Source organism: Ctenopharyngodon idella, chromosome 3, assembly GCF_019924925.1.
Source record: "Ctenopharyngodon idella isolate HZGC_01 chromosome 3, HZGC01, whole genome shotgun sequence".
NCBI lineage: Eukaryota > Metazoa > Chordata > Actinopteri > Cypriniformes > Xenocyprididae > Ctenopharyngodon > Ctenopharyngodon idella.
In genome coordinates this window covers 4,655,200-4,727,288 of record NC_067222.1, presented here as the reverse complement: position 1 = coordinate 4,727,288, position 72,089 = coordinate 4,655,200, and the positions used below count along the sequence as shown (strand labels likewise).

Here is a 72,089-nt window from a genome sequence, read left to right as displayed (position 1 = left end):
CATCACATCTTCATGACTCCAAATGAGTGCTTAGTTGGATGGATTTAGTTCTGTTAGTCAAAGAATGAATATTTGTTTACCGCATGGGTGTAGCAGTTGGCCGCGTGTTCGTAGCATGTGGGCTGGTAACGGCAGTTTGCAGCCGCCCGAGTGTTCATAAACCTGAAACACAACAAACAGTGAATTCTTGTTTAACAATGGAGCGGAAAACACAATGATTACTTCTGATTTGGACCAGTGTTATTATCATGAACTATAACTACTTAAAGGATTAGTTCACTTTAAAATGAAAATTTCCCCAAGATTTAATCACCCTCAAGTCATCCTAGGTGTATTTGGCTTTCTTCTTTCTGATGTTATATTAATAAATATCCTGACATGTCCAACCTTTATAATGGCAGTGAACGGGACCAACGAGTATGAAGCTCAAGAAAGTGCTTCTATCCATCATAAATGTACTCCACAAAGGGGTTAATAAAGGCTGATTGTGTTCATCAGAAAGAAGAAAGTCATATACACCTAGGATGGCTTGAGGGTGAGTAAAGCTTGGGCTAATTTTAATTTTAAAGTAAACTAATCCTTTAAAAAAACATTTACGTTAATTGAAATAAAATAAATGTTAACTAAATATTTCAGTTAGTTGCCAAGGCAATATTTCTAATTTACATTTAGTTTAAGTCAAAGTACTAAAATTACTAAAAGTGAAAATAAAACTGAAATAAAAAAACAAAAAAAAAAAAACAAATACAAACTGACAAAAACACAACAAACAGACTAACTAAATTTTAAATTTAAAAAAATAATACTACTATATTACTATAATTATGATACTAAAACAGCACTATTATAACATTTTTCTAGGTAGACACAAATGGAAGGATGGGAATTATTTTGTAGTGACCAAGAGTGTTAAACAATTTGTCTAAAAAATAATTTCTATAGATAAATGAGGAACATAAATGCTTTCAAATGTTTCACACTACAACATTTCCACATAATAATTCAAAATCAAATTAAGCAATCATTTACACTTCTGTATCTGTCTAAAAAACAGACACCACCCTGTGACTCAATCAGAGCCATTTTTGCCATTTCTGCCCGATCTTTCTCCATCGTTGATGGGTTAAGCAAACTCATAATCTGCAGCGTGACTTATACAGATGTTTGGTTTTGTCAGGTGTGTTTGTTTGTTTGTATCGTAAACTCCTCAACGGATGCAGCAATGATGTCAAACATGGTGGCGTCTGATGCAGTGGTGCGTGCTCATTAAAAACACACACACACACATCCATATCCATACTGCATTCCCTCCATCCCTACACCCATGCAGCCGAATCCTGACACTGCTGATGTTTGAAGAAGAGATATCAGAACATGAACTGAGAAAAACCCACCATCAGAACTCAAGAATGAGTCTAGGAGTCAGTATAGAGGCAATAAATAGACATGCTCTGATATCTATGCAAAATCTGATCTCTGAACAGAGCATGGTCAGTAAACATCTTTACTGGCAGGACACTCAATGTACAGTATGTTCTGATCATTGCATTAAGAATTATAGTCTGATCTCTCTGATTAGAGTCAACAGAAACAGTTGATCTGATCTCTAAACAGAAAGTCAATAACTGGCTTGAGATGCACTGAAATAAAGCATGATCAGACCACAACATGAGCTGGATATGTGTGCATGATCTGATCTCTGCATTAAGAATAGAGAAAGTCTGATCTCTGGATATGGAGTGAATGGTGTAGAGACAATATAAGCACATACTATCTATCAATGCATGATCTGAATAAATTAATAAAAGCACCATGTATGTCAGTGCACGGTCTGATCTCAGTACAGCAGACAATCGATACAGATGCAGGATCTGATCTCTTCTGAACAAACAGACACAATTAATGAACAACAAACAAATAACCAACCATAACAGACAGATCACATTGCGTTGTAATAGTAACAGCACGTAATCAGACCCGTTAGTTAGCTGGCTAGCCTCTGTACTCACCTCTGGAAACTATTCACCCTCTTCATCTCGCGAATACACAAATAAAAACAGTAAACGAATCAGATGATGAAAATGAATCAGATGTCCGAGGCCTGCAGCAAAATCCCCATTCACAAAAAAAAATCAATCCCAGACCGAAACAAAACTCGGTCGTGCCACCATAACGGCTCAAATACACCCTAAATCATCCACAAGAGACCGTTTTGTCACATCATTCCATCTTGTGTCGAATCCCTCTCTCTTTCTCTGCCTTTACCCCTTTCTGTGACTATAGAAAGCCGGAGACCGAGTAGTACATTTTTTTTTTCGGCAGACGTGATTGACGGGGACGGTCAGCCAATGGGAGCGTGGTCAGAGTGAGGCGGTTGATGCGTTCGACCAATCATCGGCGGGAATGATATCGCTTTGTTTGACGCAACAATGGAGGGCGGGGCGTATGTTGGCGAGAGTTGCCATACCTGTTTGAATCATCATGTGCTGTATTCAAAAGTGACATTGAATAGAACAAATGGCGGTTTTCTTTTGTCATTCAATTGTAATTTAAAACGATAATAAAGTGTAACTGTAATTCAAACATAATGCGGTGAGTGGGATGCAAAACAGCTTTTATTTCCTTATTTCTGTGGCAAATGTCCTCTACCATGTTTTTTGGACATGCCCTTCTTTAAAATACCTCGAAGTACGATATAAATTCGGAAATACCATGCATATGAGTGATATCAAATTACCATTTAAGTAGGCAATTGGCCTACTTTAGACTACTATGTAAATACCATGGTAGCCATATGGAAATTGTTCATTTCCAAAGTATGTGGTATTAGCTTGTGCAACCTTACTTTTTAAAAGGTGTAAGCCCTTGATCTCTAGCATCTACATGATCAAAATGTCATTGCACTGTTTTTCTCTCAGTTTGATTGCATAGTGTGTTTGTTTGCACACAAATGAACGTTCTTTATTGGCATTGATGGTTCCATGAAGAACCTTTAACATCCATTTAAACTTTTCAATGCACAAAAGGTTCTTTAGATTATTAAAAAGGGAAAAAATGGTTCCTTAAAAGGGCACCTATTATGCCCCTCTTTACAAGATGTAATATGTGTCTCCAGAATGTGTCTGTGAAGTTTCAGCTCAAAATACCCCACAGATCATTTATTATAGCTTGTCAAATTTGCCCCTATTTGGGTGTATGTAAAAACATGGCATTTTGTGTGTGTCACTTTAAATGCAAATGAGCTGCTGCTCCCGGCCCCCTTTCCAGAAGAGGGCGGAGCTTTAACAACTCGCACTTCGGTTGCTCAACAACAACAAAGCTGGAGAATCTCACGCAGCCAAAATGACGATTGTCGGTAACGGTGTTCAGCCTTACATTGTTCAAACCAAACCAAAACAAAATGGCGGTGCTGTGGGTGGAAACTTGCAGATTAAGGGGCGGTAATATTATAATAAGTTCCCCTTCCTACGTCACAAGGGGAGCGAAAACTGAGCGGCTCGTTTTTTCACAGGCTTGCAGAGAAAGGCTTGCCAAAACAAAGTTAGTGGGTTGTCTTTTTCACATTTTCTGGGTTGCACCGGGGACCCGATTATAGCGCTTAAACATGGAAAAAAGTCAGATTTTCATGATATGTCCCCTTTAAGAACTGTTCACTGAAAGATTCTTTGGTGAACCAAAAATAGTTATTCTACTGCATCAACTGCAAAAAAAAAAAAAAAAAAAAAACTTTTGGAACCTTTATTTTTTAAAGTGAAGTTATGTACTTGTGCTCCTGTTTTGTAGCTGAATTTCCTCTCAGGGGTGAATCAAATTTGTTGTTTTGCCCAGGCAGCTCATCTCAACCATTCTGTTCATGAACACACACGCATAAAATGCATCCCTACCCGCGTGTTGTAACTAATGCCAAAGGCAAACTTGCACAATATTAATGTGAAACAGCGTGTTAGGGTGAAGAGCATTCTGTGTGACCAGAAGCAACATTACATAAACCAGCAGCAAAGGCATTAGATGCCACTGAACATTTACGTAAGGCTGTTAACTGAATAGAGAAGAAGTCAGTGTCATGTTTCGCTACGTGCTTTTCTTGTTTTCCAGGAAAAACTTCTAAATATATGCTTATCAAGGCTGTATTTATTTGATCAAAATACCTGATCATGTGACACTGAAGACTGAAACCATTCAGCTTTGCCGTCACAGGTATAAATTACATTTTAAAATACATTCTATTAGAAAACAGCTATTTTAAATTGTAATAATATTTCACAATATTGTTTTGACTGCATTTTGATACTAGATACAGATAGGATTTACCTGTCTAACTGCAGGTCTCATAGGCTCAGACTTTAAATGTTTGCCAGGACATCAGATTATACACAGAGCTTGTAATGAGACGAGAGCGAGATTAAAAGTGTTACAAAAAAAGTGGAACAGTGATGGTAGCCTTGAGGCAGACATAAGCTCCTTTCTATATGGTTGTTTTAGGTGTTTGTTTTTGCAATAAATGTAATTGTGTATTTATATGTGTTGCTATGATTTTAATTTGCCATAATCAAATGTAATTTACAAATGAATATAGTAATGCAATCAATATTGATTAAAGCAGCTTTGCAGCTAACTAAAGTGAAGTTTTCATGACTATCAAATTTAAGTTCAGAGAACTAAAGTGACGTTTTCATGACTATCAAATTTAAGTTCAGAGAACTAAAGTGACGTTTTCATGACTATCAAATTTAAGTTTAGATAACTAAAGTGAAGTTTTCATCACTAAGTTTAATCAGTTCAGATTTCTTCATAATTTGTCAGATAAACTTATACAAATACGTAAAACTAAAAAAAAAAACATGCAAATAGATAACTAAATATATTGAGTTTAGTCAACAAAAGATTTTTTAGTGTAGATGGTAATTCGCTATTTATTTGATATACACACTTTGAAGTCCTGAAAACCAACTGCAAGATTTTTATTTGCAGTGCAAGAAGTTTAAACTGCCCCAACCCTAACACTTCTAAATGTGAGAGCAGTTCTGTATTGCGGGTGGACAATGTGTGAGTCTCTTAGATAAATGCAAGATACATTTATGGCAGCCCTACTTCTCCATCTGAACTTCTGTAACGCACACAAAGAAACAGTGTCATGTGCATTCATGGAAATATCAATCATTTCAACCCTTTGCATGGTATTCAAAACCAACGCAGCCCAGCTCTCAGCAACCGGCTCTTAATGCTATAGAAACAGTCTAGTTCAGCTGGTAGGGGAAGTTGAGAAGGCTAAATAAACCGGGGGATTTACACTAAGACACTAACAGGAAGGCTGATCCTTCTCTTCCTCCTTATAATCTTTCATGACGTATTTCTCTACAATCAAATCTTCTGTTCTTATCTGTTAACAGTAATGTATGCCGTATACATTGTGATGTGGGGCTAAACAGACAAGTCTATTTGGATCTGCAAATGGAAATGTTTTAAAAACATTCTATAGAGCACATTTAAAATAAGTGCATCAAATGTATCAGCCATAGAACATCAATTTCAAATGTTCACTATGGAACTCGGAACTCTAAATCTGATTGGAATGCAGACACGAAAACACGTTTCTGAATTATGTTAGTTGATCCATATGAGGTTGATAAGTAGCTGCTTTATCAAGTTTTGGATGCGTTCATCTGCCAGAAACAGCATATCGATATTTCTGCGAATCCAAATTAAGGTCAGCTAGAGTTATTTTGCTTCACCCATTCAGCTTGTCTACAGACCATAATTCAAGGTAATTTGATTAGTGTTTGGCACCATATGTATTTGTTTCTCCTTTCACAACCACTCTAGACAAATGACCTGTAATGCCTAATGGATCTTTTGGTAGCTTTGCTTGTCCTGACGTTGGTCCAGAAGGATTTAAGATCATCTAGATCCTTAGAAAAAGTGCAATACTTCAGTTCACAATGTGATTTAGCCAAGTAGGACGTGTTGTTGGTCCTGGAATAAATTCAAAAGGCATATTTAAAACATATTGAGCGTACTTTATACTTCGATATATACAGAAAGTATTATCACTGTAGCCTATATGGCAAACCAAACATAAGTAAAGCTGAGGTGAATCTATAAAAGGTTTTTAAAAGTGTAAAAACACATAATGGAGATATAATTAATTTTGAAGTTTTATTAATGTTAATAATGAGATTCTGTGGTTTTTATAACCAATTAGCAGTGCTTTTGTCATTTTTTACAAGATGGACAAAATTTATCAACAAAAAAGTCATTCAGTCCATTATGTCATTAACCAAAATTTCGGTTTTACCAAATGACGCTTTTGGTTATACCGAATGACAATATTTTCAAACAATGCTAACAGGCTTATATCTTGCTAGCTAGCTGGCAAAAGGACAATTAAACATTTTATATTTAGTACAAAGTTTTAAAATATTACAACATTTTCCATGTTTTAGAGCGGTTGTACCGAATGACCTGATGTTTTGGGACATGCGTATGAGCAAGTGAAAACATGAATTTTTCAAATAGTTAAGAGAGAGTTTGTTACTTTGCTTTATGACCATGTGGTCCTTTGCAGGTGTCTGAATGATGTCACATCCTGTCTCATGATATTGACCGCATGACTTGATCCAAAATGGACCCTTTATATTGGTTACTCCGAATGACATCAATAAAATTCATTTTTCCGGACATTCTTTCTCATAACAAAGCAACGACTTCTACACATAATTTTAATACCATTTTGCACTATGTTGATATATGATGTTATAAAATCATGCTAGAATAAAAATATATATATTTATTACATTTTAAGATATTTTAATCACAAATGAAATGGCTGTATTGGCCTTTGGACGGTTAAACCGAATTACCTTTTGACACTTCAAAATCTTTAAAATACCTTTATATGTAGCAAAATATAATTAAAACCTTTTGGATTCAATAAAAGACATCTAGTTGTACTACCTTACATATTTGGATGTCTATATATATATATATATATATATATATATACACACACACACACACACACACATACTGTTTCAGTTCTTCTAAAAGAAATATCTAGTCTAGATAAATAGATCCAGGTCACCAAATGAACAATATACTTCTCCTTGTTTCCTAAAGGTCCGGAGGGACTCTAAATGAAATTACACCCAGATAGCTCTTGCGCAGAGCATGTTCCCTTAAGGAAAAGACCTCTCATTACTCTTTCATAGACTGTAAGAGTAGGAACCACAGGTGACATAACAAAAGGGGCCACCTGAGAGGAGAAAGCTGAAATAATATCCCAGAGAGCCGGACCCAGTACAAACACGCTGCCAGACTGCACGCCTCCGACCTGTAGTAGCCCTAAAAACACAACGCTGACCTCCTAGAACCCTCTCCTGACAGCGCTGACAGATCCTCTCAGGACCGTCCCGGCTCAAACGTGCTCCCCTGGCCCTATTTCTGTTATGGAAATCTATCCCAGATGTATCCTTGTGAAGACATCAGTTCTGTTTTTATTAAACAACACCACCAAGCAAGAAGCCAATGCTAATGCTAAAATGGCAAAGTTCGTTCTATTTCCCAGTTAGACTCTCAATTAAAGACCACATAAAATGATTTGACAGGAAGGAATTATAATAATGGAACTGAAACCAAAAGTACATGTGTCTACTTTTGAATAGGTGCTCTTCATAGATGTTTAGCGCTATCTTCTGTTATCTTTACGTTAAATATTTACTCGAGTCACTCAACCTTTGAAACAGATGGCGTGTATGTCCACGATGGTCCGACAATGATAAACTTCCACAGATATGATTGTGTCAAATTATCACATCTAATCACCACCGCAGTGAGCTAGCTGTCAATCATTTTTATGATGCTTTATTTGTAGAAATTATGTATTATTCGTAAGAAAGTAATGAGTAATACAAATGTACTGAACAAATTCAGTGCAGGAACTTGGATTGTGGAAACAGAGAAATCCTGCAGCTTTCTGGCTACTTTGTTTGTCTATATTGGTAGCCATAGTTTACACCAAAATATACTGTTCTCGCTCTGAGAAACCGAAGGGTAAAAATAGCCTAAGTAAGAAGTAGCATGACGTAGAGCTCAGCGGCTAATGGGGTCAAGACCTCTGTGACAAAACAGCTCTATACAAGCGATTCAAGCCCTCACAATACTGCAGACACACAAACAAAAAACAGTGATGCGTTTCATGTAAAGTTACAGTTTATCCTCTAAACAACCTCAGCTGTGGTATTGCTGATGGATAAGCTAATTCACAAGCCAATGAGATCAATGTGTGTAACCCGTCAACTCGGAATAGATGCAGTATGTTCTTGTAAACAATTGTTTATAATTAAACCAATCACTGCCGAAACTTCCCGGAAGCTCCTGACCTCCATTTGACTGATTTACGGATCAAACAGGATTCAGAAAAAGACTCTGTACTGCTCAGAAGTTGCTCTTTTACAGCTCTGGAGAATTACCGAGGTTGCCAGTTATGTCACATGTAAGTATCAGCTCTGTCTCAGATGTTTCAAAAACAGTCAATAGTTGTACACTGTAAAAAAGAAAAATCCGGTCGTCTTCACAAAAAACAAAAAAAAAGTCGCCAGAACGGTCCTGTAAATAAACAGTAAAAATGTAAGCATATTTACAGAACAACCTGTAAATTTTACAATTTAAAACTGTAATTTGCAAAAAAAGAAAAGAGAAAAAAAAAGAAAAAGAAAAATTTTATACTGGTAAATCCAACAGGCCTTTTCTGCTGAATTAGCAAGGCCACAATACTACTAAAATCTGCTTTGTACCTTTAACACAAAACAACCAGCAATAACACAGGGGGTAAAGAGAAAACCTCATGATGAATCAACGTTCGTCCTTAGTAGCTTTTCCACAATCTGAGATGAATACTTATATTATAGAAAAGGCACACATTGTCATGAACACAAATACAAAACACCATCATAACACGCGACACTAAAATAATGCTAAACATTAATTTAAGATGTAACACCCTACACTCTAAAAAATAACTGTAAAAAAAGGAAACAAATTTACACAGTAAAATACCTTTTTCCATTGAAACAGTAATATACCATAAAAACAATGCATTTTGGGTAATATTGTCATTTTCGAGAAAGTATCTATAGGCTACTGTCAAAAATGACAAATATTACCCAGAATGCATGGTTTTTACAGTATATTACTTCTGTATATTACAGTGCATTCTGGATAATATTATTTGTCGTTTTCGAGAAAGTAGCCTATAGGCCTCTTTTCAAATATTACCCAGAATGCAATGATTTTATTGTATATTACTGTTTCAATGGAAAACGGTATTTTACTGTGTACATTTTTTTTCCTTTTTTAATTATTTTTAGAGTGTACATAACTGATAAAAAAAAAAAACTAATAAGAAACAATTATGAAATGTCACACGGGGAGTTCTGGGAATGACAGTTTACGGCTTTTCACAGTAAATTATAAGATGATTTGTTCATTTTTACTCCCAAAAATTGTACATTTAATAGTATTTTACTGTAAAATTACATTAAATTAGTAAGATTAGATCTATTTTATCCTTGTTTATAGTAAGATAACTAATTAACAGTTTTTTTACTGTAGCATTTTTACAGTTAAAATTAGTTAATTGCTTAATGGTAAGTTCCTTTATAAAAACTGCATTTGATCTAACAGGACAGTTTTAGTAATTTTACAGTAAAATACTGTTAAATGTCCAGACTTTGTAAGTACAAAGAAACTGTCATCTTATAATTTACAGTAAAAATCCCTAATCTGATACTCCTATAATTACCTGTGAGACTTTATGTTTGATTTTGTTTAATTATGTTTCTTGTTAGTTTTGTTATCAGTTATGTACATTTGGGTTTTGTCACATCTTATCTTGTTTAATACATTTTTACTGCATTATTTTAGTCACATGTGTTACCATTATGGTGTTTTGTATTTGTGTGCATGACACTGTGCACACCTCCTATAATCTATATTTTAATATTGCATCTTGTGGAAAGAATAAAGGAGGTATTATTAACATTATATCAGTTAATTAAATACAGCCTACAGTTGTTGTTGTTTTTACTGAAATTTAAGTTCAGCCCCATAAAAACCTAAAATGTTGCTAGGCCTACCATATTTTTACCACAACTGCCGTTTTTTTTTTTTTTTTTTTTCTGTAAATTTCACAGATTTATTTTTTACAATGTATAATAATTTAGGGAACACTGCAGTATAGGGAACACATATTCACTATTAACTACAACTTTTGCCTCAATTAACTCCGAATTATTGCTTATTAATGGTTAGTAAGGTAGTTTTTGTAGCGTTTAGGTATTGGGTATGATTAAGGGATGTAGAATAAGGTCAGGCAGAATAAGGCATTAATATGTGCTTTATAAGTACTAATAAACAGCCAATATACTAGTAATATGCATGCTAATAAGCTAACTAGTTAAAAGTGAGAATTGAACCCTAAAATAAAGTGTTACTAACATTTTAAATTTAAAGTTCAAATCTTGGAAGAATCGCTTGAGTTCACACTAAGACTTATTTGCAGACTTTTTGTAAATCTGAGCACAGTTTGAGACATTATTGAGATCTGTTCTGAAAATAAAGGTTCTTTATTGGTTCCATGAAGAACCTTCAACATCCACAGAATCTTTCCATTCCACAAAAGGTTCTTTATAGTGGAAAAGGGTTTTTTATATTGCTAAAATGTTCTTCACACTAAGAAAAAAGGTTCTTTTAAGAACAGTTCACTGAGAATTTCCAAAAAATGGTTCTTCTATGGCATCGGTTTAGATTTAGATTGCTTAGAGATCTTTTTCCCAGAGAACCCCAACAAATCACCATTTGTTCTCCATTTCAGTTCTGTCCAGGGAAACAACTGAGCCATTAAAGTGCCATTTGTGTACTCACCGTTTCTTCTGATAATCCAATGACATGATTCAGTCTCGCACCGAAGTTATGAATTGTTTAAAAAGACGTACAAAATATCAAATGAGAGATACAGTACTTGCATAGTTATGTACAGCAGATAAAAAAAAGATAACGTTGAGCTGTTATCAGTCCTTTTCCTTCCAGCCTGTCAGACCAAAGTACTCTTTTTCTCGGGGGCCGGCGGTTCATAGCTTGTCACCATCTTGTTCTGGTCCCATCGGGTGTTGGCGGGCGAGCTCTGCATGACCACCAGCCGGATGGGTGTAGGGTTGACGTTGGGCACGGGGTCGGGCGCATACTCCTTGGTGGGGTCTTTGCCCTGGCAGTCATAGAGGATGCAGGAGATGAGGAAGACGAGGAGGAGGATGACATAGCTGGCAATCAGGATGATGAGGTTGAGGGTGACCGGGTCTATCTCAACATCATCTGCGATGAAGCTCATGGTGGCGGCTGTGGCAGGAACCTGAAGGACTGAGACGGACCGTGAGCGGTGTCTCAGAACATACAGACCTGAGAGGGATTAGTTCACACAAATCCCTCTCTCATTCTGCCTGTCTCTCTCTCTCGCGCACACACACACACACACACACACACACACACACACACTGTCTGTCTCTCAGTTTCAGTCTAATGTGCTTTATTGGCATGACTAATAATTGCACATCTGTATCGCCAGAGCATTTGCGGCTTAGTCTCTGTCTGTCAGTCGCTCAGTTTTAATGCATTTTGTTGGCATCACAAATACATTTGTACTGCCAAAGTATTTGCAGATGAGTCGCATAGGGCAAAATAAAAATTGTGCACAAGAGCGCAATGAATATCCAGCATTTAACTGACAAAGAAAAATAAAACGGATAGTGTTAAATAAATAAATAAAATAAAAAAAACAACAGTCTGTACTGTAGGCCTACTTTAAGCCACAGCAGACGTCTTACCTGTAGCATCTTTACCTAGAACAAGACTAGATGAAGAAATCAGGAACTGAGTCTAAAAGAAAAGAAACAGGAGCTCCGAAAATATATACTAGAGTCCAAAAGCTTTGAGGTCAGAGTAAGATTTTTTAATATTTTTGAAAGAACTCTCTTCTGCTCACCAAGGCTACATTTATTTGATCAAAAATACAGTAAAAACAGTGATATTGTGAAATATTATTTAAAATAGCCGTTTTCTGTGTGAATATATGTTAAAATGTAATTTATTCCTGTGATCAAAGCTGAATTTTCAGCATCATTACTCCATTCTTCAGTGTAGGGATGGGTATTTCTTTCAAAACATTTACTGACCCCAAAGTTTTGAATGGTGGTGTAAGTCACACTTAAAATATCTGAATGTCATTGCATTAGATGACAATATATTAAAGCAAAATGTTCAATAAAAATATCTGATAAAAATAAGTTGGTCAGGAAATGCTAAAACAATACATATAGTGTTGAAAATTAAGTCAAAAATGTTTGTCAAACGTGTTCATGTTAGTTAATGAATGAATTAGTTAATGAACTTGAAGAGAACTGACTTCATACGTGCACTGAGGGTAAGTTTACACAACAACGATGCACTAAAAACTGAAAAGATTTTCCTTTGTGCTTTTGAAAAGTTTCGTGTTCACACGGATCCACGAAAACGGCTAAGAACATTATTCATGCCAGGCCAGTAGATGGCGATGTCACTTTGTAAAGAATCACTACGTGATTCATAAACTTAACACATAATACGCATGCGCATGATGTCAATGTTTCTACAAATTTACATTTTTGTAGTTTACACTGAAACGATAAAGGTAACTTGCAATTTGAAACCTGTTTTCAAAAGTTTGCATTTCCGGGCCCCCAAAAAGCCGTTGTCGTTTAAATGAACGGCCAAAATGGCATCAATATAAAGAACATCCTTTAATTGGAATCTTTCCAGGTTCTTTCTAGTGAAAAAAGGTTCTTTAGATTTTTAAAATGGTCTTCATACTAAATAATGGTTCTTTTAAAAACTGTAGACTGAAAGATTCTTTGGAAACCAAAAATGGTTCTTCTATGACATCACTGCAAAACCCCCTTTTGGATCCTTTATTTTTAAGAGTACATGCATGCATACATGGATGAATTTCATTTTTTTTTATTTGTCTGACTGGTGGTGATTCCAGCAAAAGCTGCAATTTGAAATCTAGTATGAAGTTATTGTTTTTTCCCTATTTTTCTTTGTGTTTCATTTCCTTAAGACACACTGATTATGTGTGTGTGTGTGTGTGTGTGTGTGTGTGCGCGTGTGTCTAATATGGTGCAGGGCTCCTGTGTAATCCTAATCTTGATTGTGAGGAGGGATTGAACCATCTGTTTTAGCAGCGTTCACTAGAATCTATCACATCATGTGAGACAGAGAGAGACACACACCACTGAGGCAATGTTATCCTAAATGAAAAATATAAAAATTTTAATAAAATGGAAATGTAAAAACTGAGCCTCAGTTAAAAACTAAAGGCTCCAAAATGCACAAAAAAAAAAAAAAAAAAAAAAATTAAACTCTGAATCTATTAATACAAATTTACTGAACTGAAAAACTAAACAACAACAACAACAACAACAACAAAAAAAACCCCACTAAAAATACCAATTGAAAAGATGATCGCTATAAATTTTCCACACTATATGTTAAGCTTATGATATGCCCAATATAAGTGTCAACATACTAAAAAATTGATGGATAAAAACGCCATCTCCGCGTCGCTTTTACAGCATTTCAAATCCCTCAGTTCTCCCATCTTTTAAAAGCTAAACCGGTGTTGATTCTCGCTTTATTACGGGCTCTGTCGCGTTCTATTTTTGCCTGCAGACTCTCCTATGTTCGCCATTTTGTTCAAAACGGGTGATTCCTCGGAGGTTAGAGATTTAGCTATCAATCTTTCTCACTCGTTGCGACAACTAATCTTTTCACTCCCAGACCAGACACGAGTCCAAGTAGCTGGAGCAACTTTTCTTTGTTTATGGATATGACAAGACCGGACGGACGAGCAAGTACGCAGTTTCCCGCGAAAACCATCCCGACAGGTCTAAAATATGAACACTTATAGGCTTACCACAGTGAATAAGGGTAAGACAAAAATACATTTTAGAAGAGGAATTGATGATGTATCTCATTATTTCATTACTCATTCTTTACATTTTGTTAATGTTGAGAAAAAAAAAAAGTTACATAGTGTATATTTAAATAAAAAAGGAGGTAACATGCATATTTATATATATTTTCAAATTCTGCTAATAATATCTGTCAGTCATTGTTAATTAATTCAGGGGAAAACAAGTGGATAAATGGTGCAAATGTATTAGCAATGCAAGGCCTTTTAGGATACCAAATCTGAATTCAAATCTGTCATAGAGCAAGAGACAGACATGAACAGATAATCCCCAGATCAACGTTCTATCATAACGTACCCATGAAATTTGTATTACAAGACATGAATAATTCACTCAACCCTAAAGCGGATCTTTCACCATGACTGCAGCAGATCTGTTCAGGTAATACTCAGTGCAATGTCTCTTTTGAGCAGCAGAGGGCAGAAGTGTGCAGGACTGAAAACAGGCTTCATGAACTTAGACCAATTTGAATCTGATGAGAACAGACATACATGCTTCAGAAGAATTATGCTTTTGTAGTATTCATGATGCTGCAATGAAAATTATACACATTAAGATGTTTAGATGCAAAAGCAACTTGACATTTTAACTGCTTAGTAAAGCAATAGCACAGAGGACGTAACACGATTAGAGGAATTAATTATTCAAACACAGCAGGATGACACACATGCTAAACTTTAATACTTAGTAATGGAGGTTTAATCAGTTTTAACATTTTTTCATCACATTTAATAGTGATTAAAAAATAAAATTCCAATAAGCCTTGCTCTTTCTCAGCTTGAGGAACAGATTGTTGCCATCATTCATTCTGCTGACATTATGAAACTGATAAGTGAAAAACTCTGAGATACAGCGGCACCACAACATCTGTGCATGAGTTTTGAAATCGCAAGCTGTTTTTCAACCAGTCAGACTTTTATATAATGAGTAAGCAGGAATGAAATGTTTTCTGCATTATCAGTTTGTGTATTTAGAGGTGCGGGTGGAGTCTGTCCTGTCTGTGTGGATGCAGAAGTGGTGCCAAACTGTCCAGAAAAACATTTTACCTCCCTTTTCCAGGAGGATCATGTTTGATAACGTCAGAATTCCGACTTTATGTTTGACTGACATTCATAAACAAAGTTTATCAAACTTTATTCCTGTTCCTGCATCCATGTGTCACTGTAGCATTTACCCTCGAGGCAAATACTGTCTTTCTGTCTTGCCATTCCCTGAGTTGCTCTCATGAAAGATTTTCTTACCAAGTTATTTGCACAGTGTGGCGGTATGGAAAATTCTCAGGTTTTATTAGAATAGTTTTACAAAGCAATTTGTGAATCGCAAAAGAATAGTTCATTCCATTTTTCAATGAATTTGATTCTGTCAAAGTGTTTCGCAGATGGTCTGAATGATTTTGTGAATCACAAATAAATTGATCATTGCAGTTGACTCTTTTCAGTGAATCAGTCAAATTGAATCGCAAATTGTCTAAATGTGAATCGTGAATAAATAGTTCATTCTAGTTAATTCTTTGCAATGAACTGGTCAAATCGGTTCGCAAAGAGGTCTGAATGATTGTTTTGTGAATCCTAAAGGAATCATTTATTTTAGTCAATTTCTTTCAAAATGAATCAGTCAAATTGGATTGTAAAAGGTTTGAATGATTGTTTTGTGAATCGCAAAATAATTGTTCATTATAGTCAATTCCTTTCAATGTATCAGTTAAATTGGAATGCAAATGGTCTGAATGATTTTTTGGTGAATCACAAATGATTTGTTTATTCTAGTTGATTCAATGAATCAGTCAAATTGAAATGCAAATGGTCTAAATGTGAATCGCAAATGAATAGTTCATTCTAGTCAATTCTTGCAATGAATTGGTCAAATCGGTTCACAAAGTGGTCTGAATGATTGTTTTGTAGATCCCAAAAGAGTCAATCATTTTAGTCAGTTATTTTCAATGAATCAATCAAATTGAATTGCAAATAGTCAAAATGATTGTTTTGTGAATCGCAAATAAATAGTTCATTCTAGTCAATTCTTTGCAATGAATTGGTCAAATCGGTTCGCAAAGCGGTCTGACCCTGCATCCCAATGCGCATACTATCCATCCTATCCGGCCTAAATAGTATTGAATATTACTTATGTCACATACTATTTAGGATGGATAGTATGCACATTGAGACACAGGCTGAATGATTGTTTTGTGAATCCTGAAAGAGTCATTCATTTTAGTCAATACTTTTGAATGAATCAGTCAAACTGGATCGCAAAGCAGTTTCAATATGTGTGTTCAACTTGAAGCGGCACTGTGCAGACCTATCGTTGTATAATATCAAAGTACTGTGAGAGTGATTCGAAAGCCTATGGAGTCGTCTGAATCACTTTTGCGGTACTTTGATGTCATACACTGCACAGTCTGCACAGCGCCACTTCAAGTCTAACACACCTAATTATTATTTTGTGAATCCCAAAAGAATTGTTCATTCTAGACAATTCTTTTCAATGAATCGGTTAAATTGGATCGCAAATGGTCTGAATGATTTTTTGGTGAATCACAAATGAATTGTTCATTCTACTTGATTATTTTCAATGAATCGGTCAATTTGGATTTCAAAGCAGTCAGAACGAATCATTTTGTGTACTGCAAAAGAATCATTCCTTCTAGTCGATTCTTTTTACTGAATGGGTCAAATTGGATTTCAAAGCAGTCTGAACTGAACGAATCGTTTTGTGAACTGCAAAAGAATCGTTCCTTCTACTTGATTCTTTTTAGTAAATCGGCCAAATTGGTTTGCAAAACAGCCTGGATAACTCCTTTTACAATTTTACAATTATTAATTTGCATAAAATATGTATAATATGATGATATTTCTCATGAAAAAACAGTAATTATTTGCAGTGCTCAGAAAGATAAGCTGCAAATGGGGTCAAAATTGAAACTGTCTCTCTGTGCTGTAGCTTGACGCTTTTTTCTCCCAAGAGTTCAGTGCGTGAACTTTGAGTCTTAGACAGCATTTTATTTCCCTGAAGTTCATCAGCTGCGGTCAAAGACTGATTTTCTCAGTGTCTTGGAAGCAGTCCTGAGGTTTGCGTTGGAGGACATTCTGTAATTGGTACAATAAACCAAGAAGAATGATATTAAGGGTTTGCCAGAATTAAATTCTGTAGTTTAATCCAATTTCACACTAATGAAGACCCAATAAACTAACACTTGGAAGCTTTGTTGGAAGAAGGAGCACAAGCACATCTATAGTTTGCTTGTAAAGTTCTGTTCAGTTTAAAGAAACATGTGAACTGGCCAAGTGAACTTTATGTTGCGTGAACTCTCATATTGAGTCTTGTGTTTCCTGTGCTGTGAGGCATGGCTGTAAGAGAGAAGATGTTGCCGTTGTTGTTGTGTGTGTGTGAACTGCTCTAACGCTGAGCCTATTTATTCTGAACTGCGGAGACGGGTCCATTAGACATGGACAGCGAAACTTATTCGATTATGACAGAGCGAGACACTCGCACTGACACACATACACACATATGGAGAATGAACTTAACACCCTGAGGGCTAACACACCCCTGCCAGTACATGTGTGTGTGTTTATGAATGAACAGGGTAACATATATTAGACTGAGTGTTTTACAACGCCAAAGGCAGTAACACAAGTTTTTATAACATTTCTATGCATTTGCTAAGGTGTTCTGGGTGGTTGTTACATCAAAAAAGCTCATATCCAAATCTCTCAGATGGTACTTCATACTGTACTTGCAGGGACAATTCACCAAAAATTATATTTCTACAAGAATAAACTATGTTTCTGAAAAATATTATACAGGTGCATTAACTAATAGTGATTTCTGATTCATAGATGAATCATTTAGTTTCATTGAATCTGTAAAAAGGGTTTGCGTTGCAAAGCGGTCTGAAAGATCGCAAAAGAATCGTTCATTCTAATCGATTCTTTAAGGTCAAATTGGATATTGAACGATTATTTTGTGATTCACGAATGAATTCATTGAGCTTTTGCGCAAAGATTTGATTGATTTATTGAAAACAATCGGCTAGAATTAACGAATCTTTTGCGATTTGCGAAACTATCGTTCACTGCTCGCAAAAGAACCGGTTATTTTTGTCGATCATTTTCAGTGATTATTAGGTCAGACCGCTTTGCAGAGTGGCCCGAACGACTCGTTTCGAGAATCACAACGGGATCATTCTAGTAAATTCCTTTTAATGAATCGGTAAATTTGGTTCACAAAGTGGTTTGAACGAAACGTTTCGTGAATCGCTAAAGAATCGTTCATTCTAGTCATTCATTTAAATGAATCGGCCAAATCTGTTAGCATAGCAAGCGGTCTGAACGACTCGCGAATCAAAACATTACAGCAGTTCCTCGGACAAAACTTATGGGAGACAGATAAGCACAACATGTTCTTTTAAATATTAATTATGCGCTATAGTGATATTTGACTTGACAAAACCGTAAATGAGCGTTTCTTCGCGCGTTGTGTGTGTACGCAAACCTGCGTTAGTGAGCGTGTCACTCGGCTCATCGATCGCTCCTCGGCTGGCTTTGGGTCTAGGTGTCTGGGAACCCTTTCCTTCCTGAGGGCTGCAGTGTTTGTGTTAGACCAGCCGAAAGCCCTTCTTCTGGGTGTGGGAACCGACTCCTCCCTGGACTCCACATTTCCTCTAGTCAAGGACTGAGCGGCCGAGGCCCAGATCGATCTGAGCCGGTAACGCACATGTAAGAACATACACATTTTAAACATCATACAGAAGTTTAATATGGTTTAATGAGGAATTACATAACCATATGTTCACAAAAAATATTTCAAATAGATAAAAGACTTTGCAGGTAAGCCCTAAGTTGCAGTTTTCCGAGTAGACATCTGTGTTTGATTGAGTCTAGTATGAAGTCTGTCTGTATCAATTTATGTTTTACTCAATGAAAAGAGAATATGAATAGAAATTATTTAGCCTAGTTGTCATCCAGTAAGAGTCTAGAGCTATAAATGAATGTGGAGATGTTGATATCTCCACTGAATCTCTAGAGAAGACACATATGTGAGATTACTAGGGTCTTTTTTTCTCAGGAGAAACAACTGGAGACTTCAACAAAAAAAGAGCTAGAAATGGCTCTCCATTTAAAAACAACTGAGATATTTTTATATGAGTAGTTTATATGGTGTAAAATAAATCATCAGTTTTCTAAAGGCGTCATCTGTGTATATTAGTTTCCCCTCGGTGGTGACAAACTTTGCCCCGGATTCGACCTCTCTTTAAAAGCGCCACGAAAAACCCTTTTCACGCTCGTCCCTTGGCGGAGGAGGCAGGAATGTTCACACTTCATAGATAATAATGCTGTCCAATAACGCCCTGCAATCTCATAAACTCAGACTCCTGCTGACTGTGGCTGACAGTAACATGTTCACATCTTTAAAGTGGACCTATAATGCCCCTTTAACAAGATGTAATATAAGTCTCTGGTGGCCCAGAATGTGTCAGTGAAGTTTCAGCTCAAAATACCCCACAGATCATTTAAAGCTTGTCAAATTTGCTCCTATTTGGGTGTGAGCAAAAACGCATCTTTTTGTGTGTGTGCCTTTAAATGCAAATGACCTGCCGCTGCCGGCCCGCTTTCCAGAAGAGGGCGGAGCTTTAACAGCTCGTGCTTTGGTTGCTCAACAACAAAGCTGGAGAATCTCACGCAGCCAAAATGAGGATTGTCAGTAACAGTGTTCAGCCTTACATTGTTCAAACCGGAGTCGCACACTGATGGAGAGACTCAGGAAGAAGTTACAACATTTAGAACGCAAATGGATGTTTCTGAATGGTTAGTGGATAAATTTATGTAGTTGCTGTGGAGTTGATTCAACTCATCGACTAGCATGTACCGTCATGTTAATCTTTTGTGCAAATCTAGCGTTGTGAATCCGTCGTTTGTGAAGCAGTCCGGCGTAAAATGACGGCATGGTAACAACACTCTACTACAACAACTCTTCCTCTTCTCTAAAGCAGCCCAGCATGGCCTCACCCCATTTGTTGTGTGTTCTCGGGGGCGGGGTTTATGTAAATTTTGGGGTTAGTGATGTCACTAACCCGGGAAGAAGCACGTTGTAGTCCCTACCAACCATTTGTTGTAGTCCTTAAAAAAGTGATTTCTGTAAAAGAAAATATCTCCCTTTGCATTGAACTTTGAGCATTGTAATTTTGCAGATGTTGTTTATGCTCAAACAGCAACATTACACACTAACTAATGTTAAAAAAGTGAAATCATAATCAACCACCCCTTTAAATTTGACATTACTATTATAATAAAACACGGAGAAGTCATGAGGTTTAAAATAAATTATCGTGAAACATTTTAAGCACACTAACCCAAAGAAAACAATCTGTTAGTTGTCATCCTGTGACTAAACACGCCACAGACCCGCAGCTATCATGTCACGGCACTTTAATGCATCTCTGGAGGTTGACGGATGAACTGTGAGCTTTTCTCACAGCAGGCCGAGGTGAGATAAAAGGAAACTTTGCGCTGTGAAGACCGTACCTCTCATGACATCACCGTTAAATGCTTCCCGACCTCCGCAGCTGCTGTGTGAGACACACCCTCGTGCTTCCTGCACTAACCGTCTCAACAATTCACATCATTTACCCTGGGAAAAACGCCTCGGTGCCAGCCGCCACTTTCCATGCAGTGCTGACAAAAACCCCCTTGTTATTTTGTAGTCACAAAAGCCTAATAAAATGACCTTTGATTTAGTTTTAATAGTGTGTCCCAACCCAGAGCAGAGCATACACTGATGCAACCTCATGAAGAGTGGATGTTTAATTCAGAAATACTACTAGTAACTCAAGTAGTCAATACAACTGTGTGCTATACCAAATCCACTGAAGTAAAGTGATAGCTTTGTGTGAGGTGCAGAGTGAAATTTAAAGGCGATATTTGCTGGAAATTTTGCAGTCAAAAGGTGGCATACATTGGGAAGAACATAAACTTCTGTTGTGCACTTATGTTTATGTTATCTGATGATGGAAACCAGCCAGAAAAAGCCTAAACAAAAGCCATTTGCAACAGGTGAATGACAGTGTGCCTCTGTTGATGTAATTAATGCATCTTAACCCTTGTGCATCAATTCAAAAAAGTTACACATAGGTCTATATAGGGGACAAAAATGTCCATGTCCGAAAACTGTCATAAAAATTTGAAGCTTGGGAGCACAGACTTAGGTTTGGTCTCATTTTGAAGAAGACCCTTGGCAGATTATTGCTGAAGTAAAAAAAAGTTTAAAAAAATGATATAAGAAAAAAGTTATAGAAGTTTGTCAAAATTATTTATGAGCATTATTTTATATAAAATATATATTTTATGAAACATGTTGAACTCTAAAACTGCTAGAAAATCAAAGCCATGAATCTAAATAAGTTGTGTTGCAAATTTGAGGTTGATATATCAAAAAATGAGCTTTCAGTAAAATTTTGTTTGGACGCAGTGCCAAATTTTCCCCATTAGATGTGGTTGCATTTGTGATTTTGCAGTACAGTAGAGTTTTTCTCTTTATGGCACCATTTGGTAAAAAATAGTAAATATTTTAATTTTGAAGCCTTGCCAACAGAGATGAAAGCCTATTAACAAAGTCTGCATCATTTTAGTTAAATGGCCCTGGGATTAAAAATTGTGGTTTTAATGGGTTTCAATGGGAACATTTTTAACTATTTTGTGTACCTAGTGTAAAATAGATTTATTAAAGGAAATGAGGGTGAAATATTAAAATTCCAATAAAAATACACACCTGTGCCAAAATTTATGCAGTTGGCATTAACACAGGCAAAGTGATCAAAAAAACAAAACTGAAAAAGTCCATAAAGATGCACAAGGGTTAAATAATAGACATTTTTTTACAGTAGCATTAAAGTGCATATCAACAAAAGTATGAGCTTTACAAGTTGCGATGAAACAGACGTTTCAGCAGTTCTTTTCTTCTGCAGTGATGGCGTATTTTTGCAGGCCAACCCATAAATTTGCACCACTCCTCAACAAAAACCCAATAGGATTTTTCCATTGGCTTTTGGATTATTGCAGAAAATAAGCTCAGAAACCAACAAATGTTTATGATTATTACACATTTTCTTCATCATAATGATCTTCACAAATAAACACAACTTCTGCCAATTGAATTTAGGCTTCAAAATTCATAGAAGTAAAAAGCTAAACATAGGCTATAAACGAAGTACACCACGGTTGCATGACTTCAGCATCAATAAAATGTCCAAGAATTCTTTCAGTCTTTATTTAAAACACATTTTCCCTCAGAGTTCGAGTTAAAGTAGTTTGCGAAACACAATGAGGCTGTGAAAGTGGACTTGTGAGTAGATGAGTTTACCTGTTCAGTGTGAAGACGTTTAATGTCTCAGACAACCTCTGTAGTCACATTTAGCCACTCGTTAACAACAGTAAAAACTTTTTAAAAAAATCACAAGGGGTAGTATTGATGTATTTTATGTTGTAGAATAAAACATGAAAATCTTGAGCTTGTGTTCACCACAGACCTTATTTCAGGCGTTTAACCAAAACCCCATTCAAAAATATAATTGACTTGAGGACGATGGAAATGGAAATGCTAAAATTCAGCTTTTTTCTGGTTTTGGCTTACAATTTTTTTTTTTTCCTTAACTGCTTTAAAATGGCTTTTTTGGTCACTTTTAGACAGAAAATGACATATATACAGCAAGACAATATCAAAATAATTTCACTTGAAGCAAATATCCATCCTTCTGTCCTTTTAAATGTCCGGGTTAAAAGTTCACATTCAGCTGCTTAGTGAAGCTGATTGTTGTATATCCAACTTAGGCATGTGGTCTTCCTTCATTTTTAACTTGTAGCTGCTGTTCTAATGGTAGCTTGGTAAAGTTGGTACATTACCACTGGTAGAAATTCAAACTAAAATCATGTAATTTACGTCTCTACGATAATTGGTTGATATACCAAGGGAGGCTATTCTCCTCTGCAATGTATTTTTTTTCTTAACACTCTGCTGAAAGTGAAATACTCAGTGGCTCTTTTTTTCCCAATGGAGGCAAAAGTCTCCAGCTATGGATTTGCCTCTGCTCTCCTTCCCTATCCCTCAGACTCGCCTTAGCACAGTTTTCTGAATGACTGTAATTACTACTTACATCAGCAGATTCGGCACATTCTGGGAAGTGCAGCGGTGGTTCCGATTTCAGTCATATTTTATGTTGTAATACACATTCTGAGTCATGAAACGAAATGAATAACAGGGATTTTTATTAACATTAAATCTTCCTTCTCCCATTTTCACCACAAAATTTAGGTGAAAATTCTGACAAGCCGCTACTGTGTGAATAAATTGTTCACAATTAGATCAATAACATGCATTTAGAAGATACATTTCATGCCAACTTTAAACCATGTGGATGCTGATACTATTTACTTCCATTTTGATTTTTCTTAGTTAAAAAAGTTTTTTATGGTAATCAACATTTTGCAACAATTGCTGTTGACTTAAATTGAACCTAGATTTTCCCTCAAGTGCCATAGTATTTCTTGCCTAGAGCTACCTTTTCTTCAGACATTGGCCCTTGTAGTAGAAAGTGCTTATGTGAACCACACACATTCACATTGCAGCAGTGTGAGTGCTTTGTAACTATGACAAGCTTGGATTGTTCTTTATTTTCCCATTTAAAATTTATATGAGTGGATTAGTTGTATGTGTGTGTTTGTGTGTGAGTCCTGAGGCTCATTGATACCAGTGCTGATGTCATAGTGTTTTCCTGAATCCCAGCTCTGAGATCATTGTCTAAAAAGGTTGTTCAAAGGTCAACCGATCTCACACGTCAAGAAACAACACAACCCAATTGACAGCAACGCTGGGCCACTTCCTTTGAGATTTCATCAAACTGTTTTCACAAAGCTTTCTTCTACTACATTAAACTACCATTCTAAAATGTTAATATTTGATCTTTTTGTTTGTGTAAAAATCTTTTGTGACATTGTAAATGTCTTTACTGTCACTTTTAATCAATTTAATGCGTCCTTGCTGAATAAAAGTATTCATTTATTTCAAACTTTTGAACGGTAGTTTAGCTAGGCCCATATTATGTTCACTTTCACTCAAACAATCACGAGCAAATGAATTACAGAGTATAATGTATTGTCATACAGATTTCAATCAAACATTGCTCTGCGGTTTCCTGCGCAAGAGGCTTGACGTCTTTCCTTCTTAGTGGCATTGTGGGATACGTCTGTCTGAGGCAGATGGATGCAGCTCTGCATAATATCTGCAAGAGCTCTTGATGAGGAAAGTTGAACAAAGGCTGACCGGCCTGAGCACCGCACTCCTGGGTTCAATTAGGAAGTGTGTGTGAGGAGTAGGGTGGGAGTATTGCAGCAACAGCGCGAGCGGGGTAAAGAGTACACGCCAATCGATCAGTGCGAGCCAGAGTTTTGCGTCACAGAGGACAACAGTCTGTGGTTATCATCACTCACGTACTGCTCCAATCAGACGATTGTTTTGCCTCGCGGGAATAGTGCTCAACGCGGAGGCTGAATTGATGGAAATCATTCAAAAACAAAAAGCCATTGTTTCATAAGAGCCTTACCACCTTCCAGCCCAGCACACAATGACTCTATAATGCTTATCCGTCTCCATAAACTCACACACACGGAAATTTACTGAGAATGAAATGTGCACGCTTTATATGTGATGATTCACTAAGGGAATTATGCAGTAAATGTGTAATCCTGAAAGTTGCTACAATAAGACTACAATAGTTGTCCAATTTGTCAAAGTACCATAGTTGTGGTTCTTGTTTACCCACTTACATTTCAAACAACAATGTCAAAATTCATGTTTGAGGTATGTGTGCAATTTGTATTGTAGAATGACATAATGTTATGTTAAGTGAAGTAATTTACCTATAAATTGAAAACTGTTGTTCTAAAAGAAATTAATTTTTTAATTTTTAAAGAAATCAATACTTTTATTTAGCAAGGATGCATTAAATTGATCAAAAGTGACAATAAAGAGCAAACAAAATAGCCCCAGCGATCGAGCCTGAGGAAGCACACACCTTCGGGCCACCTGGAGCAAACCGTTCCCTTGGTCTGCCTGACCTGGATCGGGTCTGCGTTCAAGCATTCAAAACCTATGTCCACAAAATTATGCAAGGACAGCCTCTGCTCCCGCCACCGCTCTCCAGTGTGGCACGCAAATCTGAATGTGTCCGGGACCAAGGCTTCCTTCCGGGGCTGGCCAGGGTAGGTCAGAGAGGCTGGATGTTTGGCCCAAGCCCGCACTGAATACTTTTTTTCTGAGAAGGAATTCCCCCAGGGTGTCTGACCCAGGACAGTGAGCCCTCCCTGGGATACTCAAGTACGTAAGAGGGGGTTGAAGTCTGACTCAAGGCCCCACTTCGTTTTTCAGCCAGCCATCAATTCCAGCAGTAAAGCCCGCTGAGTTGTACTGCTCTGGGCTGCCAGCAGCAAACTATCCCCCCTGGTTTGCTGTCCTGGAGGTCTGTTTTTCAAATGGTTCAAAACCTATGGTAAGTACAGTCCATCACACAGCCTCCTGAGAACCAGACTTCCAAATGGCGGGCAAAATTGAATCATGCCCGGGACGGCACTTCCTCCCTGGGATGCCTGAGTAGGTAAGAGGGAGGGCGTCATTCCCATGACTTTCCAGGCAGTTTGCGGGAAACCAAGTCTTGTGGTGTAAGGCTGTTCCCAGTTGGTGGAGAGATTTTGTCTGGTTCATTCTGATAACAAACAAGACTCCGGAATGATAGTTACACATCTTGTATGGTTGACGTCCAACTTCTTAGAGGGACAAGCGGCGTTCAGCCACATGAGATGGAGCAATAACAGGTCTGTGATAGCCTTAGATGTCCAGGGCTGCACTCGCGCCACAATAGGTGGATAACCATAGGTCTACCCTGCTCCAAGAGGTGTGGGTAACCCACTGAACCTCGCTCGTGATCGGGACTGTGGATTGCCTATCAACGAGGAATTCCCAGTAAGCGTGGGTTTTAAGCTCGCATTAAGTCCCTGCCCTTTGTATACACCGCTTGTCTCTACCACCGATTGATGGTTTAGTGAGGTTTAGCGCTGGTTTTTATGAACAAAACACATCTATTATGAGCCTAATTTACATAGAGCAACATTTGAGGAAAACAATATGCCTTTGGGATTTTGTTTTTGCAATGGTGAACTGTGCTTCCAAAGAAATGTTTCTTGATGAAAGTTGAGAAATCACTGTGTATTCACTGGGGATTATGGCATTATGAAATTCACTAAACAGTTGTGCCAATTTTTAGTATTTTCCCTTTTCGTTGTGCAAATTTAAATGAATTATTTTTCTGTTTAGCGCAAACATGCCTCCTTTCTATATTCTTCTCAGTTACATTTCATTTAAGTATCAGTGTTGTTGCAGATGTTTCTCCTAAAACATAAAGTAAGAGAATAGATACTTGATAAAATATATGTGCAGAGCAGCTCAGATCATTTAAGAAATGTTTGACTTCATATTGAGATCTTTGGTTTCTTGGCAAATGTAAGCAGTTTGAGACTGTTTTGAGATCTGTTTTGACAAGATGCATGTGAGATTGGGGTCATTTTCCCAGGAGAAGCATCTGAGAAGCAGGATGCATTTAGTCTGATGGCAATACAATTGAGATATTGAAGAGATCTTTTGGTCGTATTTCTTTCCCTTGGGTTTCAGTCGATTTCTCAACATTCAACCACAGACAAGGTCTGCCAGCTCTTTCTTTTGAAATGAAGATCAATGTTGCAACAGCAACACCGTAATTGCATTTCAGAGAGTTCAGAACGCTGCAAAGTCAAAAGGCCTTGAGTTTATTTTGAAGGCTATAATGAAAACCTCACATTCTCTTATTCCTTCCTTCCTGTTCTTTGGCTTTTATTCACAACCAAAGAAAGGAAGAGAACTAGGGAGTCACCCTGTCAATGTGAATAAAGTGAAATGCATGACAGTAACTTTTAGGATTTACTGAGATGAATCACTCAGATCAGTGAGATCAGATGCGTTTTATTCAGTCTTCATCCTGAATGCATGCCGGTTCAAAGTCATGTCACTGCCAGGAACTGTCTGGCACGGGAAGTACAGTGATCCCACGCTGAGATCTTCCATCCCTGCAGCCATGACCGAGTTTTCAGAGCGTTAATTGTCCGTCCTGTCTCCCTACAAGACACTTAAGCGGATCTATAGCTTTCTAAAACACCTCCCTTTCCAGTCTCAGTTCAGGCTGTTTTTCTTGGTTGCAATGTGTTGAATTGAAGCTCAGAACAGCAGGAGCGATGCTTCGCTCTGTTAGAAACACAATACTGCAGGATGACAGATAACTTTTTAGTTTTTCGCCAACTTTTATGGGTGAAGCAAAAGAATTCCCGCAAAGAACAGCTTCTCATTCTTGCGTTTAAAAAGCAGAGCCGCTGTAGGAGGTTCAGCACAGTGTATTTAATTCGTGAATAGAAGCACTTCTTCTAAAGGTCTTTCTCACTGCATTAACACAGAAACCATTTACTCATGTTCACTCTGCTCTTGTTTAGATGATGTCAAAGGTCAGACAAGAGCCCAAAGCAGACGTATAAAAGCTGATGGAGCGCAGAGGAGGAAAACAGTGGATTCTTTGCACTACTGCTCAGATGTTTTACTGCTCAGAGGTTGCTCTTTCATTTCTCATTCATCAACTTCATCAACATTCATTTCATTTCTCATTCATCAACAGTTTTGTCTCAGAGGTTGCTCTTAAAATTAATTAAATGACAATTGTTGACATAGTATTGAGCATTTAACCCTGAGATAATGTAGTCGTGGATTATTTTGTTCCAAAGTAAATTGCTGTTGTTTATTGTTGGCCGGCAGGGCCGGATGAGCTTGTTCGATCTTCTGATTTCTCACAGTGCGGTGAAGAAACGGCTAGAGGAAGTGATGTTGTGCAGACAGAGCTGAGGCACAAATGCTGAGCCACCCCTCACTGTGAGACCTCAGCGGTGTCTCTGTCCCTGGGCCACAGCAGTGATATTTCAACATACAGAGATCTTGGCTTGTGTTCAGGAACCCCCTGGTGCTCTCATGAGATGCTTGAGTCAGTTTAATCAAATAAAACACAAAGACAGAAGGATGCTAGAGTTAAACCACATGTTTCCTTCAGCCTTTTGTTTATTAAATGCCTTGAGGGTTTGGCTACACAACATGAGGAATGAAACTTAAATGAAACTTCACAAATATAATATTGTTTAATTCACAAATAATCAGCTTGAATAGTTCAGTCAGACAAGGTTGTCAGTTCTGAGCACTTTCTTGTAATTTTGTTCTTTTGGGGTGGTTTAGTGGTTGCTAGGTTGTTCTGGGTGTTTGTTAAGCAGTTGTTAGAGTGTTCTGGGTAGTTATTAAGCAGTTGCTATGGTGAGTGTTTCTAGAATGTTTCTAGAATGTTCTGGGTGGTTGTTAAGCAGTTGCTAGAGTGTTCTGGCTCATTGTTAAGTGGTTGCTAGGGTGTTCGTAGTGATTAGGTGGTTGCTAGAGTGTTCTGGGTGGTTGTTAATGGTTGCTAGGGTGTTCTGGGTGGTTGTTAATGGTTGCTAGGGTGTTCTGGGTGGTTGTTAATGGTTGCTAGGGTGTTCTGGCTGGTTGTTAAATGGTTGCTAGGGTGTTCTGGCTGGTTGTTAAATGGTTGCTAGGGTGTTCTGGTTGGTTGTTAAATGGTTGATAGGGTGTTCTAGGTGGTGGTTAAGTGGTTGCTAGGATGTTCTGGGAGTTAAGTGGTTGCTAGAGTGTTCTGGCTAGTTGATAAGCAGTTGCTAGAGTGTTCTGGCTCATTGTTAAGTGGTTGCTAGGGTGTTCGTAGTGATTAGGTGGTTGCTAGAGTGTTCTAGGGTGGTTGTTAATGGTTGCTAGGGTGTTCTGGCTGGTTGTTAAATGGTTGCTAGGGTGTTCTGGCTGGTTGTTAAATGGTTGCTAGGGTGTTCTGGTTGGTTGTTAAATGGTTGATAGGGTGTTCTAGGTGGTGGTTAAGTGGTTGCTAGGATGTTCTGGGGGTTAAGTGGTTGCTAGAGTGTTCTGGCTAGTTGATAAGCAGTTGCTAGAGTGTTCTGGCTCATTGTCAAGTTGTTGCTAGGGTGTTAGGGTGGTTAAGTGGTTGCTAGTGTGTTCGTAGTGGTTAAGTGGTTGCTAGGGTGTTCTGGGTGGTTAAGTGGTTGCTAGGGTGTTCCAGCTGGTTGTTAAATGGTTGATAGAGTGTTCTAAGTGGTGGTTAAGTGGTTGCTAGTGTGTTCGTAGTGGTTAAGTGGTTGCTAGGGTGTTCTGGGTGGTTAAGTGGTTGCTAGGGTGTTCCAGCTGGTTGTTAAATGGTTGATAGGGTGTTCGGGGTGGTTAAGTGGTTGCTAGAGTGTTCATAGTGGTTAAATGGTTGCTAGGGAAGGTAGGGAACATACACCTAGCAAAGTTCAACGTTTTGGTGATCGATTGCTCCAGTCTACTCCTCTCTACCTCGCTGCTTAATAGTTTGCTTCTGTAGTTCCGTAGAGCTTTGTTTTGAATCTTTTTATTATAATTACTTGTTTATTTTATCATCACCATATATCTGATATTGCCTATCACATTAATCTGACGTCACTAGCGGTTAAACTTTTAATACAAATCGCTATCACAGCGCGTTAGCATTTCGCTAGCTTGTTAGCTTGTCATCCGGGCCACGTACCGTCCTTTTCTCTCGTGCACTCCTTTTTCTATGACTCGAGTCCATTAAACAACTGTGGTAAGTCGGATCACTCTACAAACACGGTGAGTTATGTCATCCTCTCCTTTTGTTGTTACTTGCACTGCCTGTCACATGGATAGTATAGCTCTCTCAGAGAGAATCTCAGAATTAGAGACACGCATCCAAACTTTAATTGAGGATAGTAAGAATGCAAGGGCTTTAGATACTGTTTTGGATGCGACTAGCTTAGTGAACTCTGTTCGGTTCCGGCTGTAGAGCCCGTGCAGCAGGACAATTGGGTCACCGTGAGGCGGCCTAGCTGCAGAAAACACCACGCTTCTGTTCCGATTAGAACATCAAACAGGTTCTCCCCACTCAGTGACGCACCCACTGAGAATCCTGTTCAAAGTGCCCTAGTAATTGGCGATTCTATTACATGGAACGTGAAAATAGAGACACCAGCCACCAAAGTCACATGTTTGCCGGGAGCCAGAGCACCTGACATCAAAGCAAATTTAAAAGTGCTGGCTAATGCTAATCATAAATACTCTAAGATTATTATTGACATCGGCACAAATGATGTTCGACTTCGCCAGTCGGAGATCACTAAAATTAACATTAAAGAGGTGTGTGAACTTGCAAGTACAATGTCAAAAACAGTATTTTGCTCTGGTCCCCTTCCTGTTCGTCGGAGTGATGAGATAGTTAGCAGATTATCATCACTCAATGGCTGGCTGTCTAAGTGGTGTCCGCAGAATAATATAGGTTTCATAGACAATTGGAAAAGTTTTTGGGGCAGACCTGACCTGTTGAAAAGAGATGGTATTCATCCCTACGGGGATGGTGCTGCTCTTCTCTCTAGTAATATGGCACATAGTCTTAGAGCTAAACCATGACAAACCAGGGCCCAGGTCAGGAAGCAGCAGACAGACTGGCTAAACCGACCGTCTGCTAGCCATCTCACATCACAGAAGTCAGATAATTCCCAACACATAGAAACTCTTTCACCTAGATATTATCACATAGAGACTGTGTCTGTACCCCGAATTAGTATACAAAAAACTTCCAAACCCATTTAAGGGTAAAAATTTAATTGATGTTCTCAAATAAAAAACAGAGATAATACTGATAAACAAATGATAAAGCTTGGATTGCTGAATATTAGATCCCTTTCTTCAAAAGCATTTATTGTAAATGATATTATCACAGACAGTAATCTAGATTTGCTGTGTTTGACAGAAACCTGGCTAAAACCGGACGATTACATTACTTTAAATGAGTCTAGCCCTCAAGGTTACGATTATCAACACAATCCTCATCAGAAAGGCAAAGGGGGAGGTGTTGCTGTAATTTATAGTAATATCTTCAGTATTACTCAAAAGTCCTTCAAATATAATTCCTTCGAAGTGATGGTGCTTTATGTAACGTTATGTAAGTTGACATTTGTATACAGTCCACCAGGGCACCATACAGACTTTATCAAAGAATTTGCTGATTTTCTATTGGAGTTAGTACTGGCTGCAGATAAAGTCCTTGTTGTTGGTGATTTTAATATCCATGTAGATAATGATGAAGACGCATAAAACGCATAGCAACGCAAATGCTTCCTATAAATACATCTCTAACTTCTGATGTCTCCAAACACCAAAGCGGTAATGACTTTATGAACTTCTTTACTTGCAAGATTGACAATATTAGAGAGAAAATTATAACCATGCAACCATCTACTACAGTGCTCTGTAGTGTCCCTGAGGAAAAATTCCATTCATTCATTACTATAGGAGAGGAAGAATTCTCTAAACTTATTAAATCATCAAAGTCAACAACATGTATGTTAGACCCTATGCCGACTAAGCTATTGAAAGAGCTATTGCTTCCAGAGGTCATAGATCCTCTTCTTAATATTGTTAATTCATCTTTATCACTAGGATATGTACCGAAAACTTTTAAGCTGGCTATTATTAAACCTCTTATTAAAAAACCACAACTTGATCCTAGAGAATTAGTCAATTACAGGCTGATCTCGAATCTACCTTTTCTGTCAAAAATACTAGAAAAGGCAGTTTCATCACAGCTATGTTCCTTTTTAGAAAAATGGTATCTGTGAGGATTTCCAGTCAGGATTTAGACCGTACCATAGTACTGAGACTGCTCTCATTAGAGTTACAAATGATTTGCTCTTATCTGATCTTGGTTGTATCTCTCTATTAGTGTTACTAGATCTCAGTGCTGCTTTTGACACTATCGACCACAATATTCTTTTGAATAGACTTGAAAATTATGTTGGCATTAGTGGAATTGCATTGGCATGGTTCAAATCTTACTTATCTGACCGTTATCAGTTTGTAGTAGTAAACGAAGAGATGTCATATTGATCACAAGTTGGAGTCTTCAATATGGAGTACTGCAAGGCTCAGTACTAGGACCGTTGCTTTTCACTCTGTACATGCTACCCTTGGGAGATATCATTAGGAAGCATGGCGTTAGTTACGCTGATGATACTCAGCTCTATATTTCTTCGCGCCCTGACGAAACTTACCAATTCACAAAATTAAAGGAATGCATAGCTGATATAAAAAATTGGATGGCCAGTAATTTCTTACTACTAAATTCAGAAAAAACAGATTCTGATTTTTGGACCAAAAACTTCTTCACGTAATAACCTAGAATACTGTCTAACACTTGATGGCTGCTCTGTTAAGTTTTCGTCGTCAGTTAGGAACCTGGGTCTTTGATACCAATCTTTCATTTGAAAGCCATGTTTCTAGCATCTGTAAAACCGCATTCTTCCATCTTAAAAATATATCTAAACTACGACATATGCTCTCAATGACAAATGCGGAACAGTTGGTTCATGCGTTCATGACCTCAAGGCTAGATTACTGTAACGCTCTACTGGGTGGTTGTTCTGCTCGCCTGTTAAACAAACTACAGCTGGTCCAAAACGCAGCAGCTAGAGTTCTTACTAGAACCAGGAAGTATGACCATATTAGCCCGGTTCTCTCAACACTGCATTGGCTTCCTATTAAACATTGTATAGATTTTAAAATCTTGCTACTTACTTGCAAAGCACTAAATGGTTTTGCTCCCCAGTACCTGAGCGAGTTCTTAATTCATTATAGTCCTTCACGTCTATTGCGATCTCAGAATTCTGGACAGTCGATAATACCTAGAATATCAAAATCAACTGCAGGTCAGCCGGAACCGGGAACACTTCCCATAACACCTGATGTACTCGCTACATCATAAGAAGAATGGCGTCTACGCTAATATTAGTCTCTCTCTGTTTATCCCGAGGTTTGCCGCAGCCTGCCAGATCCAGGGCGTATCCAGATGAGATGAAGGACCTGCATCTAGACATGATGATAACGCAGCCCTGACGTTTCAGCTAAACTATCCCCTGCGAAGTATAAGTAATAATTAACAATTTTTACAATGGAAGTGATTCAATCAAAAACCAACTTTAGCTTAATAATAATTCTCCTATTGTCACTGTGAAGCTGCTTTGAAACAATATGTATTGTGAAAAGCACTATATAAATGAAGATGACTTGACTAGGGTGTTCGGGTGGTTAAGTGGTTGCTAGGATATTCTGGGTGGTTGATAAGCAGTTGCTAGAGTGTTCTGGTTCATTGTTAAGTGGTTGCTAGGGTGTTAGGGTGGTTAAGTGGTTGCTTGGGTGTTTTGGGTGGTTAAGTGGTTGCTAGAGTGTTCTGGGTGGTTGATAAGTGGTTGCTAGGGTGTTGGTTGTTAAATGGTTGATAGGGAGTTCTAGGTGGTGGTTAAGTGGTTGCTAGAGTGTTCTGGGAGGTTGTTAAGTGGTTGCTAGGGTGTTCTAGGTGGTGGTTAAGTGGTTGCTAGGGTGTTTGGGGTGGTGGATAAGTGGTTGCTAGGGTATTTACAAATGTAATTATGTTAAGTTAAACATACTAGAGCAAATTTTATTTGACCTAAACCAATTCAGTTGTGTTGACCCAAATAGACGGATTTATTTTGAATGAACTAAATGAAATTGTGTGAAAACTTTTCTCAAATAAATTAAGGGTAGTGAATTCATTTTTGAGTGTTAGATTGAAAATTTGAATAAATAATATAACACTGGTTTCATTCGTGTCTATTTTTATTTCTCCAAAGAACTTTCCAGAACTTCCTGCGCTGCAGTGCAGCCATGGAGAGAAGAAGACATCGTCCTGGGCGTCAAACATCTGATCTACTATATGTGTCAGGTGTCAGCCCATCTCTTCTGTCCGTCTCTCCGCTGTGTGTTCACCCGGTCGTGAGGGACGCTGGCTATCGAATCTGACGAAGTGTGTCGTGGATGCTCCTCTGACGCAAACAAACCATTGAGTTGTAGTGTCTGGTGTCAGGGAAACGCATAGCAACGCAAATGCTTCCTATAAATACATCTCTAAGTCTGGCTATTTTAAACCGCCATGTCGAAGTGAGCAGTTCAAGGCCACATCCCATCACCTATAGAGGATTAATACAGCGCTGGTCGAGTCAGGGGACTACAGCTGTACTGCTTTAATGGATTCTTGTTTTGTGGTTTTACACAAGTAGAACATTTTAGTTTTTCAGTTCAAAACAGAAATACAAAATCTGTGTGATTTATGTTTAGGGAACTTCATGTGCAACTATTTGTCTTTTTTTACATTTTGCTTGCCCAGGCAAAATCTGCCATCATGATGCTAAAGCGTTGTAGGTGGTTGCCAGGGTGTTGCTGGTTTGTTGATATGGAGTGGTTAGAGTATTGCTATGCGGTTGCTAGGGTGTTCAGGGTAGTTGCCAGGGGGTTGCTTTACTGTTTCTAAAGTATTTGAGTTGTTGTGAGAGCGTTGCATTGCGGTTGCTAGGGTGTTCAGGGTAGTTTCCAGGAGGTTGCTTTAGTGTTTCTAAAGTGATTTGAGTGGTTGTGAGAGAGTTGCTATGTGGTTGCTAGAGTGTTCAGGGTAGTTGCCAGGGCGTTGCTTTACTGTTTCTAAAGTTATGAGTGGTTGAGAGAGTCAAGGGGTTGCTTTACTGTTTCTAAAGTGATTTGAGTGGTTGTGAGAGCATTGCTGTGCAGTTGCTAGGGTGTTCGGGGTAGTTGCCAGGGCGTTGCTTTACTGTTTCTGAAGTGATGAGTGGTTGTGAGAGTGTTGCTTTGCAGTTGCTAGGATGTTCAGGGTAGTTGTCAAGGGGTTGCTTTACTGTTTCTAAAGTGATTTGAGTTGTTGTGAGAGCATTACTATGCTAGGTTGCTAGGGTGTTCAGAGTAGTTGCCGGGACGTTGCTTTCTTGTTTCTAAAGTGATTTCAGTTGTTTTGAGAGTGTTGCAATGTGGTTGCTAGGGTGTTCAGGATAGTTGCCAGGAGGTTGCTTTAGTGTTTCTAAAGTGATTTGAGTGGTTGTGAGAGCGTTGCTATGTGGTTGCAAGAGTGTTCAGGATAGTTGCCAGGGGGTTGCTTTACTCTTTCTAAAGTGATTTGAGTTGTTGTGAGAGCATTACTGTGCAGTTGCTAGGGTGTCCAGAGTAGTTGCTGGGACGTTGCTTTCTTGTTTCTAAAGTGATTTGAGTGGTTGTGAGAGCATTGCTGTGCAGTTGCTAGGGTGTTCGGGGTAGTTGCCAGGGCGTTGCTTTACTGTTTCTGAAGTGATGAGTGGTTGTGAGAGTGTTGCTATGCAGTTGCTAGGATGTTCAGGGTAGTTGTCAAGGGGTTGCTTTACTGTTTCTAAAGTGATTTGAGTTGTTGTGAGAGCATTACTATGCTAGGTTGCTAGGGTGTTCAGAGTAGTTGCCGGGACGTTGCTTTCTTGTTTCTAAAGTGATTTCAGTTGTTTTGAGAGTGTTGCAATGTGGTTGCTAGGGTGTTCAGGATAGTTGCCAGGAGGTTGCTTTAGTGTTTCTAAAGTGATTTGAGTGGTTGTGAGAGCGTTGCTATGTGGTTGCAAGAGTGTTCAGGATAGTTGCCAGGGGGTTGCTTTACTCTTTCTAAAGTGATTTGAGTTGTTGTGAGAGCATTACTGTGCAGTTGCTAGGGTGTCCAGAGTAGTTGCTGGGACGTTGCTTTCTTGTTTCTAAAGTGATTTGAGTGGTTGTGAGAGCGTTGCTCTGTGGTTGCTAGGGTGTTCGGGTAGTTGCCAGGGGGTTGCTTTACTCTTTCTAAAGTGATTTGAGTGGTTGTGAGAGTGTTATTATGTGGTTGCTAGAGTGTTCAGGATAGTTGTCAGGGCATTGCTTTGCTGTTTCTAAGCTGAATTTTAAAAGAAACAGTTTGCAAAACAACAAACTTTAAATGTTAATTGGATTTAACCACATTTTATGACGAAAAGCCTGTATATGAGTAATAGTTATAGTGACGCAGACAGCACAACTCAGTCTGACTCAATGTTAAGTCATATTTTTTTTTTTTTTAAGTCTGCCTTTCAGACGCATAGCTACATACTGTATGTAGTGAACACTGCACACATCCAAGCACACAATGCCCAATGCAGAAATGGAGCTCCACAGAACACACTGTAAAAGAAAGAAACATTTCCTTCCATTCATTATTGAACGTTTTAATCACAAGACAAAGCTCTCAAAAAAAGCGCACCCAAAGCGCACTTTAACTGAGACTTCAAACAAACAACATGAGAGACTGGAGAAATAATTAAAGCCAGTCTGCTCTAAAAGTGCCGCAGACATCAAACGAATCAGACGCGGCTCATTCTATCAGAGAGTAAAGTCATAACAGTTTGTTTTATAGTTCAGCTTTTAAAATGGATAGTTCAGCATGTAATACAACTCTGTTCAATGCACAGTTTACAAATGAATGAACTATTTTAGACTGCAGAATAATTGTATATTCAGATGATTTGTGAAATCACTCCACATGAGATAAAATATTCTGTTTCACAGGAGTTTATTAAAAATAGTTTTGTCAACAGCTTACAGATATAACATTTCCAAAGACATAATGAAACCTTATGACGATTACAATCATAAAATAATCTGAAACTGAATTATTAAGACACATTCTTATCATTCTCCCATTAAGAATAAACACCTGAAATCAATGATTCACGATTTGTTAAAAAGTGCTCAAATACACAAAAATCACATAATACTGTCATCTTAAATGTGGTTATCAGTCTTTTTAAGTTACTTCACATACCGCTCAAGTAAGAGCATGTCATGTATCTGTCCTCATAGTCTGAAGTATAAGAATATAAACAAAATAAATTCAATAAAAGAAAATAATAGCTTCTGGTTTTCCAGCCCATTGTTGTTTAATATATCATTATAATACTAGTGAAATAAGTACCATACGTTCACGATAGCAACATATAAAGAAGCTGGGTGTCAGAAAGAAGCTCTCAATGAAGAAAAAATCATTGTTCTTCATTTCCTCATTTTCCTCCCTTTCCTTTATGTCTCAAAGTGCGTCTTTCCATTAATCCAGCCGAACAGGAAGCAGCCGGGGGTTAATACGGCACTTCCCATCTCTGGGTTTGCGCAGCGGTTACTGGTCTTAATTTTGATGCGTTCGCCTTGGCTCGCGTCCCGGATAACCGAACGGTCCTGCCTGACAGGCAAAAGAGACAGAGCAGAAAACAAAAAGAAAGAAAGCGCTTCCGAACCACTTTAAAGGTCGGCTAGCGCTGCGGTCCATCAGAAGCTGTGAGGTCGTTAAAACGAACATAACCGTTTTCCCACACTGCAAAAAAATTATTTTCGTCTTGTTTTCTAGTACAAATATCTTCTCAAATGAAGATACATTTACTTGAAAAGCAAAATTACTTAAAAAGGGACTATTATGCCCTTTTTTGAGCTCTACTACAACAGGTTTTCATGCTTGAATGTTCAAAAAACAAATGACAATAACATCAATTCACCGCTGGATTTGCACAAAAGATTAACATGACGGCACATGCTAGTCGATGAGTTGAATCAACTCCACAGCAACTACATAAATTTATCCACTAACCGTTCAGAAACGTCCAGTTTCATTCTATAAGTTGTAACTTTTTCCTGAGTCTCTCCATCAGTGTCCGACTCTGGTTTGAACAATGTAAGGCTGAACACTGTTACTGACAATCCTCATTTTGGCTGCGTGAGATTCTCCAGCTTTGTTGTTGTTGAGCAACCAAAGCGCGAGCTGTTAAAGCTCCGCCCTCTTCTGGAAATGGGTTCGGGAGCAGCAGCTCGTTTGCATTTAAAGGGACACAAACAAAAACAGCAAGAACAAATATCCGTCAATGGAGTAAGAAAAGTAAACTTAAGTAAAGTTCAAAGGGATTATTCTTTTGACCCCATTGACATTTTTTCTTCTTTTAAGATAACTCGCTTCATTTTGATCAATTTTTCAAAAGAAACAAGACTTTGATCTAAGGTATTTGTAATGAAAAACAAGACAAAAATACTAGTAAGTAAGAAAATCTTTTTTTTTTTTTTTTTTTTTTTGCAGCTGTGCCTCTCAACATCTGGACACATGCAGCTGCAAGTCTGTCTCAATTAAATTCTCCGAACGCTCATTCTGAGACCCATTTGTGAAATCCTGTCATTCGGTTTTCTCCGAGAGCACTCGGTTGGTCTGAACTGAGGCAAAACATCTGGACATTGTCCCAAGTGCGAGTCGGAACGATGCTTTGACTCATTCATTGTGAAGGTTTTGGAGTCCGTGCTTGTGTCAAATCAGGCGAAGATGCTCCTCTGATGGGCCATCAGGGCTGTCTGACTCTCTCTTCTTCTTTCTTTCTTTCTCTCCATCCGCACCTTCCAGCAGACGGCGCTCAGCGCGAGCAGCACCAGCCCGGCCGAGAGCAGCACCAGTCCGAAGTACGATATGGTGGAGCCGTGAGAGTTGAAGCTGTACGCGACGGCGGTCACCACGATCCCGGCGATTAGGACCACCACGCCGAATGGCACGGTGCAGCGGTAGCAGGACAGCTCGGCTCCGCCGGTGGCCGCCGTTAACTGCACCTCGTTGACCAAAGGAATGGTGACGGCCGTTGCCGCCGGTGGTTCATTGTTGTTGGTTTTCTCTGCCAGGATTCGCTCAGGAGCTCCGGGGATCGTCATGGTATCTTTCACAAGCTCGGTGGGCATCGCAGGGTCAAGGGTCAGCGTGTTTTGAGGCATCAGCCACAGTCTGAGCCGTCTCTACGCTCTATTATTCCAGGTTACTGCGTCGTCTCACCGTTTCCACACCTGTAGGAAAAGCAAGGCAAGTTTATTTACAGTGTGTTATATAGCCATGAGAATGGTTTTAAAACCTCTTAAGAACAAGTAATAGAGCAGCGCGGAATTTTTGGAGGGTGAACTGTAAGTTTGCACCACTCTGGTTCACTTCGACAAAAAACCCAAAAGGATTTTTTCATTGGATTTCGGATTATTGCAGAAAATAAGCTCTGTGACCAACAAAAGATTATGATTCTGACACGTTTTGTTCATCATGATAATATCTTCACAAATTGAATACAACTTTTATGAATTTTGAAGCCTAAATACTTTGGAAGCTTGTTTCCGTCACTGAATAGTAAATAAAAAAGCTAATTGTGACTTTGTATCTCACAACTCTAACTTTTTTCCTACAATAGCGATATAAAGTCACAATTATGAGTAATAAAGTCAGAATTACGAGATATAAACTTAAAATTGTGAGTTATAAAAACAGAATTGCGTGATATAGAGTCGCAATTGCGTGTTATAAAGTCAGAATTGCAAAACAATTCTGAGAAAATCCAGAATTGCGACTTTATATCAAGCAATTCTGACTTTTTCTCAGAATGGTTAAAATCTCGCAATTCTGATTTTATAACACGCAATTCCGTTTTTGTAACTCGCAACTTAGTTTATATCACGCAATTCTGACTTTATATCTCACAATTCTGTGAAATTCTGATTTTTTCCCCTCAGAATTCTACTTTATAACACGCAGTTGCAAGTTTACATCTCTCAATTGCGCAAAAAAAGGTCAGAATTGTGAAAAAAAAGTCAGAATTGCAAGATGTAAAATTGCAATTCAGAGAAACAAAAAGTCAGAATTGTGAGATAAAAAGTTAGTTATCTTTTAAATTTGTTTTATTCCATGGCAGAAACAAGATTCCATAAAATACAGCCGCCAAAAGTAAAAAGATAAATGTAGGCTATATAAATGAACTACACCACAGTGTATTCCAGTTCCTAGGGCACTTTGGTTGGTTGCTAGGGAGCTGCTATGTGGTTGCTAGGGTGATCTGTTGCTAGGGCGTTGTTAAGGTGTTCTGAGGGGTTTAAATTGCATTGCTAGAATGTTCTGGATGGTTGACATGGCATTGCTTTGCGATTGCTATGGTAGTTGCTAGGGTGTTTTGAATGTTTTTGTTGGTTGCTAATGGTGTTTGTTTGTTTATGGGAGGCAGAACAAGTTACACACTAAAGTGTAATACTTAGTGATCTAAACAAAGCTCTAACCCGATGTTTGAGCGATAGTAATGGTGATGGCTGAGTGAGTAAACACATTACGAGTGCAGGGCAGGTCTGTAGAGTTGTTTTGGTTTTCAATCGGGAAGAGCCCCCCAGATCCACTTTCTGACCGCAGACGCAGGCTGACCGCCATCTGAATGACGCAAAGAGAGCTGCCACATTCCCTGGAGAGCTCACCATATGACATTACAAACCGGCCCATGAAACATGAGTGCCGTATAAATTAACAGTCCTTTCTCAAGGGGCTTTTTCTTAAGAGGGTCAGCAGAACCGGCAAACGCCCGTGACACTTCTCTCTGACCGTTACGCATTACAGCTGCAAAGTTGAGCCTGGATTTTAACCCTCATGTGCTGTTTAGATTCACCTCAATACTTTTCCTTTTACAGTAGATCTTTATAATCAATATAAACTAACGGATCTAGTTACACTTTAGTTTTTACCCTAAACTGAGCATGCACTTTTCAGAAACGTGGCTGTTATCGAAGGTAGTAATGTAGTTTGCAAAGATAGCAAAAACACAATACAATAAAACAAATCCAAAATCCAAATCAGGTTCTGTGAATAGACTTATTCACAGAACCTGAAAATTGCATTTGCTTATAATTTTACAGCCCAAACAAAACCAAGCTAATATTATTTTAATGCAATATCAAGCTGAAATCTTGTTTATAATCAGGTGTCATAAAAGTAGATAAAATGTCAGATATACTTCAATGTTGTTGTATTTTTTTTTTATTTTTTATTTTGAAGGGTGTTGAAATATTTTAAAATAAGTGCACTAAATATGGAATATAGAGTATATTTATTGCTTTGTGTTTATAGTGAATTAAAATGCTATTTTTTTGTTTTGTTTTGGTCACTTATAATAAAAGCTAATCTTTATATCATTGCGATTGCATTAAAACCTTATTTTTATTGTTTTTGAGAAACAGACAGTAAAGTTCTTGTATTTCACTAGCTATATATCAGAAAATGCATGCATGAAGGCTGCAGAAACATTTACTAATGTCACATGCGACACCCTTAGGGAAATAATATTTACTGTTATTCATTTAAACCATAAATCTTAAATGTTTGGTGCATGCATAAAGGTAATCTGAGACGGGGTCAAGTCATTCACCTCACACGTGTTTTCCATCCTGCCCTCGGAAGATCCTGTTCAGCAAACCGAAGACTTTAAAGTCCCGTTATACTCCAAACACAGTGTGCCTCTGAAGATCTCCTCCTCTTGAAGCGTGTGAGCAACTGACTGTGTGTGCAGGTCTCATTCACTAGATGTGCGTCTAAGTTCCTCCTCCTCCATGTGAACTAGTGCTGCTTCAGTTTGAACACATGGGGAGGGGCGTAAGCCATAAACTTTGTAAACCATATCATCTGCCTGCATGATATATGCTGATGGTCATGTAATAAAGTTAATTTATATCACTTTGGCTGTGTGTCTGGGTAAAATTAATTCTGGTTAAAGCTTTAAAAATAAGTAAATATCAAACAAAGGTAATGCTCATGACATATGTATAACATTGCAACATTAAAGAGGCCATTATGCCCTTTTACAAAGTCTTGATTTTGTTTTTGGGCTCTACTAGAATAGGCTTTCATGAATGAATGTTCAAATGAATGTTGACATTGTTGCAGCTCCTCTCTTCCAAGTCTGTCAGTAACACTCTGTTTAGTTCCTGTCTCTATGAAGCTCCTCCTTCTGAAAAGCACAATGTGCTCTGATTGGTCGACTGGACCAGTGTGTTTGGGAAATGTCACGCCCCTTATAACCACGAGTTTCAACAAGGTAATGCAACTCAACCATTATTTTGCGTGGAAAACAAACAAACAAACAAACAAAAAAAAAAACTCAAGACTACAATGGAGGCGTTTCTTAGGAGTTTAGTAACAGCACTGATATAGAGAATAAAGGCCCGTTCACACCAAGAACGATAACTAAAGATAACGATAAAGATTCTAGAAATCATTCTAAATATAAAAGAATATCAGTGTTCACACCACAACTATAAACGACAACGATATAGAGAAACGATATCGTTGGGATCACTTTCAGAACGATCTTTTTCCAGCCGTTAAACGATAAAACACTGACAACCAATCAGAATCCACTCTCCTTCAATGGCTCGCGCATTTAAAATGGCAGACGACATTGCGGAGAAGTTAATCGCCGAGGTCCAGAAAAAGCCACCACTGTTTGACAAGTCAAACCCCCTTTTCAAGGATACTTCAAAGAAAATGAATATGGAAAACAATCGGTCATGAATAAATGGTGAGAAGTATTAATGATGAGATCATGATGCCAGGCTAGCAAACAGTGTAACATAAAATTACCTCAGATATCTAGTGCTAGTTTCGACAACATCGTCTTGCTTCCTTTGAAGTTGCAGTGAAAAAGAATAGGTGGTGTTTTTATTCCACTATATTGACTTTGTCAGCTAAATTCACTGTTACACCGTTGTCGCTCGTGTCGCAACAGCTAAAAGCTGTCTACACTGAACGCGACAAAGCGTGAAATAGCATGCTGAGGATATCTGCTGGTTAAAGCCTGTAAATGCAACAAGAACAGCAAAAACATGTTGTACACACCGCAGCCCGTGAGCTTAGAATATCGTTCGTTGGTGTGGACGCAGATATCGTTATAGTTATCTTTATAGTTACTGTTCTTGGTGTTAATTGGCCTTAACCCTTTTTGGAGGAATTTGGGCTGCGTTTAACTCCACTTTGAGACAGTGATGGGAGGAACACATTACAAGTAACTTGAGATACATAATCAGATTACTTTTTTCAAGTAACTCGTAAGGTAACGCATTACTTTTAAATTTACAACAAAATATCCAAGTTACTTTTTCAAATAAGTTGTAGCTGACGCTGATAGGTCAGCTGTGGGTTACTTATGACAGTGATTTCAAGAGGTTAATGTTCATTTTTTATTTTCATAACCTTATTTAAATATGTATTTCTGTGTATGTGAGTCAATTTCATAATTTGGTATTGTACTTTATTATTGTTGAACTCTCAGTTTGTCTACCAGCTGAATGTCATGTGACTCTTCCTGATTTACTTAACCTGGAAGTATTAGCGCCAACGGTATGGTGATACGTGAATTCAGACACACATGTTAGTGTTCCTGACCATTCTACTGCTGGTTACCAGGCAAACATGGTAAAAATGTTAATATTTTGTACATTTGATTTGTGGTTTAGTAGTGTTGTGTGTAAAACTGTGTTGGTTGTTTCTGTTTGTGTCTAGTTTTCATGGTGTTCCATAACAAACAAAAACGCATGGACATCAGTACTTTGGAATCGTGGACTGTTTAATAACCAGCGAGTAGTTACATAAGTAACACAAGGTACTTTGTTTTCCAATTTATTGATTGACATCTCTCCGGTCCCCATGTTGAGAGAAATTGGGAGTAAGTGCAGAGGCATTGTGTGCGCTGTGTAAGCATGATGGTTATTCTAGACTAGTTCTAGACTAAATGTGAGCATACATTTACTCATTTACTTCTTCTCCTGTGTCCAATTCTTCTGTATTCCAGAATGGCAGCACAGCTGAAAGGTTTGTTTGAGCTGCGCCCTCTACTGTACAGGTGTAAATATTCATTTCCTTCAGCCTGAGGCTTATTCATTTCACTTTAGGTGTGTGAAAGGGCCTTTACATTTGCCAAAAATATATATATATTTTTTTTTGTTATAAAAACAAACAGCCCAGTACAGATGAGAAAAAGTAACGTTAACGTAACACATTACTTCTCATAAAAAGTAATTAACGCCATTAGTTACTTTTTAGGGAGTAACGCAATATTGTAATGCATTACTTTTAAAAGTAACTTTTCTCAACTCGTAAAAAACTCCCTAAGCACTTCCACTTAGGGGAATCCCCTCTGCCATTTTGAAGTGCATTCAACTTCAGACCCTCGACCACTCGATTTTGACAGCCAAGACCAGATGAGAAAAAGTAACGCAAAAGTAACGTACTTCCAAAAGTATTACCTTCCATAAAAAATAACTAAGTAACACAATTAGTTACTTTTTTAGGGAGTAACGCAATATTGTAATGCATTACTTTTAACATTACTAATGCATTAAGTTTAAGTAACTTTCCACAACTCTGTGTGTATTTAGTTCTGGTTATATTTATTGCAAAATCTTACATTTTTACAACAAGTAGCCTAATAAATGCACACAGAGCACACACAATATCTATTTCAGTCTTTGTATCTGACGTGACAGTAAAACCCTACACAACCTTTGTGAGTGTGTATTGTTTGTGGACATATATTTGAATGGGTTTGTGATTTGAATTAGCTCTGCCTTCTGCTCTTAAACGCATACATGTGCAACTCAAGCATCCAATGTGTTTTTCTGCTTCTTTTTTCTTGTAATGTGATACAGGGTGTTGTCTACAGTCTTCCTTCCCGGAGGAAATCTTTCCTCAAATGCAGCACGCGGTGACGGACATCGCTCGGATCTCTCTGACTGACAGCAAAGAGCACACAGAGTTTGGTCATTTGGCTCCAGTTTTGCAACTTGCTTGAGTTCATTCAATGCAGTTCTCACCAAACTGTTCGATGAACAGATTTCATACAAACACCCATGAAGGTTCTTCAGTGGTTCTTTAATTGTAACAGGTTTCTTTCCTTCTTCTTTTTTTTTTTTTTTTTGGCTGTATAGTGTTCTTGAGTTGATAAATTTTTTTTTAAAAATGTTTCATTATAGGGTCTTTCCAGTCAGCTTAGCCTAGATCTAACCCTTTATTTTATTACACTTTCACAACTCTTGACACACCTCTGATTAATTGATGGGCCTGTTATGAATCTGGTGGAGTATAAATATTTGAGCTGGTCAGTCTTGTAACAGGCTGTATAGGTATAGAGTATCATCTGGTAACAAAAGTTACGGCATTGGGTTACTAACAGAGGCTCACAGACAAATGTCTCCTTTCCCCATGTCAGGCTCCTGACCACCCGGTTGGAGTTTTTTGAGATAATGAATGGCTGACTGGCACTTTCTATATATTTATTTTACATATAAAAAGAAGAAAAGCACACACTGAACACATATATATTAGATGATAAAACATTCCATATCTGTACAAAACATTTAAGCGTGTACCGAAATGTGTGAGCACGTGGCGCGCGATCAGCTGCGCTCTGACGTCAGCTTCCGCGTTCACATGACTCCTGACTCGCGTGGATACAGGAACATGGCTCTGCTGTTCAGTGATGAGGAGTTCGAGCTGGCGTGGACCGAACTGGACGAGCCGCAGCTCGACGGCGGGTGGGAGTTCTTCACCGAGACCATGGACGTCAAAATATACAGACTTTATAACAAGGTGAATATATGATGAATGACACAATGCGCACGCGCCCTGCGCAAAAATCAAAACAATGCAATGCGAAACATCTGATCTAGAGTATAACATAATACATAACGCAAGACAGTATATAATAATGCAATAGTTCACAACAATACACTGCCCAACGCAAATATGCTAGTATTGAACATACTGTACGTGATAATATATATATAATATGACGATAACATAATCATTATATAAGCTTCAGTCGCTCTGTTAAATCACCAGGCCCACTGAATTGTGTTAATATATAAAAATATAATAAAACAAATAATAGAGGAGACCGGGGCTAGTTGTCACATGATAACAAAATATGATACTGGAATTATAATTTATTAAAAAAATATTATTTAAAAATACATAATTACTCAACAACTGCTAGAGAAAACGAGCATGTCTATGTTTGAACTTTTGATTTGAAAAATAATCATTAAATTGTATTTCAGTTGAATAAAACAATGGTTTTTAATTTTCTATTTTTTTCCCCATTTTCTCCTTGTGCTTTTGAATGTTTCATGAATTACTTTAGATTTCGCAATTATTTTCCTACCGTTTAATAGGTTGTTTAATTGCATGTAGGCGTAATTTGCGGGTGGGACATGTCCCCACCACTTTTTGCCAGGGTCGATATTGTCCCCACCACTTTTTGAAACATCTCGCGGCACGGATGTATAGTAATACAAAAGAAACATCTCTAGATGATTAGCAATTCGTCTGTGTTTAAAAATAGGCGATCTGTCACTGGGATGTGTTGTTTTTGAAATCTTGTTGAGTGCTCGTTGCCGCTGTTATCAATGGCTCAACAGTGTGCTCTTGGCGCTCGTGCACACTGCGCAGTCTTCACTCGGACGAGCGCTTCAATCTATCGCTAACGCTGTTGCGGCCGGAGACTCTATTCTTTCCGGTGAAATCACAAAACAAAATACACATAAACGTGTCCCTGCTCTTGATATACAATCACTGATGAACATCTTTGGTTTTAATGAGAAAAAAAATAAAGTAAATAACAGGAGGGCGAATTAGAACCCAGAACCTCTAGCATGCTGATCAGAAGTTCTACCCTGGGACTAACAACAGAGGTAAGGACGAAACTATGATATTAAACATGAGGTCTATGTCGATACATTTTGTGCATTTATTATTGCAATGATACAATTACAGTATGTATAGTGGGCGTCCATACGGGTTTTGCACAAAAGATTAACATGACGGCACATTCTAGTCGATTAGTTGAATCAACTCCACAGCAACTACATAAATTTATCCACTTCATCTATTCAGAAACGTCAAGTTTCATTCTAAAAGTTGTAACTTCTTCCGGAGTCCATCAGTGTCCGACTCCGGTTTGAACAATGTAAGGCTGAACACCGTTACTGACAATCATCATTTTGGCTGCGTGAGATTCTCCAGCTTTGTTGTTGTTGAACAACCGAAGCGCGATCTGTTAAAGCTCCACCCTCTTCTTGAAAGGGGGCCGGGAGCAGCAGCTCATTTGCATTTAAAGGGACACACACAAAAACGACGTGTTTTTGCTCACACCCAAATAGGGGCAAATTTGACAAGCTATAATAAATGATCTGTGGGGTATTTTGAGCTGAAACTTCACAGACACATTCTGGGGACACCAGAGACTCATATTACATCTCGTAAAAGGGGCATAATAGGTCCCCTTTAAGATATGTGTCTGTCTAAGAAATTGGCTGTTAAAAATAAGGCAACCCTGACAAATATTTGTTGGAGTTGAAAGTGTGACTATATATGAGTAAATACTGTAATATAAAACATAAATGGAATAGGTCAAATAAGTCATTTCCAACTTAACATTTCTTCTGTATAATATTTAACACAACATGTATTGTAAACTCATTGGGTTTTATAGTATTTAAAAGTTCTATAACATTATTTGGCTCAGTCTGCTTGAAATGACCAAACTTGCCCGTTAAAAAAGATCCAGATGTTTTGTTGATTTATAACATACAAGCAAAAGTAACCATGACTGATGCATTCAAGAGAATCCTGTCTTCATGCACTGGGATCAGTTTAACTTCTAGTGCATGTGTATCATCACATGAATCAGCCAAATATCATGATGCTTGATCAGTATTACGGGCTCTGGCTGTGATGTGGCTTGTGTTTGTGATGCATTTCTCTTTAATGTCTTGTTCAACAGGAAACAGGTTTGTACGAGTACAAAGTGTTCGGTTCTCTGCCCAGCTGCTCTCCAGATCTCTGCGCAGATGTTTACATGGATCTCAACTACAGGAGACAGTGGGACTCCTATGTCAAAGGTAAACTATGTGTGGGACTCCAGAAGTCACAATCAAACATCTTCATGAAAACCATTATTTCATAAAAATTCACCCTTCAGCCTCAGAGTCTAGATAGTTTGATTCAGTATTAGTCGTAGGGCAGGTTTAGACAGATTCCTACAGTCATGAATCATCATTGAAGACATTATATGTGATACACCCATTTCTGTAGCAGAACAACTCAAACAAGCTTTTGCTGTGGGTAAAAAACTATTTTCTTAGGTTAGTCAAGTCACGTCAGCTTTATCCATATAGCTAGCGCTTTACAGTAATAAACAGGAAAAATTACAGAATGATTGATGCAACTTCATCAAATATGACACAAATTCAAATTCTGCTGTAAAGCAGCTGTAAAAAGACAATAGTGTCGTCAGTTCAATGTTGATTCAGTCAGTTCAATAACAGTGTCAATTATGAAACTAATTCGATTCAGCTATAAAGCAGCTCTTAAGAAGACAATAATATCATTATTCATCTCAAGTTTTGTTCTCATCTGATAATGTCAGTCGAATCGATGATATTACTGAATATTAAAGGGGTCATGAATTGAGAAATCAACTTTTCCCTGAGCTTCTGATGTATAAGAGGTCATTATACTATAAGAATAACTGAAAACGTCCTTGTTAGTCCAATAAAAGCTTTTGACACCAGGCCCAGCGAATGACTGATCCTGGAATGTGCCTATCTAGGTGAAACTCCGCCTCCGCAGAAGAAATCAATGCCTACCTCATCATTGCAACGTTAGCCCTGCCCACTGGCGTGTTAGTGACGAGCGATACAGGACTAAAAATAACATTACCTTTCAAAAGATCCTAATGCTAGGAATATAGTTATTTATTTTCAACAATGTGAATGTCTTAGTTGAGCTTTATTTATTTTGTATTCGGTACATTTCACTGTGGATTCTTTGGCATTTCAGCACAGGCTTTGCAAACAGACTTTAGCGATATGGACTCGACAGTAATGCAACAACATGTAAGTAACTGTGTTAATTCTAATGCCTGATCTGATATGTAATGATTGATGTACAGTCAGATGTTAATTCTCTATGTGTCAGTAAATCAAACCAGTGACTAAACGGTCGACTTCATGTTGTTTCTCTTAGTAGGATGAAAATAATCTGTTATTTAAATGGTGATTAGATTATATAAAGAAGCGATCAAAGAACGCTCCCTTAACAATCGCCAGAGCTGTCAATTAAAGAGCGTGAGTTTATCAGTGACTGAGTTCTGGACACGCGCCAAAACTCCCGTTTTATTCAACGGAGATATTTATATCTCTTAGTTACATCGCGTTTGCACTGTTAGTTACGATGAAAGCATTCGTTAGTGTGCAGAAATTATGTTGCAATGACGAGATCACTGCTTTCATGCACTCAACATGTCTGTGATCGGCTGTTCATCACTACAACCTTTCCTGCCACGATCTAAATATAATGCCATAGATCAAAACGCTATAATAAACACTACTCATGATTAGTAAACCTTGAGAGCTGTAAAGCTGTAATAGTAAAACGTGCTAAAAGTTTTTGAGAGAGTAATACTGTTAGCCAATCACAGCAGTGGGCGTTTACACTGAAGTTTCACAGCAGACATGCCCCTTAAAACAGAGCGTTCAAATCAGAGGGCTAAAATCAGGGTAGCAAAAAAACCTTTTATTTCTAAATAATGACTTTTTTTTTTAATGTAAAAAGCATACTAACATTATAAGTGCATCCCAAGAAACATTATAAAACAATAAAACAACACAGTTCATGACCCCTTTAAGTGTCTTAAAGTTACGTTAACTTACTCTTGTGGATCACAAATAAACTGTCGCCCACTTGAAATGCATCATATGGCTTGTTTTTTTACATTTTTCTACTGTTTTTCCACATTCTGAAGTTTCTCCTCTTGATGGTGGTCAGATCCGTTCAGATACGCAGGGAACTGGACTGGTACGTCATGTAAATTTAGCGTCCCAGTAGATTGACCCAGTGTTTATTCTGTCATTGTCATGTGTGTAGAACATGCTGTGTTGTTTGGTAGTGATGTGCTTCATACAGTAGAGCCACACAGGCATGTATATATCGACTTTCACAGTGGACTGATCCAGAATCAGATCCTTTAGTCTGTATAAGCTCAACCATGAGCATGTGAAAGGCAGAAACTGACCCTGGATCAGATTTCTGTACATTGAGCAGGTTTGTACTTTGAATTTCATTGTTTTAAACATCATAAAATCCTGTTTACTGTTTAATCAAAAGTGTTAATAATTAAAAATGAGATGGCAGAGCACCAGTTAAAGAGCTCAGGGAATGATGTCATGTTAAAGTGGCCTACATACAGTTTATAGCAATTTAGCATGTAGCGTTCCACTGAAGTCTAGTTCTAAAGTTAAAAACAGTCATGATTTAGTAGTTATGACCAATTTCTCCATCTCTGACACTTATAATGCATGAAAAAACTGCAAACTATTTTCAATTTTGTTTTCTAATAAACCAATATCAAACAATTTTCAGTTTGCTTGCATTGACTTTTACTTTTATGAAAAAGATGATCAATTTCTCATGCTGCAATGGTTGATCAATAGGTGGCAACAGAGTGAAATGTGGACTTTTTCCACATGAACTGTAGACTATTTGAACTTTTGCTCAAAGCGTCACATTTTTAAAATTTCAGTACCGACTTTTTGACAACACTATTTTGCAGTTTATATTTAAGTGGACTTTTGTGTTGAAGTATTATGAGTATTGCATTTCAGAAATGCTCAGGAAATGGTCTTCAATGAGATTACCATTTGAACAACTTTAACGTTGGTAATCATCAGTACGGAGCTTGTTCTGTTCCACAAACATGTAAATATTTTGTTCTCTCTGGATCTGGGAACTATTAAGCCATCTTTAAAAATCACTTTGTGTGTAGTTTTGTGCTTGAGTTTGGGACATGAAAGCTGTTTTTGCTGTCCAAAAGATATCACCAGTGATTACAGTCTCTTTCATAATGCATTATTACTTGGACACATATTTTTTTTCTTATCCTTGACTTCTTTTGTTGTTGCATGATTGTTCATTTGATAAAAAAAAAACTATATATTTAATGAAACTAGCTTTTGAAGCATTTAGATATGACATGGCAGGGTGGTGTATTTCCCGCAAACACAAACAGACCGTGAATAGCTGTGTGTGAGTGTACATGAGGGTGGAGTGCCGTTTTATTGGAAACACATCTCTGGCTCCAGACGTACTCATGTGTTTGAGCTGATCTTTCGTGAAGAGCCTCATGCGTCTGACAGCGTTTGTGCTTGCATCCTGATGTATGTCCTCTAGTGTCCTCCTGAGTGCTTTTCCTGTGGCATAACTCTGCAGAAATCCCACCCAAACGCTAGTTTATACACAGAACAGCACAAACTGACCTCCAGATCTTGATTGCATAACAGGCGTTTACAGTTATTATTTCGCGCTGCACTGTCATCATTGCGTTTTCTTCAACATAAATGTTTGTCAGACTACAGGGCTTGTTCTGTTCTGAACATCATGTCTTTGTTCAGTCTCTTGTCTGTGTAGTTTTGTCTGCGACATGTATAATTTCACTGAACGCACATCTCTGCGTTGTGTAATTGAATGTTGTGTCGGACCACCAGAGCAGTGAAATGTGGTTTGCGTTAAATCAGTCAACAAACGCTTGTGATTACAATCACACATAAACGCGTTTGCCTCCACCCTTGTTCGCTGAATACATCATCTGTTTAATGCTAGATACACCCGTGTGACCCGTTCAGACCTCGAACAAACACGCCTGTGTGTCTTTTTTGGCTGTTATTTTATTTGAATTTATTATTTTGTTATAGTTTTTGTTAGTATTTTAAACTGATTATTTTGTATTATCTGTTTTAATGATTATTTTGTCATTTGTATTAGTTTTATTTATTTAGTCTATAGTTTTTTATTTTTATCTCACGTTTAGTTTTTTAGTACATCTAAATAAAAATTAGAAATGTTTCCGTGGCATCCAGCTGAAAAAAAAAAAAGATTTAGTTAAAGTTGATTGTATTTCAAGTAACAAGTAATTTTATTTTTTATGGTTTCAGTTTTAATTTTAGTTAACTATAATGATCCTGCTGCTCACAGTTCTGCTCAATTATATCTAGTTACTAATTTATTTGAAAGATTTGATGCCAATCTGGCAAATCCAGTGACTAGTTCTTCCTCATTGTATAAATGATCTAAGTGTGTACAATCCATTCAGAATTTAGAGTCTGTTTTATAATGTTAGTCAGTTTTGAACCGAAGTGTTTCAGAATGTGAAGCTGTTTTTGCAGTGATGCGACGTTTGAATTCAAACCCTGAAACGTTTGTCCTCCCTGATCACTTCCAGTCTTGTGGGAAGGTTTAGATGTTGGATTTGAGATCCAGAGTTCAGTAGAGGTTCAGGTCTGGTTTTGGTGCAGGTCAGCCAAGTTTTTCCACTACAGACTACATGGATGTCACTTTGTGTCATACTGGAACTGAAAAGCATCCTCCCGAACTATTGCCACAAAATTGAAGCACACGGTGTCTCTAAAATGATGTTTAATAGTGTTGCATTAAGATTAGCTTAAGTGTAGCTTTAATTTGTGATTTTTTTTTTTAATCCAAATTAGGCTATGTTATATAGGTTATTTAAAGAGACAGTTCACCCAAAAATGAAAAATATCTCATGATTTACTCCCCCTCAAGCCATCCTAGGTGTATATGACTATCTTCTTTCAGACGAACACAATCAGATATATATTTAAAAATATCCTTGCTCCTCCAAGCTTTATAATGGTGAACAGGGGGCAAGATTTCGAAGCCCAAAAAAATTCATCCATCCATCATAAAAAAATAATCCATACGGCTCCAGGGGGTTAATAAAGGCCTTCTGAAGCGAAGAGATGGTTTTTGTAATAAAAAAAAAAATCCATATTTAAAACTTTATAAATTCAAATAACTAGCTTCCGGCAGACGACCATACACATACTGCACAAGTCGACTTACGCCACAAGAGTAACCCGTGACGCGATGTATGACGCAGGATGTAGGAGTATCGTAAGCTTAGACGCCTCTCACAGGTTCAAACAAATAGGGCTGAGCAACAAACTCAAGCTCCTCTTCTCTTATATTGAAATCCTCCAACATTTCTCTTTAAAAATTCTTGTTTTAGACTTCTAATTCGTGACTGGTGTTTTGTTTTGCTCTATCCTCTGAGCTTCCGTGTTCATCATTGCGTCATGTCGTGTCAGAGGTCACTCTTCTGCCGCAAATCGATGCGTACGCCCCCCCCTCCCCCTCTCCCCCTTTACAACCATTATAAAGCTTGGAAGAGCCAGGATATTTTTAAATATATCTCTGATTGTGCTTGTCTGAAAGAAGATATACACCTAGGATGTATTGAGGGTGAGTAAATCATGGGATAATTTTAATTTTTGGGTGAACTATCCCTTTAACATTAACTAAGATTAATAAACACTGTAGATCAGAAATCTAATGTAGTTACTGTCCTGCAAAGTTTAGCTCCTACCAGCTCCAACACACCTGCCAGGAAGTTTCTAGGCTGTCCCCCCTATACCCTCATTGTTTATTAATCATTTGATACTTAGCGAACTGGCAGCTCCAGTAGTAATGAACAGATTTATCTTGAACTCTGTCATGGAAACTATGTATAAACCTTAATTAAACAATTTAATAATCAATTAAAAAGGAATTTATACTTGTATGATATTACACTGTACCCACATTGGACCAGCGGTTTGGAAATTGGATGGATGGATGATTCAGCTGCGGGCGCCATCTTCTGGTCAGACTTCTCACAGTGCCTTAATGAGTTTTCTCTATCCTTTGAGCATACATCAGTTGTACACTCGTTATTGCGGTTCATTGTGGGACTGCATGAGTGCACTCGATAATGTCCACTATGGTTTCAGACACCAATGCAAATGGCTGTCCCACAAATAGTGCGTTATTTAAGGGTATAGGGGGGCGATTTCAGACACAGCTCTAGTATGCCTAACAAGACCTTGATTACCTGGTTCAGGTGTTTAATTAGGTTTGTAGCTGAACTCTACAGGATTGTGGCCCTCCAGGAGCTGAGTTTGAGACCACTGCTGTAGAAGTATTGTTTGTTGTTAGTTCATGTTAAAGGATTAGTTTAAATTTTCCTGATAATTTACTCACCCCCAAGTCATCCAAGATGTCCATGTCCTTCTTTCTTCAGTTGAAAAGAAATTAAGGTTTTTGATGAAAACATTCCAGGATTTTTCTCCTTACAGTGGACTTCAAGCGGTCTCCAAACGGTTGAAGGTCAAAATGACAATTTCAGTGGAGCTTCAAAGGGCTTTAAACGATACCAGACGAGGAATAAGGGTCTTATCTAGCGAAACGATCGGTCATTTTCTGAAGAAAAAAAAAGAAAAAAAAGGTATACTTTATGAACACAAATGATCGCCTCGCAAGTGCTTCTGCCAGACCGCCTTCCGCATTCTTCAAAAAGCTTACGCTGTATGTCCTACGCCTTCCCTATTCAACTTACGGAAAAAATGGAACTGGCACCGCGTTCATTCCGTAAGTTGAAAATGACCGCTAGATAAGACCCCTATTCCTCGTCTGGTATCATTTAAAGCCCTTTGAAGCTGCACTGAAACTGTAATTTTGACCTCAACCGTTTGGGGCCAATTGAAGTCCACTATAAGGAGAAAAATCCTGGAATGTTTTCATCAAAAACCTTAATTTCTTTTCGACTGAAGAAAGAAGAACATCTTGGATGACATGGGGGTGAGTAAATTATCAGGAAATTTTTATTTTGAAAGTGGACTAATCCTTTAACTAATGTTAATGTCAACATGAGACCTTACTGTAAAGTGTGTAAGTGAACTGACTGTGTATGTGTTTGTTGTCCACAGAGCTGCACGAGAAAGACTACAGCGGGCAGAAAGCCATATACTGGGAGGTGAAATATCCATTACCTCTGTCCAACAGGGATGTATCCTACAGACACACTTTACGCTCTGAAAAATACAGCGTGTGTGCGGGAATAGACAGATTCGTGTAAATACTGGCCAGGGTTTCTTAATTTATAATAATATTTGCTTCAAATAAATCTGCGTTTCTCTCTATGTGAGCCCTTAACCCTCTTCAGTATGTTTATGTGCGGGAACGACGGGATCTGGACGTGGGAGGACGGAAGATCTGGGTGGTTTTAGCCAAGAGCTCGCCAGTGTCTCAGTGTCCAGAGAAGAGAGGCGTGATCCGGGTCAAGGATTACAAACAGAGTCTGGCTATTGAGAGCGATGGCTCCGGCGGTACCAAAGGTACACACACACACACACACGCACGTATACTGTAGGACACAGATCGAGAGGCTCCTGCTCACCTGTAACTGTGTTTGTTAAAATCATATTCCAGTGTTTATGAACTACTTTGATAATCCTGGAGGAATGATACCGACTTGGCTGGTAAACTGGGCAGCTAAGGTGAGCCGGCTGTAGATTCATTCATGTAATGTGTATTTATTCATGTTATGGTGTTGATGAATGTGTTTTTGCCTCAGACGGGCGTCCCTGCCTTTCTCACCGACATGAAGAAGGCCTGCAGTAACTACGCAAACTACTGCAAGAACAAGAAGTGATGCATGTATGACGTCCTCTCTTTATCCCCCGCCATCTCTTTGGTTCTGTTTCACGTCAGAAGGGCATTCTGGGTGGAGGGGATTGTGGGTAGAGTTACTGCTGTTTATATGGTGATTGGAGAAGCTGCAGCTAGAGTCCATGATTATACAGATTGTCTGAATCCAATGAATTGAGGTTCCTGTTGAACTTTAGCTGGAATTTAGGGCTAATTTGAACATTTTTAAAATTGGTTTTGAATGTAATATAGATCAATCATAATGTAATTCGTGAATATAAGCATAAACATTAACATATTTCTTATACATCAAATGCACAAAGTCAATCAGTAAGCCTTCCTGAAATCCAAACGCTGTTAGGTTTTATACAGAAACCTTATAAAATGTATTTGGACACTTAAGACACACTAAAATGTGTAAATATTGTGCTAAAAAAAATTATAAAATCAAGAGTCATTTAATGTAAGATATTTGGCAAAAAGAAGTTTGGTTTGAGTCATAAAGCAATAGATAATAACATTATCATTATTAAAGGCCCGTTCACACCAAGAACGATAAATATGAAGATAACGATAAAGATATAGTTCTAAAAATCGTTCTAAATATAAAAAATAGCACTGTCCACACCACAACAATAACGATAACAATATAAAGAAACAATATCGTTGGGATCACTTTCAGAACGATTTTTTTCCCAGCCGTTTAACGATAAAACACTGACAGCCAATCAGAATCCATTCTCGCGCATTTAAAATGGCAGACGACATTGCGGAGAAGTTAACCGCCAAGGAAAAAGCCACCGCTGTTTGACAAGTCAAAAAACATAGCATGCTGAGGACATCTGCTGGTTAAAGCCGTGTAAATGCAACAAGAACAGCAAAAACATATTGTACACACTTTGAAACCGCAGCGCGTGAGTTTATAATAAACAGACCGTTATCGTTGGTTGGTGTGGACGCAAATATTACTATTACGATAACTACTATTGTTATAGCTATTAGTGTTCTTGGTGTGAACGGGCCTTAATAATTGAGCAGCAATAATAATCGGTAATAAATGAGCATCAAATCAGCACATTAGACTGATTTCTGAAGGATCATGTGACACTGAAGACTGGAATAATGATGCTGAAAATTCAGCTTTGATCACAGGAATAAATTACAGTTTAATATATATTAAAATAGAAAAGTTTTAAATGGTAATATTTCACATTATTATTGTTTTTACTGTATTTTTGATCAAATAGATGCAGCCTTGGTGAGCAGAAGATTTCTTTTGAACAGTAGACTCAAGTGTCCAAATAAGCATGTATGTGATCTGAATAGTTATATAATAATTATGTTATAGTTTTGTTCCCCACCCCCAGCAACTGAATACAATCAAGCACTTAAATATTACAAGAAAAGTTTGCATGTACAGGTGCTGAATTAGTCCTGAGTGCCTTCCCATGAGCCTCTGCACACTGGGTGTGATGGATTGTAGTAATGCAGCGCCCTCTGCTGTTAGAAGGATGGGGACACAGTTAAGACTTTATTTTATTTGAATGGTATTTTGAATGTTTTTTTTAATGGTCAGAATTTATGGTCTGTATATTGGGAAAATGAATTGCATTTGAATGTATATTTCAGATACTTTTAATCAGGAATTTGCATAAATCACATTAATGACAATTACTATACAGAGCTGAAAATATGAGCATTTGCACTGAAAATATTGTGACTAAATTCATAATACTGTTGTTTACATGTTAATGCTGAGCACAGTAAATATATGGGAAAAAATGATAACACTTTATTGATCACAACAGCAATTTAAAGCAGCAATACAGTCCGTTAATATCTACTGGTGTTTACAGTCGTGGGTTGTTATCCATTAGGAAATCGAGATTATTCATAGGAAAGTTATTAAGGAGTTTCAGTAACATTCCATTTGACTTATTATTATTTTTTTTTTTTACGTTTTGACACTCCGTAGTTTCATTGTGTGGTTTGGTGTGTTGTTTTCCTCTGTTTTTTGACATCTACCTCTTACACTCACAGTACTGCAATTAAAATAAAATCATCTGTGCATTCTGCCTCAACTTGTTCATTACTGCCAAATTTCATTTCATTAAAACTGGTGCTTTGCCTTTCATTGTTGTTGAATTTTATTATTTGTGTCTGAGTAGATTTGTGCATTAATATTGAGCTTAAAATGTCTCTAATATAACATGATCATGGATTTGAGTCCTAAAATGAGTACTTATACAGTATTATCTAGGTTAAAGGATTAGTTCACTTCAGAATTAAAATTATTTCTTGATAATTTACTCACCCCCATGTCATCCAAGATGTTTATGTCTTTCTTTCTTCAGTCAAAAAGAAATGAAGGTTTTTGAGGAAAACATTCCAGGATTTTTCTCCATATAGTGGACTTCACTGGGGATCAACGGGTTGAAGGTCTAAAGGTCAGTTTCAGTGCAGCTTCAAAGAGCTCTACACGATCCCAGGCGAGGAATAAGGGTCTTATCTAGAGAAACGATCAGTCATTTTCTTAAATAAAAATAAATCATGTACTTTTTAACCACAAATGCTCATCTTGCAGTGCTCTGTGATGTGCCACGCATTGCGTAATCATGTTGGAAAGGCCAAGTGTGACGTAGGTGGAAGTACCGATCCAGCAGTCTACAAAGCGAATGTGCAAAGACTAAGCCAAACGCCCTTATCAAAAAAAGGTAAAACAACGATATCGGATGATTTTGAAGTTGGAGGAGAAAATGAGATGGAGTTTTTCGCCCTACCGCGGTACTTCCGACCTTTCCAACGTGGCGCATTGCAGAGCAGTGCAAGATGAGCATTTGTGGTTAAAAAGTATATACATTTAAAAAAATTTTTAGAAAATGACAGATTGTTTTGCTAGATAAGACCCTTATTCCTCGTCTGGGATTGTGTAGAGCTCTTTGAAGCTGCAATTTGGACCTTCAACCCGTTGAACCCCGGTGAAGTCCACTATATGGAGAAAAATCCTGGAATGTTTTCCTCAAAAACCTTAATTTCTTTTCGTCTGAAGAAAGAAAGACATAAACATCTTGGATGACATGGGTGTGAGTAAATTATAAGCATTTTAATTCTGAAGTGAACTAATCCTTTAAATTAAATGTAGGAGCTGTGTCTCTCCCTACTGGTCTCCAGTGTAATTACAGTCTGGAATATCAGTAGCTGTATGTCTGCTATGTCATATCAGACCGTTGCTGTATTCTACTCATACTACTTCAGCCATAAGAAGATGTGCTCAAAATAGTAAGAGAAGTATACTAGTATGTGGTTACGAATTCAGCAACTTTAAACAGGTTCTGGGTTAGTCAAAACAGTTAATATAATGATATTACCATATATATATAAAAAAGTAGATTTTATATGGTGCATATTTGTTTATGTATTCTTTTGGTTTGGTTTTGATACTATAACTCTCTTCTTCTGTGTAGTAAATGAAGACTGTAAATTTTGTAAGTATTTTAACACACACATGCACACTAGTGTTATAAACATCCTGCTGTACATCATCATGGTTTATTGGGTATATTTGTATAGTTAACAATGTAATTATTTTTAATGTAATTGTGAGCCTGTTTCTGTATAATGCAAATATGGTACCAGCTTAGAGCGGCTCTACCCCCAAATTCAAAATAAGTCATATTTTGCTTATAGAAATTGAAGAGATTTTTTTTCTGCTTTGTGACATTTTTATGGTGGCACATTTCCTAATAATAATGTGTCTGAATATTTAATTTTTGAGTTTGCTTGTAATCCTCATTATTTTCAAAGGTGATTCTCATTAAAAAAAAAAAAAAAAAAAACTTCCCAAATACTTTACTATTTGTTACTTTTTCACTTTGTATAGTCACAACTTACTGGTTGTAAAATATAATATAATTTCTTATTTTTATTTTTTTATTGGGATTAAAAATAACCCAGACATTTTCTTGACAGGCTTCATGAGATTCACTCTTCTGAATGTTTCTCTTGGCCGATGTATGTGTTTCCATTTAAGCTGTAGGAAACAATGAAAATGAGATTGTTGAGGGTCTATATTTGTCCCACATTTTGTCCCCTGAAACGGCCCTCTTGAATAACATCAGGTATTCCACCGTTTCTTTCCACTGGCTGTCTTTCACGAATGGAAGGCAAATATATTTCTTGGCCAGCTGTTGTATTTCTTCTGATTGGTCATGTACAGGACTAATTAGCTTCAGAAAGCGATACACTTTTCCTCCTGGACTCCTGCTCTGCCTGAAAACCTCCTCCGATTTCCCAGGTGCCTGTCTGTCTGAACAGACGCTCTGCTCAGAAACTTTCCCGTCTGCAGCTTTTGTGATTCTTAATAGATTACAATTAGAGATAGAGGGGCCTCTGGGAACAGGCATCCTTGATCCTGAATAGGCTTTTATGGGCTTTTTCTGCCTGCATTATGCACATGAAGTGAGTTTTGATGGAGGTTATTCAGCCCAGTTATAATTGCAGACGCTACCTGGCGCTGCGTCTGGCCCCTCTATCTGCAGCCAAGAAGCCCCTGAACTCAAGGTTAGGTAATTATTTTCATAAGCATATGCTTTGCATTGTTGAAATCTTAACCGTTCTGGCGTCGAGGAGAGTCCAGGCTCTGGTGCCAGTTCATAGGAGTCCAAACAAAGTGTTTCTGCAGGTAATTCGTTTGCGTCTCTGTCTGGATTTGTGCTGGGATTTATAAGAAAATATACTATAGATGGGTTTTTTGGACTTTTGTACTTTTTAAAAATAATTTTGTAATTATAATTTTGCAATTAATATAATTTAATCAAATTATTATATATAATTAATAATTTGGTTGCTAGGGTGTTCAGGGTGGTTGATAAGGTGTTCTGGGTGGTTGTTAAGTGGTTGCTAGGGTGTTCTGAGTGGTAGGGCTGGGTATCGACACAAATTTCACGATTCAGTTTGATTTCGATTCACAAGCGCTCAATTGTTATTGATTCATTTGGATGGCTAGGCCTATATCAGGTACAGTAGCTATGTGTCAATTTTTTTCAAGGAAAAAAAATTGCTCAAGCTGTAAACTATACAGGGAACCCTGTCAGTTGGTACATTTACTAACGGTACTATAACTAACATTATTAACTACATTCCACTGCTTTTTTTTTTTTTTTTTTTTTTTTTTTAGATATAATAAACACTCAAATAAAAACTGATTTGTACCCTTATACAAACATTTGAATTGCAAAAAAGGTTTTTAGATATAATAACTTTTTAATGATAATGCTTCTATTCCAATTCCTTTTTATTTATTTATTTTTAAATGTAGCCTAATGTAAACATAACGTATATAAACTTGTTTTCACGACGAATCTAGGGCTAAAACATAAATTAAATAAGACTCCACTAACAGATTAAGCAAAAATATAATCAATAGGCTATAGTGCATATTTTTCGCAAAAAGGCTTTTTTTCTAGCTAACTGTCGAGCTGTGAGTCATCGAATGGCTTTCCTGAGGGAAATGTAGGGCTACCATTGGCGAACGTGACATGTTGTCGCGGTTGAAACACTGATGAGGCAAAACACATTTCGGTAAGTTGTACATACCTTCTGACGTTCATTCATGTTGATTTAGAGCTGTATCTATTAGTAAAGAGGAAGAGATGATCGGTTCACGTGCAGCTTGAATGGAGGCGCTAAGATCTGTCACGCGCCACACTAAAAAGAGCGCCAAAACGACATTTATTCACATTTATTCTTTGGATTTCGTGATAAAATCGACAGAATTTGAAAGCTGAGACTTTATTTTATATCAAACGTACGTAACAAAACACATATAGGCGATTATTGGATAGAGGCACGCTACAAATAACGTTTAGTTAAGTTTTGTTCACGCTTCAGCAGAACAGCATAAATTAATATAAGCTAGGGTGTTCGGGTGGTTAGGTGATTTTTAGACTGTTCTGTGCCATTCTGTGCAATTGCTTGGATGTTCTGGGTGGTTGTTAAGTGGTTGCTAAGGTGTTCTGAGTGGTTAAGTTACTAGGTTGTTCTACGGTGGTTGCTAAGCAGTTGCTAGGTCTAATGGTTGTTAGGGTTTTCGGGGTGGTTATGTGATTTCTATGTTCAAGCAATTGCAAGGTTTGTTCTGGGTGGTTGTTAATTGATTGCTTGGATGTTCTCAGTTGGATGTTCTGCTGCTAGGGTGTTCTAAGTGGATGTTAAATTGTTGGTAGGTTGTTCTGGGTGGTTGTTAAGTGGTTGCTAGGATATTCTAGGTTGTTGCTCTTTGGCTCAAGTCAAAAAGTGGTGTGTCAAATGATCCTACCCCAAAGACTAACCAATTGTCTGATCATAAAGCGTGTCAGGCTATTGCAATATTTTTTTTTATCTATTCAAAAACCTTGTTTTCTTATTAGTCTTTAAATAAATTGTATAGAGTAGCAATGTGCTAAGTCAAATAAGCTATATTAAAGTACCTAAAAGAAGTTCTGCAGCCAAAAGCATCACCTAAGGGCCCAAGAATGACACTAGGGATGCCTGCCTCAGAAAACACCACTGAATATATGAGTTTGTTGTTCCTTCTGCTCAGAATTCACTTGTGACATGTGAACTTTCGCTGTCCAAATGCCATATTTGACTTGCTCTTGGCAGGATGTGTGTGTGCCAAAGATTTCTGGATTGAACTGCTGATTTGGTGAGAAACATGCGGAGATGTTCTTCTTCAACTCTGCAGCATCTCTTTATGATAGAACCGTGCTTTTATTCCATTTGGATCAGTGGAATCTGTTTAAGAGGATGTTTGTGTTTCATTAATCATGCCGCAGAGAAGACCCGGCTTTATTCGCTGTAAAATTTTATTGTTTGAACTTAAAAAGTAAGTGTTCCCAGCAAGCAATAGCCATTAATTCACCGTCTTGGTTAACTATAGACCCGATATAGTCAGGCTATGAGTAACCCACTTCTAGCCAAAATAACCTTGAATTTGGTCACATGTCGTTTTTGCCAAAATAACTTGCAAAGTTGATGACTAGTCTATTCTTGTGCTATAGTCAGTGTTGCCAAGACCTCAGTTTTTCTGTTGCCATGGTTTGTTTTTCATGTCCGCGGGTTGAAGCGACCCCAAATAACATGATATTTAGCCCCTGGAATATTTACCCCAGTAAATATAATTAATTTTGAAGTTTTATTAAGTGTTAACAATGAGATTATGTGGTTTTTATAATCAGATAACACTGCTTTTGTCATTTTTTTACAAGATAGACAAAATTTGTCACCAAAAAAGTCATTTGGTTTAGCCAAAATTTCAGTTATACCGAATGACACTTTTGGTTATTACGAATGACGATATTTTCAAACAATGCTAACAGGCTGATATCTAGCTAGCTAGTTTTATATTTAGTACAAGTTTTTTAAATATTACAACATTTTCCATGTTTTATAGCGGTTGTACCGAATGACCTGATGTTTCGGGACATGCGTATGCGTATTCAAATAGTTAAAAGAGAGTTAGTTACTTTGCTTCACGACCATGTGGTCCTTTGCAGGTGTCTGAATGATGTCACATCCTGTCACATGATACTGACCGCATGACTTAATCCAAAATGGTCCCTTTATATTGGTTACATCGAATGACATTCCGCACATTCTTTCTCATAACAAAGCAACGACTTCTACACATGATTTTAATACTATTTTGCACTATGTTGATATACAATGTTATAAAATCATGCCAGAATAAATACTATAATCATACTATAATAATAATCACAAATGAAATGGCTGTATTGGCCTTTGGACGGTTAAACCGAACAACCTTTTGACACTTCAAAATCTTTAAAATTTAATGAATAAAATGTAATAAAATTTACTTTATATGTAGCAAAATATAATTAAAACCTTTTGGATTCAATAAAAGAGATCTAGTTGTACTACCTTACATCCTTTGGATGTCATATATTTGTTTTTTTTATTATTATTAAAGGCCTTTGGACAAAAAATGGCCCGTCACGTCATTGACCCATATACTGTTATAAATATTTCATTGATTTACATCACAAACATCAGAATTTTCATATTACTTTTTGGCCATATAAATATCAGCAAGTGCACCAATTTCATATTTTTGCTCAGTTTGAATAAAATTGAGGTGTTTCTTCCTCCTCAAGCTCCATATTCTCACTATATCATACTATATGAGCCATAAAAGCATGACGTTTCAAATATGATACTCAACAAAAACACATTTTTTCAATAAACTTCCATTTCGAAACATTAGATTTTTTATGTCAGGCTTTACAGGGTTAAGGTACTATTTAAAATAAGTTGAACAGTATCATCACCATTCAGAATTGAACTGAGGTGGAAAACAGGAGGCAGAGGAAGTAGAATTACTCATAGAATCTTCTTCCTCCAGAAGGGGGCGTTAGAGTCTCTCTCAGTGCCTGTATTTGAATATCTAGTGTGTGTTTTTCTCTTCTTTTTTTTTGAGGCTGTCATTTGAGATGTGCCACTAGAGTCATTTTCTCCTGTGTCTCCTCTGTAAATACATAATGCAGAAAATATAAGAGCTGGCACGCCATCTGATTGCAGCTATTTCAAGTGATTACAGCAGAACGTCTCTGTCGCTGCTGCTCGTCCTATAAACGCTGCAGGACGGAGCCCACAGGGACCCCGTACCACCATTATATCATTACTCCTGCGGCCGGAGAAAACTCGAGACGACTGTTTTTACTTATAGAGCTCAGACCGCAGCCGTCTGCTACTGTAACACACACTTCCCACCGGAAAATCACTCAGATCTCATTCATGTCTCAAGTGTTTCTCCAACAGCACAATGAGATTAAAAAATGGAGGCTTTTAAGTCTCATGCTTCTCAGATGTTTATCCTGAGAAAAAGAACTCAATTAATCTCACGTGTCTCTCTAGAGTTTTAAAAGCGTGAGATCTCAGTTTGAACTCAGATGTTTCTCAGAACATGTACATTGCGTTTATTAGTTGTTTTTTTGTTTACAGCCGTGGTGACACTAGACATTTTTACGGACTGCAATATGCCGTCATCCTCTGCTGCGTCTTTTTAAAAGAACACAATTAAACATATAAAAATGTGCAGTCTATTTCACTTTTCTGCAAAGCAAAGTCAAACTTTGGACCCCTACTGGCTTCCATTGAATTGCTAAAAAAATAAATAAATGAAAATAAAATCAAAATAGCTTCTTTTGTGAGAAGACAAAAGTTTCAAATGGACTCTATGGGTTTTTGACTCAATTTTAAAGAACACTTTATGCCAAAAAGGTCATATATAAGGAGAAATGTCTTAAATTATTGATTAATACCAAAGACTATATAGAAAGACGGTTCACTCCTATTAGTTATTAATGGGAGAAACTGCAACGCGAAATATAGCGGAATACGTCTTCTGAGTAAAAGAGCCAATTGCTGATTGATTAAGTCATTGCGTCACTGCAGCTGCTGTTAGAAGTTCCGGTTCCCATAGAAACCTGAGACTCACACTTAGGACTGCACATGCACATTGGCTGGTCTAGCCTGAAAAATAAGCTTTTTTTAACACTATTTGAGCATAAGAAACAACATTTATGGGACAGTTCATGTCAGATTTTGTTGCTGATTTAAAATATATTTAATTATGAGTTCAGCAAGACGTTTTTGAGATTTCAGGATTCCCCCATTCAAATAGATAGGACTTGGTCTTGGATGCCCGAAATAGTTGCAAATATGGCTGCCGAGTGAACAGACTTTCCTTGAAGGGACTTTGTCAATACTGTGAAGTTAACTGTTATTTGAATTTTTTCTAGTGATAAAGTGTGTTTACGAGCTGTTTAATTCATAAAATTTATGAATCAAAAGAAAAATAAATTAAAAGAAAATTAATTAATTAAAACTAAATCCATAAAATGATGAGGAAGCACCCAAGATTCTATATATGAAGCACCTGAAAAGAACCCTTTTAGGTTCTATATACAAACCCGATTCCAAAAAAGTTGACACTGTACAAATTGTGAATAAAAAAGGAATGCAATGATGTGGAAGTTTCAAATTTCAAAATTTTATTCAGAATACGACATAGATGACATATCAAATGTTTAAACTGAGAAAATGTATCATTTTAATGGAAAAATAAGTTGATTTTAAATTTCATGGCATCAACACATCTCAAAAAAGTTGAGACAAGGCCATGTTTACCACTGTGTGGCATCCCCTCTTCTTTTTATAACAGTCTGCAAACGTCTGGGGACTGAGGAGACAAGTTGCTCAAGTTTAGGAATAGGAATGTTGTCCCATTCTTGTCTAATACAGGCTTCTAGTTGCTCAGCTGTCTTAGGTCTTCTTTGTCGCATCTTCCGCTTTATGATGCGCCAAATGTTTTCTATGGGTGAAAGATCTGGACTGCAGGCTGGCCATTTCAGTACCCGGATCCTTCTTCTACGCAGCCATGATGTTGTAATTGATGTAGTATGTGGTCTGGCATTGTCATGTTGGAAAATGCAAGGTCTTCCCTGAAAGAGACGACGTCTGGATGGGAGCATATGTTGTTCTAGAACTTGGATATACCTTTCAGCATTGATGGTGCCTTTCCAGATGTGTAAGCTGCCCATGCCACACGCACTCATGCAACCCCATACCATCAGAGATGCAGGCTTCTGAACTGAGCGCTGTTAACAACTTGGGTTGTCCTTGTCCTCTTTAGTCCGGATGACATGGCGTCCCAGTTTTCCAAAAAGAACTTCAAATTTTGATTTGTCTGACCACAGAACAGTTTTCCACTTTGCCACAGTCCATTTTAAATGAGCCTTGGCCCAGAGAAAACACCTGTGCTTCTGGATCATGTTTAGATATGGCTTCTTTTTTGACCTATAGAGTTTTAGCCGGCAACGGCGAATGGCACGGTGGATTGTGTTCACCGACAATGTTTTCTGGAAGTATTCCTGAGCCCATGTTGTGATTTCCATTACAGTAGCATTCCTGTATGTGATGCAGTGCCGTCTAAGGGCCCGAAGATCACGGGCATCCAGTATGGTTTTCCGGCCTTGACCCTTACGCACAGAGATTATTCCAGATTCTCTGAATCTATTATGCACTGTAGATGATGATAACTTCAAACTCTTTGCAATTTTTCTCTGAGAAACTCCTTTCTGATATTGCTCCACTATTTTTTGCTGCAGCATTGGGGGAATTGATGATCCTCTGCCCATCTTGACTTCTGAGAGACACTGCCACTCTGAGAGGCTCTTTTTATACCCAGTCATGTTGCCAATTGACCTAATAAGTTGCAAATTGGTCCTCCAGCTGTTCCTTATATGTACATTTAACTTTTCCGGCCTCTTATTGCTACCTGTCCCAACTTTTTTGGAATGTGTAGCTCTCGTGAAATCCAAAATGAGCCAATATTTGGCATGACATTTCAAAATGTCTCACTTTCAACATTTGATATGTTATCTATATTCTATTGTGAATAAAATATAAGTTTATGAGATTTGTAAATTATTGCATTCCTTTTTTATTCACAATTTGTACAGTGTCCCAACTTTTTTGGAATCGGGTTTGTAGAACCTTTTCTTCTAAGAGTGAGAATGTTCATTTTTGGGTGAACTGCGCCTTTAATGCATGATGTGTTGGTATGATTATATTGTTTTAACGGTTTTTAGAGTCTAGTCATGTCATAGTGGTTGGTTGAACTTGTTTTTTGGCTTGTCTACAGACAGAAAATGTATTCATGAAAGTGTGAGCTGTGCATATATGCTTTCCTTGAACAATATAAGTCTGTATTCAGTAATTTTGACTTATCCCTCAGTTAATGTTGTGGTTACAGCAGGGTACGGTCAATGGAAGTACACTGCACAATGGAATAAATACCTGAAATAGAGTTATTATATGTGTTAACATGACAGAATGTGATTAGAATCGCAGAGTTGCATGAAATATTTTTCCTGTGGTGATTATTGAGATGGTAAACCTGGTAACATTCATTTGATACAAGGACTTTTTGTAAGTCAAATAAAATTGACTTAAGTACACTTTAATATACAATTTAATAGAGTTTTTTTCCTCTCTTATAAACAATTAATTAAAATTTAAACAAGTTTACAACTCAAATAATACGCATTTAATAAGGCCCTGTTTACACTAGTGCGTTTTCATTTTTAAATGGCTTTTTAAATTGAAAACTATCCTTGTCTACACTGGCGTTTCCACAGCATTTCAGAAACGATCTCCGTCTACACTACACTACACGAAAACTCATGTCAGGTGACCATTCATGCACACTGGGTATGCGCGTACAAGTGTAAACAGTTGCTTCTTGCGCATGTAGGCAACTGCAGTATTAAAAAAATGCAGAGTTTACTGCACAATGGCTGCTAAAAATGACAACAAAGCAAGCAAAGATTGCAGTTCAGTCTCCATGTTATTGTTTACAAGGTCGTCAAGGATACGCAGAGCGAACGTGGGCAGCCACGCCATCGTTTCAAAAACGTATGCGTCTGAAAACGAAAATGCACTGGTGTAAACAGGGCCTCAGTGTAAACAGACCAAATGGAGACTTTTGAAAACGATGGCATGGCTGCCCACTTTCGCTCTGCGTATCCTTGACGACTGTGTAAACAATAACATGGAGACTGAATTGCAATCAGTGTTGCCAAGTCCGCGGTTTTCCCACGGACTTGGCTACTTTTACACTGGCTACTGGCTACACTTGGCTACTTTTAAATTGGGCTACTTTTACACTGTTGCCATGGGTTGTTTTTCATGTCCGACGTGTTGAAGCGACCCCAAATAACATGATATTTAGCCCCTGGAATGCGAATTTTGCCAGGGGAACCCTGCCAAAAACGCAGATTTTACCCCGCGTAATGCGATTTTTACTATGGGACCCCCCGAAATGTGATTAGGCTAGTTTTGAGTAGCAATTGGGCGGGTTTTTGTTGTGACTGCAGTCTACTGACATACATTTTTTTGGTCGTGTAGTGTAGACGGAGATTGTTCCTGAAACGCTGTGGAAGTGTAGACGATAATCGTTTTCATTTTCATTTCATTTGATACAAGTAAAGGACTTTTTATAAGTCAAATACTTAAATAAAGTTTAATATACAATTTAATAGACGATGTAAAGAGTTTTTTTCCCCTCTTATAAACAGATGTTCATCCACCTAGAAAAGTAGTGCCACAGTTAAATTTAAACAATTTTACAACTCAAATAATACGCATTTAATAAAAAAAAAGAAGTGGCATAAAACACAATCTTGACATTTTTGCCTTTATAGACTTCCATTGTAACTGCATTGCTGTTAATGCACATTTGCATGTTTGGAAAAAAAAATGGGATGAATCAAATTATTTTCTGATTTAATCAGCATTATCTAGAGCTTCTTAGAAGAAAAGGTTCTATATGGAATCCTAAAGGATTCAGTCAGGCACATCATATATAGAACACTTTAGGGATTCCAAATATGGGATCATTTTTTGAATTAAGCAGATCATAAGCATATTTCATATTATGCAGTCATTTAAGACATTTTTACCTTAAAGAGTTCTTTAAAATTGAGTCAAGAACCCTAGAGTTCTATATAGAACCCCATTGAACCTTTTATTCTAAGAGTGTAATGTACTGAATCTGTAACTTTGCTGTTGAAGGACGTCTGAGCGAGTGAGAATGGGGGTTTGTGTTGTATGAGGGTGGGCAGTAAGAGCTCAGACTGTAAACAGCTCTACGTGGCTGTTTGTTATTGAGTGTACTCAGGTTGGAGCCGACAGTAAAGCTGTCTGTGAATTGAACTGGAATTCAATAAACCATCCGGCAGCTAGTAAACCCCAGCGCCGGACCTTGACGCACCGTGACCAGCCAGCAACCGCTTCGCGATTACACCCATAAACCCTGAGGACCGGCCTCTCAGGACCAGCTTAAGCCTTTATTTATGAAGCGTCTTAGAGAAGGTCAGGTTCCGGCTGCGGATCCGTTATAAACTCATCTCAGATCATCACACTCAAGCTCAGATCATTTACACACACTGATCTGCAGACAAACAAACAACATCTGCATGGAGATTTTCACAATAATCGTTTTGTAGCTCAGATAAGATGTGTAGACGCCCAAATCCTGCTAATTAAATATGCAAACAAACATCTGAAGCCTTATGTCCATACTGAGTAATGAAGAGGATTTCGGTAAATATTATTTAATGATTGATCATTTAGCAAAAGTACTAGGTTAAACGTTTGATGTTTGATGAATGCTGATTGATGAAAACAGCATTTTAGTCATTTTGAAATACATGATATTTTAAAAAATATGCAATTTATAAAATGTAAATAAAGAACTAAAGAATGTTTTATTAAAAAAAATATATATATATATCACTATTTGGTTCTGCAGTGAAGAACAGACAGTGAAGATCAACTTCTTGTCTCAGTTGAATTTGTCTTCTGCAGGTCTGATGAACTAATCATGTGAAAATATTTCTGCTCATTCAACAACGGAAATATTTCAGCCTGTTTTTCTTTGTAAGCACTATCACTGCCATCATTTTCCAGTGTCTCACTTTCTATTTTTTATCTTTTCATTTAAAATTAGCACAGATTCCCAAGAGGTGTTTAGATGGGAATAGTTGGTTTTCTTGGAACAGTGTGCTTGTGTTTGTAATTGGTTTAATTGCAGTCATTAAATAGCACTGCCAGTATATCGTGCGTACACACACACACGCACGAACACACACGCACACACACACACACACACACACACACACACACACACACACACACACACACACACACACACACTCTCTCAGGCTGACTAACAGAAAGAGATAAACGCTTGAGAACAGTGCAGTGTAAACAAGTAAACATCACTTGAAAAAATGACACATTATTTGTCCTTTTTTGAGTAAACTCAACTCAATCTGTCCAACTCAAATATAGAGTTTAGCCAAGTTTAAAGTTGTAACAGCCTGCATGAAAATATTAAAAAAAATATTAAAAAAAGAGCTGATTCTTATATTTTTTTTTTTTAGGATTCTGTGATAAATAGAAAGTTCAAAAGAACAGCATTTATTTGAAGTAGAAATCTTTTGTAACATTATAAATGTCTTTACTGTCACTTTTGATCAATTTTATCATCCTTACTGAATAAAAGTTTTAATTTCTTTCTTACTGACCCCAAACTTTTGAATGGTAGTGTGTATTCGCATGTTTCTCCAATACAATTTCAATTTGCTCATGCAATAATTGCAAAATCTCTGTTTCAGACTCTAGTTGGCCTGGAAAATTACAAGTTTGCCAACACAGGAAATTTTAATTTGTTTCATTGCAAGTTTTTATGCATTGATTTACTTGACTCACAAATCCATCCAGCCAAATATTTGCAGTGGAAATCCGTCTTTCTGAAGAAACCACCCTTGATTCTCCTGAGAGGGGAGAAATGGGCCTATAATTATTATTATTTTTATTATTTTTAGGAGTGTGAGCCCGGGTCCTTGTGTTATATACCAGCTGCTGTTATCTCTGGTGTCTTTTCAACGGGGGTTGTCTGTGATTTCTCTGGGTCATTTACACTGCAATATTAGTCTTACTGGAGCCTGGCGGTTTCTTGGCTCCCGAAGGTCGTTTATTAAAATCGTAACACGACGAAATACTGCAGCGTATTCTTCAATGTCATTTTCACACAAAACAACTGGGGGAAAAGGGCCGGTTTGATCTCGTAATTACTCAAATGTGAAGACGCCCGTCTATACGGGATCGTGTAGGTCAATGTGAACGGGCATAAATCAAAGTGGAAAAGCCCATTTCTCATTTGGCAGGACGTGCAGCACCAGGGGGTTTGAGTCCGGCTCTAGAAACCACTGACTCACTCCTTCTGTTCCTTCACGCACACACACACGCGTGCGATAGAGACGGATTCATCAATATTTAGTCAGGGTATATGTATTGTATATTTGAACATGTGGTTTCACAATTTGTTTTAAGCTCAGTGAGTAAGAAGGGAAAATGAGCCAGGGTGGGTGGTTCGGGGCACAAATGCGTTATTGTTCAGGGGGACAGCCAGGACGCACTGAGCACGCTCAGTCTGAGAGTATCATCATCATCATCATCATCATCATCATATAGACATCCATTCTAGTATGGACTGGTGGAACTTCAGTTACACTCTTCTGATTTAGTGAAAATTGTCTGTGTAAAACTCACTGCCACAATCCAAAAGTGATGTCAAGCTGTTTTAGTGGTGTTCTGGGTGAGTGCTAATGAATTAATTAAAACTAAATCCATAAAATGACGCCAGGATGGGAACCCCTAAAAGGTTCTATGTGATGCACCTGACAGAAGTTCACGGAACCCTTAAAGGGATAGTTCACCCAAAAATGAAAATTATCCCATGATTTACTCACCCTCAAGCCATCCTAGGTCTAGGTGTATCTTCTTTCAGACAAACACAATCAGAGAAAATATCCTGGCTCTTCCAAGCTTTATAACGGTAGTGAACGGGGGGCCTGTTTTGAAGCCCCCCCGCAAAACAAAATTCATCCATCCACCATAAAAATAATCCATACGACTCCAGTGGGTTAATAAAGGCCTTCTGAAGTGAAGCGATGGGTTTTTGTAAG

At 37.7% G+C, this 72,089-nt stretch overlaps 3 protein-coding genes across 4 annotated transcripts in view; 1 reads left to right on the top strand and 2 right to left on the bottom strand.

Moving 5' to 3' along the window:
* mmd (monocyte to macrophage differentiation-associated) overlaps positions 1 to 11,089 on the bottom strand; it is a 23,389-nt gene extending 12,300 nt beyond the window's left edge. The window contains exons 1-2 of one of the 2 annotated variants that reach the window (XM_051887832.1): positions 10,921 to 11,089; positions 81 to 162 (exon numbers count right to left, since the gene is read on the bottom strand). In XM_051887832.1, coding sequence (XP_051743792.1) covers positions 81 to 162; positions 10,921 to 10,946 — 108 coding nt within the window. In that variant the 5' untranslated portion in view covers positions 10,947 to 11,089. Of the gene's footprint in view, positions 1 to 80; positions 163 to 2,009; positions 2,320 to 10,920 lie in introns of those variants that run through there. The other variant, XM_051887831.1, reaches the window with a different exon arrangement.
* A 25,554-nt stretch (positions 11,090 to 36,643) lies between these two features.
* On the bottom strand, positions 36,644 to 41,487 carry tmem100a (transmembrane protein 100a). The gene is made up of 2 exons (XM_051888541.1): positions 41,327 to 41,487; positions 36,644 to 38,948 (listed from the first exon to the last, which is right to left on the bottom strand). The coding sequence occupies exon 2, from the start codon at positions 38,877 to 38,879 to the stop codon at positions 38,433 to 38,435; it is 447 nt and encodes a 148-aa protein (XP_051744501.1). The 5' UTR covers positions 38,880 to 38,948; positions 41,327 to 41,487; the 3' UTR covers positions 36,644 to 38,432.
* Positions 41,488 to 45,351: 3,864 nt separating this feature from the next.
* pctp (phosphatidylcholine transfer protein) lies at positions 45,352 to 57,625 on the top strand. The gene is made up of 6 exons (XM_051888129.1): positions 45,352 to 45,540; positions 47,735 to 47,852; positions 54,771 to 54,850; positions 55,007 to 55,178; positions 55,273 to 55,340; positions 55,418 to 57,625. The coding sequence occupies exons 1-6, from the start codon at positions 45,382 to 45,384 to the stop codon at positions 55,493 to 55,495; spliced, it is 675 nt and encodes a 224-aa protein (XP_051744089.1). The 5' UTR covers positions 45,352 to 45,381; the 3' UTR covers positions 55,496 to 57,625.
* The last annotated feature ends 14,464 nt before the right edge of the window (positions 57,626 to 72,089 follow it).

Excerpts from the sequence above, each read along its gene's own strand:
- tmem100a (XM_051888541.1), bottom strand. The coding sequence starts at position 38,879 with ATGCCTCAAAACACGCTGACCCTTGACCCTGCGATGCCCACCGAGCTT.
- pctp (XM_051888129.1), top strand. The coding sequence starts at position 45,382 with ATGACTCCTGACTCGCGTGGATACAGGAACATGGCTCTGCTGTTCAGT. Across the intron at positions 47,853-54,770 it reads GTGGGACTCCTATGTCAAAG|AGCTGCACGAGAAAGACTAC; the intron begins GTAAACTATGTG and ends TGTTGTCCACAG. Across the intron at positions 55,179-55,272 it reads TGGCTCCGGCGGTACCAAAG|TGTTTATGAACTACTTTGAT; the intron begins GTACACACACAC and ends ATCATATTCCAG.